The 72,089-nt window shown below is 39.9% G+C and overlaps 1 protein-coding gene, 1 long non-coding RNA gene and 1 pseudogene across 9 annotated transcripts; 2 read left to right on the top strand and 1 right to left on the bottom strand.

Moving 5' to 3' along the window:
• Positions 1–378: 378 nt before the first annotated feature.
• LOC129765808 (succinate--CoA ligase [GDP-forming] subunit beta, mitochondrial-like) lies at positions 379–5,847 on the top strand (annotated as a pseudogene).
• A 2,830-nt stretch (positions 5,848–8,677) lies between these two features.
• LOC129764377 (vanin-like protein 1) lies at positions 8,678–57,571 on the bottom strand. 8 transcript variants are annotated; one of them, XM_055763382.1, is made up of 6 exons: positions 57,379–57,516; positions 26,023–26,597; positions 25,749–25,922; positions 9,944–10,596; positions 9,345–9,884; positions 8,678–9,281 (listed from the first exon to the last, which is right to left on the bottom strand). In XM_055763382.1, exons 2-6 carry the CDS (start codon positions 26,089–26,091, stop codon positions 9,017–9,019), a joined length of 1,701 nt encoding a protein of 566 aa, XP_055619357.1. In that variant the 5' UTR covers positions 26,092–26,597; positions 57,379–57,516; the 3' UTR covers positions 8,678–9,016. The 8 variants fall into 8 exon arrangements, with proteins under 8 accessions (XP_055619357.1, XP_055619359.1, XP_055619356.1 ...); XM_055763384.1 differs by having other exon boundaries at positions 57,383–57,513; XM_055763381.1 differs by lacking the exon at positions 57,379–57,516 and adding an exon at positions 45,204–45,358.
• On the top strand, positions 43,160–43,673 carry LOC129764381 (uncharacterized). Its single transcript, XR_008741129.1, has 2 exons — positions 43,160–43,282; positions 43,428–43,673. It is a non-coding gene; the product is annotated as an uncharacterized LOC129764381 (long non-coding RNA).
• Positions 57,572–72,089: the final 14,518 nt, after the last annotated feature.

A 72,089-nucleotide genomic window follows, 5' to 3' on the forward strand; every position in this document is an offset into this window, starting at 1 on the left:
GATAATTAAATGGAACATACTTTCCTTATCTTACGTTTATTAAGCCTACCAAAAAAAAGTATTCAAGGCTGTTGATTCGCAGTAGCAGCACTTTCTAGCAAGTTGATGATTTTTTCAAACTGCCAGCTGCACCCCACAGCGAAGGAGCTGTCCTGAGGCACTTTGTGTCCACCAGATATATCCAATCTGGTTTTTACAACATCCTCTGCCTGCCGCTCCTTAAGTCGGGAGATCGAAGCAACCGGCCAAATGGCCGTATCTCAGCAGCAGGCAATCACCCAGAAGGAGTAGCTTGAGGGACTGGTGAAAAACTTCTTTCCGGTGAAAGAAGTGAAAAACTTCTTTTTCACTGGTAGAAAACTTCTTTTCGTGCTCCTAATGAAAGACAAGACGTACCTGATGCTAGAGTTCATCAAATGGCAGGGGACCGGATACTTTACGTTCCCAAGGTAAGCGATGGTCACGAATACATCACCTACATCAAGTTCTCGAAGAAGGTCATTCTCTGACAAACAATTAGGGAATGTCCAAGCCGCTCTTCTTTCGAGTCATATGGTGAACTGGGAGATACACAGTACGAAGTGCTTGCCGGAAGTAACAAAGGTGATCTTTTGGGCGAATGGCCAAAATGGAGAGACAGTCGACCACCAAAGCCACGAAAAGGTAAAAGAACACGCCGACATGCATCTTTTCATCGGCCATGGTTGAGGTTCCAGTCAACTTCCGTAAGGCCGTCAAGCGCTTCATTTACGATACTTCATCATATAACCCTGCCTCTTCCTGTACCGTATACACTAGTTCTTCCGGCTTATTTCACACGTTAAGCCTTGACCGAGCTAGATGACCAATGATGAACGTTTCGTCTGACTTTTATAAAAATAATTTTCTAATTTTGTTGCTGTCGTTTACATTTGACACTCTCTAAACAAAAAGTTCCCTGTCGGTGCGATGAAACCAACTCAACGCATTAATCGTTGGAAGTATGGAAGCTCTCTTGAACAGTCTGCCAAATAAAAGTTTTTTTTGAGGTTCTTCCATTTAATAAAATTAACATGATCAAATTGTAATATTGAAATATATTGATATCGCGAGACATTTTCGTTTCTTTTGCCAATTGCGGGACATTTCGCGGGACATTTTGTTGAAATGCGGGACTCTGGTCATTTTAGCTTACAGTATAACACAAACACAGGAAGAGCAAAGCGATGACGGTAATAATATAATATCGACAACTTTCACACACCAAGCAGTTAATGGACAGTTACTAGATAGGAAATATATGAGTAATAACGCTTAATACGAACACCTTGTTGTGAGAAAAACACAAAGCGATCCTTCATCATGATATCATGAACACCATTCTTGATGTTTTTATATTTGTTGCAATGAGTTTTTCAAAAACACGATATTACGCAATGGGCTTTTCATTTACCATGTTTATAGAAAAGAACGAATTCAATATCGCTGACCGTGGGTTATCATAAAGCTTTCAGGAAAATACATGCACATAAAAATGAAAATTTTCCGTTGATTGAGTGAATAAAAAATTAATATGAGATACTGGAGAAAAAGTAACCAAATGTTACTGAGAAAATGTATCATCTGCTATACTTTCAATTAAGATGTTTGGCTGAAGTTTTTTGAGAAAAATTTCGCATGCTTATAAATGCATTGGTGAATAAAATATGGTTTTAAATTTTGCAATGTGAGTTTTATTGGGTTATTATATACAAGCCTAGTAGTATATCCTAAGGTGAGGCCGTTTTGTAACTAAGTTGGTTAGGGGAGCGGTATATGAAAACAGTACGGAAGAAAGCAGAAGGGGAATTACTTCCTTGAAGCGTGAAAGAGACAGACTGATCACGAGCGAGCTTGAGCACAAGCGTATTGTGTTTTGTTTACAAACAAAACACAGTAGACTTCCAAGATGTCTGAAGAATGGTTTTAGCAAGTTGGCCCACCTTAGGATACACTTCTACACCCAGAAGACAGATTACTAAAATAAGCTACCAAATCTTTGGTAAGCCAAACATTAGTAGAATGTACATATTTTCTGTAAATATTACCGACCGTTAGTAAAATAAATGTCAGATGCAATACACATCCCTACCAACGATTGGTATATTTTACTGTGCGTTATCGGTAACTCAGTCAATTGTCATCCCTGGCAACCGCGAAAAACTATCAGTCATTGGGCCTGGTCACGAGCGTCACTTCACGTTGAAAACGAAATTATTTGTATGCAAGGTTATATGCACTTCATTTCGTTTTCACCGTGAAGTGACGTTCGTGATCAGGCCCATTATTTCAAATTTCGCCGTGCTGATACTAGATAGGAAATATATGAGTAAAAACGCTTAATACGAACACCTTGTTGTCAAAAAAACACAAAGCGATCCTTCATCATGATATCATGAACACCATTCTTGATGTTTTTATATTTGTTGCAATGAGTTTTTAAAAAACACGATATTACGCTATGGGCTTTTCATTTACCATGTTTATAGAAAAGAACGAATTCAATATCGCTGACCGTGGGTTATCATAAAGCTTTCAGGATAATACATGCACATGAAAATGAAAATTTTCCGTTGATTGAGTGAATAAAAAATTAATATGAGATACTGGAGAAAAAGTAACCAAATGTCACTGAGAAAATGTATCATTTGCTATACTTTCAATTTAGATGTTCGGCTGAAGTTTTTTGAGAAAAATTTCGCATACTTATAAATGCATTGGTGAATGAAATATTTCACAACAATTCGATTGCTTTGCAAAATGAAGGCATTCTGGGCCTGATTCTCGAATACACTTCATGGTGGAAACGAAATAAACGGCACGCCATTGAACTACGTTTTACGAGTTAGTGAAGTGTCGAAGATAATGATAAGTTTTCAGGCAGAATGAGCATTTTTCAAATCAAAAATCATTAATGAAAATTAACCTTTTCGTATCAAACTGGTATTCAATGTGAGTGGAAAACTTTGTTTTCTTCGTGTGATAAAATAATTTCATACAAAAAATTTAATCTGAAGACAATTTGATTTTATAATGATAAATTTAGTGGGAAACTAATCTCGCATCCAGATGTCGACACCGTACAGTTGTCATCGCGAATGCGTTTCATACCGTTTCCACCGTGAAGTGTATTCGTTGTGTATTCGAGAATCAGGCCCTCTATCATATCTGGAAGCCTTATGCTGAGCGGTTTACATGTAAAATGGACTGGACTGTAAGTATCATCTCTATTCCGGTTCACGATCGGCGATTGGATTTCACAATCCGATCGGGATCGACTTTTACATTATGCAGCCCGAACGAGGTCGACTTCCAGATTCCACAATCCGTCCGAGATTCAAACCTAATCGACATACGCAAATGTGGCAACATTGCCTTGACTTGAAACAAACGTCAAAATAATTTATCCATATTCGTGAAGCTGTTTACTTTTGTTATTTTTGAGGGCATTTTGAAGGATTTCAGTAAGTTTATATCCCTTTTATGCGTTTGCGAGCGCAACACATGTAACGGCGGCCGAGGCAAAGATCATTAATGGTTTCAAGAGAGGCGTCCATATCTCCGAGCAGTGAGTATTGATCAGCCTGAGGGCATCCGTATACTAGCACATAGGATTTGACAGCGTCAAACATGTCCGGGTCGCAAATGCAATTTGCGATCACTGTCACTCGCGAGAACTGCCAAACTCTCAAGCTGGTGTAAAACAAGGCACTTAACATACTACCAGGTGGGTCAAAACGTGAAGTGGTTTTCTGCAGCCATTTAAAAAATACACAAAAGTAAATTAAGACGATTGAGCACAATTTGTGGAATATACTGATACTTTATTAAATACTCATTGCTATATTCATTATATTCATTACGTTTTACGCTGCAAGCGTTTCATTTATTGTCTTTGCGTTGAAGGCACCATAATGATTTGCGCCATTTGGAAAACGAAATTAAGGACGAAATTAACACACTTCTAGAACAAAAAATAATGAATGAAAATTTACTTTTCTGTATTCAATATGTATTCTATGTAATAGAGTAATACGTTTCCTCGAAAATTGTGCCGATGCCGCGAATAGGAACGATGATCCGTCATACACCGAAAACTATTTGGGCACGACGGCACTAGACACTTCATGATTAAATCGCAAAATTCAACTCAAAATTCAAAAATTTAACACGTCCGTTGTTTTTTTTAGCTTGTTTTCACTTTTCATCCAAGGCGTATACTTCTAAGCATCTCAATATGGTGGTGGGTCAACATTTCACAACCATACTGTAGCCATTTTTAAAATATACGAATTACCTGTAAACAAAACATAATACACTTGTGCACGGTTTGTGAACTCTATTCAATAGAACGTTTTATTCGGCAAACGCTTCATTTTTTCCGCACGCAAAACGCAAATTTTCGAATAAAGCATGAGCAGCAGCTAAATACAACTGAAATTATTGAAATAATGCAGAATTCATTCAAACCCTTTTATTTCACTTAAATTCTTTCAATTTCTTAAGTTGGTTTACATTATAATATAATACTACATTTCAAGTGATCAACCTAGGGTTCTACGTTTTATATTATCATTCAGACCCTTGTGATCATCATGATCATTACATTTCACATAAATTTTTTTTTTTAGTTAGCGAATGGGCGCACCTTGTTCCATAGATTTGCCTTGAGTTCGCCGAGTAATTTGATAGGTTTGGCAATGACAGCTAAATTTGTAGCACATCTTGACTCGCGGATCATATCCCCTTGCCCGGGGCTTGGTATTGATCGTATCGGGCGAAAAGATGAATGTTGTTTATTGTTGTTTTTCTATATATTCTTCCAGGTGGGGGAATGTGACCCGTTTCCTGGAGTTTGAAGGAACAGGAGATTAACTTACTGTTGAAAATCGATGACGGACGAATAATTTCCGTTGATGTCAAGTTAAATTTTGATGACAACGTTGATCTGCATCGTTGATCATGGGGTTGATTTGCATCGTTTCGACTGAGAGACATTTTCACGATGGACGTTCACGAAGATGAAGACCCGAAGGAGGTGGACGCAAGCTATAGAATCTCAACAATATCGCCATGGAGGGTAACATTGGTTTTTTGGTGAATGGAGCCGGCTTGGTAATGGCAATAATGGACTTTATCAAATTGAACGGAGGCAACCCGGTAAACTTCCTAGATATTGGCGGTAATGTGAAGGAAGTGCAAGTATTACAGCCGTTCCAAATTTTAACCTCAGATCAAAACGTAAAACCGCCTTTGGTGAATGTTTTCGATGGGATTGTAAACTGTGCCACCATTGCTAACGGAATCGGTAATGCTTCCTTAACGATCAGACTCAAAGCACCACTGTATGTACGACTGGAAGGTACTGACATGGAGGCAGCTCAGAAAATATTGAAGGAATCAGGGCTGAATTGACGAGGCAGAAGGCTGTCAAAGCGCTAAATTAGTACTTTTAAAGAAATCGCTTTAGTTAAGTCCATTTATTGATAAGATTCTACAAGTTTAAAATGTAAAAAACGAATTTTCAAATTCATTTCAAATTCACTTTCAGAAAACTTCAGTTTCTCGTAGCAAATTTTGAGCCTCTACATTTTGTATATTACATACCTATAGAAGAAGGACAATACGCAGTTCCGATCACATTCAGTTTTAATGATATTCATCTTGATAGTAAAAAATGAACATTTATATTTCTTGACAACTTTTTGTTGGTGTTTAGTGTGTGTATTTTTACTTAACGATTATTTATTTACTTTACTTTTGTGGTTTCACTATGCGCTGCTGTGGAATGTGCAGACATTGTGCAGTCGTACCGACTGTGGGAAATAAAGCTGACATAAAAACAATTATAGGAGGTTGTGTCCAAGATACGACCACATTGTTGACGTAGAACTACGCTGTTATTTTATATAAGTCGCTTGTTTATACCTTCGGATATTATTGTATAATGCTGTGAAATTTTAGAAACAACTGCTTAGTAGAATAATCTCTGAAATGATTTTTTGATTGTAGAATCAGTTGAAGATAATTGATTGATGATTCATTCTTGCCCTCGAAAAAACAATCGTATGTCGCAATTTATTTCATGTCAATGCATTGAAAATTTACCTCGAAGGTTATTCCGGTGGCCTTTTTCGAAATTGACATAGACTCGGCTACAGTCGATTATATACATGTTGCACCAGCACCATTATTCCATATCTCATAACTACATAAATATATCTTTGGCACCGCATGTAAACAACAACAATGACAACACTTGCAAGTATCAAATATCATGCTACATGTTATTTAGTATTGCCTCAAAGGAATCGCACCTCTAGATATCGTTCGTGCAAACTAAGCGTAAACCAAGCGCCAAACAAGCGTTCACCATAGCATGCATACAGAACCATACATTGGTGGCTTGAAACTACTAGCAATATAAACATTTCTCATCATTTTGCGCTATTCTCAAAAGAAACGCTTCTGTTAATATTACTGGCCTCAAAAAGAGTTGCATTACTTTCTCATGCTCGAGAGAAGCACAGCTGTCACCCTTAGTGGAGGAAGTTTTGCTACTGGCAAGCAAAACCTAATCACATACCAAATTCCAGAACATTTACTTTCTTGATGACTAAACAAAAGAAATAAACTCTTTTTGTTAATAACAACCTCGAAAACAGTAGCAATGCTTCATTATGATCAATATTAGCGCAAATGCAATCCTAGTTGAAGGCAGTTTTGCGACTGGCACGCGAACCCAAATAACTTATAACATTCCAGTAAGATATTCAAGATGCTTGGTATTCCCCAAATATTTTTTTAGAGCATAACCTTAACGCTTGCTTCGCCATAGCGTCAGTTTAATGCCTTGATGCATTCTCAAAGGAACCAAGGAAGCCCTTATGATGACAAAAAAGAAACAATGTTAACTGCTTGGAAAAAGACTGAATTATGCTACACAGCTTGTACTCTGCTGTAACACCCATTGATGCGAATTCGCTGATGAGTTTGTCAAGAGCGACTGCCTTCACCACCAGCGGGGGAGCTTGATTTTGGTTGCTGCCTGGGCGTTTACATTTTCGACCGACGCGCCGAAATCGCCTACTTCGCTGATGTTCGGTGCGGTGTCACATTTGCGAAGGCTCGGTTCAGTGCGAGCGCTTTTCACTGCACCAACACCGCGTGCATCATTAGATGACGCTAACCTCCAAATTTTATTGCCCCTGGCAATGCGTTCGTTTTTTGCAGGGCTCGAGCCTGCCTTCCTCTTCTTCTTGCTCATCGCACACTACGTGAAGCGTCCAATTTATGACGCGGAAAGAAGAACACACGATACGAATAACGCGAAAAACGAACAGAAAAATCAAACGACGATTTCCAAGTTGGATTACCACTGGTGGGGTCCAATCTTAGATCGAAGCGCAGCGAAAGCAAAGTGAACTGGATTACTCAACAGTCCGATGCCGAATGAAAGTTTGCCTTCTTCTTCTTTCTTTGTTTTTAAGAGGCTTTAAACTTTGCAGTTCATTCGCCTCTAAAAAAGTTTGCCTCAGCGAGATCCACTGTTTATACTCTAGGCAAGCATTCCCCTTCATTCTTCTTCTTTTCCTTTGTTCACGGAGACTTTAAATCCTACGATTTCCCCTCCGTTGGTCGTCGATAAGTTGCTCGTTATTGATATCTCTGTTCGGGAAAGCACTCAAATGGACAGAACAAATGTATAGGAAAATAGAAACACTTAAAGTTTTCATGAATTTTAACCATTTTCTAACCAGGGGATTCTATTGTATGGCATATTAAACAAATCTTACGGAATTTCCGATTCGTTTAGTATGTAAATCGCCAAAATCCGTTCGCGGCAAAAATAGTTATTAACGTTTACTTTATTTCATAAAAACGTGACCTGTTTTCTGATTTGACACCCTTAATGAAAGACGTAGTTCTACGTCAAAAAGTATGTAACCCACTTCTTGTACACTTAACATAACAGTGTAGGAAAACGCAAAGTTTCCTAAACGTAAGATCTACCGGAAGAAGAGACGCTTGAGAAAAACGATGATTGCCGAAGGCCGAGCCGAAGACAAGAGAATAATTCTCATTGTTCCGATGTGAGAACAGGGAGTTCAGATTTCTTGTGGACTTTCCCCATAGATGTAAAAAAATCTGAAAACGATGAAGGACAAGGACTTCAGAGGACTTAATCTAATTTGGGTTCACTTTAGAAAAATGAGAGCCCTGAGAGGAAATTAAGCGGGAGAGAATTTGATTCTCTTGGTTGGATGATGCATTGCATCCAGTTGAGAGATCATTCTGTGTACGATTTTTGGAGTGGAAGGTGCTTCTCGGATCGAAGCTAATAAATTCAAAGATAGCTTCTCAGTTTCGCGACCCTGGTCACGACACCGACCTCGGACGCTCCTCTTTGGGTATATCTTCTACATCAGTAGCTTCTTCGTACCGTTTTAGTGTACGGATCACGAATCGTCCATTGATAGAAAGCGGTTTGGGCGACAATTGTCACACGCTTCTCGTACAGACCGATCTTCATCGTTCTGCGAAACTGCGAAACATGACGAGCGTGGAGAAGGGACATTACCAGTAGTAGCTGGTAGTAGTGGCGATTTAACTGACAGAACCTATGGCTATACTGGGTAGTTCGATGAATAATATAGCATTTGCAAATATAATAATCATAATACAAAATAACTTTATTGCTTCGGAAATCGTTTTCGAATTCACCTAGTGGAGGTTGGCCATATAATAAAATTGCGATATATAATTAAATTTAGAACGCACCAGCTCTTTGAGAAAATAAAATTCTAGTTTTACGATAACGGTAACTTATACTCCCTATAATTTAAAGTATCTAACAAAAACAGCCAACCTCTGTTTCTCTCTTACTTAACTTAATATTTTGGCATGTGGAGCGAATTACTCTACGAACTTTACAAATATGTACACAGCAAGTATCGTGCGTCAGCCAGATACTAACGTTTTGCTTAGGTTGCACCTACTAAAGCTGAAATACCGCGCTGACCAGCAGCAGGATCAATAGGGTACCGGAAATCCTGACCCTCGAACTTCCACCGTCTTCTTCCTCGTCTCCGATTGTACTCAATCGATCTTGTGGATCGTCTGTGGTAGCTTCCTCCGGTGGTGGATCAATGGGGTTGAAGAACTCGAAGTTCTTATGATTGAACGCATAGATGGCAAAGGTTTGGAGGTTCGCTACTGTGCTGGAAAGCATCAGTTGAACGTTCTGCTGATTGGTTGAATAGCTGAAAGGTTACAGAGCAGGTTTCAATATGGGTATCGTTGTAAAAATCGTTCCGAACACTTACTCAACAGTCGAGTAGAACTGATAGTGATCCGTATCTAGTGAGTGCAGCATATCGTCGAGCGAGTTTGGCATCACAAGTGTCCCGTTGGCGACGAATTTGCCCGAAATGGTGATTTCGTTAAATTCAATGTAGTTTGAGTTTTCATTCATCGGAAGCCCACAGCTCGCGAGCGATTCATTGCGACAGGAAATGATCCCACAGGTTGAAATGTGTGCATCGGCGTACCCCTGGAATGTTCGGATACCATCGAACACCGCAAACCGGTAGTGGTGCGTGATATCTCGGTCGGGAATCACCGCTAGGGTAACGCTGAAATCACAGCAAAAGTCCCCATTGCAGATGATTTGACCAATTTGATCATTGTACTGCATGGGGTTGATCTGCATCGTTGTGTACTGTTCCAAAGTGTCACTGAACATGCTTATATCCTCGAGGAACTTCCCGTGCAGTCGTCCCGAGACGGTGTCAGCAGTGTAGAACTGCTGATGGTTCGTCTTGGGTATATCATGGATTTTTGGAACACGGACAGGAAACAGCGACCTGGAAGAAATAAGGTTTGCTTATGATTCGTCCGACGTAGGAAGATCAATGTACCTAACCTAGTATTTTCGCCTGTCATGAAGGAAAACACAGCCCCATTGCGTCCATTGAATACACCGGTGCCGGTGCTTCCAGCGGTATTGAAGTTCGCCCCGGACGCAATCAAATTGACGTTGTTTGCGTACGCCCAGCTTTCGTAAGCTTGCGTCGCCGTCAGGAATGGGGGTTCCGAAATCCACATGGATGGCAGCACGAAATCCTTTACATCGCGCTTCACCAGCTCCAACGCCGGCTGGGCAAATAGCAAATCAAAACAGGTGAGCACTCCAAACGTCACCCCGAAATCAGTCTCGAAGGTTACAATCTCCGGCAGATGGGTGGTGTTGGTGCCAGCCTCTCCGAACAGGTTGAACTTACGGTATCGCGCTATCACAGCTCCGTTGCGGTCGAATACGACGTTCGTGTTGTACCGGTGGAACCCATGGGGCCCACACGGTCGGGGATCTTCCGAGGGCGACAACTCGCAGTCGAATATTTCGGAAAGGTTTATCACAATATATTTGCCCGCGTCGGCCGCCAGACAGGATAGACGCGAAAGCATCTCCGGAGAATCTGTCCGGCATGGCACGATGGAGTCCTGTGGGTCCGGGACGTACACCGGATCCGAGAGGGTGTTGAGGGTGAGCTCGGGGAAGACCAGTATATCGACGGGCTGTTGGGTGTGGATGGAAACGTAGAGAAACATTAGTGGTTTGAAGTATGATGACCAAACAATTGAGACTGTTCTATTTCAGTCTCAATTATTTGAATCACTTCGATCTGTATTTTTGGGTTCGAAAATGCATTTATTTGGAGGCAAAACGAGGTAACAGATTATTTAATCCTATCTTGTAGGACCTGCCTTATATTTCCACGTTCATTTTATCCATTCGTCAGAGATTTTCGAAAATCATCCATATCTGCCACAGACTTAAACCTGTGAACTGTTGAATCGACTTTCAGTTTTCATTAGTGAGCCAAGAAAGACAAACTAATCGACAACTTCGTCTCCGTTACATTACAACGTCAAGACTAACAGGGATTCTGTTACGTTCAGCTAACGTTTTTTTTTTAGTTTTGGACGCATTAATCCCAAAAATTCCAAAATCCGTTAATACTGTTACGTTCCTGAAACTGAGCTTCGAGAAACTCATAGTTCGGCTTTCCGTGCTACTGCTGGATTCGCCTCGAGCAAATGGAGTCTGCCGACATTCGAGACATTGTTATCTGGATTTATATGTGATTAACTGTTCTGTTTTAGTTATGGACAATTCAATGTTGTAATACTTTTTTAGATTCTGAAATATTTACTATGTAAAATGAAAATCTAGAGATTGAACATGTAACGGAAAAGTGAAATATTTCGAATGCTTAACCTTCTGTCATTTTTTGAAAGATCGCAGAGATGTCTGCATCAATCGAATGGAAACATTTCTACGCAATTATTGCATTAAACAACGTTACACATTTTTTGAAACAAACTATTGATGATTGAAAAATCAATCGTCAAATATTTGCTTTGATGCCATGCGGATCGACCGCGTTCAAGTCGTTCGATCCGGAATGCATGCTCAGAACATGCACAATGCATGTCCTATGCAGTGCAAGGAAGAAAGGAAATACTTGCAACTTGCCAATAAATTGGAAATCAATTGCGCAGTCAATCGCTTTTCGTATGGTGAGGAGTAAATTTTAGAACTGAGTTTTTATGAAGCTGCGAGAGAATTGATTTTGATTTTGATCTTGCCCTTTTTCAAGTCTAGAGGCGAATGAATTTAGAAGCTTAAAGATGAAGAAGGCACATTTTTCGCCTATTATTACTCTGCAAAAGCTTGTTTTTCAACCCTTCACATTAAAAACATAGGGCTGGCCGGGTATGGAAGTAAAAAGTGCCCCAAACCAAGATGTGTGGACTAAAGGTGTGACCGTGTCGTCAATAAGTGCGCGAGGGGAAACGGTATAAACATACAGAGGACTGTGGAAAAGGATTTGACTGCAAATAGAGATGTCTAAATTTTTCGTTTATTCGATTGTCGATTAATTGGGGGGTCATTTTTAAATATTCGGTTCATTCGAATAATCGTCTTTCAATATTCGATTAATCGAGCGAATATTTATTTTTTGTAATATAAAAGAACAGACATTTATAATAAAAAAATATGATGTCATAATTTTAAAAGTCACATTAAATATATTTTTTTTAACATGGTGCAGAATAATGGTTTTTGAATGAAATTGTATTTCAGTATATTGATAAATTTACCGTTTCATGATTTTTTGAGGCCGATTGAAAAAAGAGCACACCATGAAAATGATGCACAATATTTTTATTGTTTATTATTAAATTACCTGTTCCTCGGATGTTGTTGAAATAACTGATTCGTTTGAATATTTTTGCTTGGTCCCTATAGCTACTAGTTCAAAAGAGGTACACTCTGCCCAACTTCTATAAGACCACCCTAATTCTATTTCGTTGCAACACAAACAGTTAGCATTTCAACAAGATACATTCATACATCGTTGAATGCTTAGAATAAAGTACATTTAACGTCAATTTCGTTCAAAAGAGTTGTTTGTTCATTTATTGTGCTTAAATATGATAATTTCAGCTGTCCAGTTTCTATAAGACAACTTCAAAATTCATAAGTATTATCAATGAAAAATTCAAAACGATCGGCTGATTTATATGTCAATAATTGGAAACCTTGCCATTTCGACTAATAACCTTGAAAATTCGTATTGGAATATTATTTAGCAAATTCTGGTATGCTGGTATCAACAGTAGCATTGTTTTGCTGGAATGTGAATTTTTCGTGATGATATCCACGCATAAACGATAGGAGAGAGGATTCCAGAACATGTGTGCGATCCTTGAATGATGTGAAAGCTATTTTGAGCTTTCCGGTTGCACAGAATCCCGCCCAAACCATGCACGAGCCTCCACCAAAATTACTGGTTGAAAAATACTGCTCCTTCTTCCGTAAATCACGCCAGTACCCGTTGAAACCATGAGAACCATCCAACTTGAACGTTTTTTTTTGTCAGTGAAGATAGCCTATACATTGAAGAAATTGTCTTTATGGTATAGAGCAAAATGTATTCTTTTGGAAACATTCTTTGTCACAACATACCATGTCCCACTGTCGGTTCATGTAAGCTTTGGCAAAACTCAGACGTCTCCCGGTGTGAGATGGTGTAAAATGAGGAGCTTTAACCTTTTAAACCCTCTTCATGTGAGGATTTTTTACCAAAGTTTGACGAATTTTCACCCGAGTAGTTGAGAAGTTGAAATATTGCTTTATTTACATAAGCGATTTTGAGGTAATTGAAGCTGTACTAACTATTTTCCGCTTATCCCGGTCAGAGAGCTTCGGTTTACGTGGAGCTCTCTCCTCCTTACCGTATCTTTGAGGATTCACCAAATAATTGAGCACTACTGGATGGAATCGCCCAATTCGACGAGCAATTTCTCTGATATCAACATTTTCTTGGTGAAATGCATCGATTTGTCTATCTTCTCTCTCCGTGAGCACGTTTTCCTTCGGCATTTTCCAGTTTTTGACGTAGGACTACGTCTAACCGGAAGATATAGGGGGTGAAATGGAAATCTAGGCACTGAACAAGTAGGAAAAAATGCAAGATTTGGAACGCTTATAACTCGAGCATTTCTCAATAGATCGCAAAGGTTTTTGCATCAATTGATAGGAAATATATCTACGCATCTATCATAACGAATAACATTTCATTTTTCTTGAGATAAATAATTGAATAATTGTGAAATATCAAGCATTGTCAAAATGCTCTATGTGCCCATTTTTGATTGGTCCATTTTGTGCTCCTCAAATCGTACCGATCAAAACGGGCAACCAGATCAGCAGCGAAATAGAATGAAGCACGATTGGAAAGGAAAAAGAAAAAAATGAACGAAACATTGGTCGCAGTCTCACACATGCGTAATTCTCGAGCCAGCCAGTCAGCTTAAAAATCCCCGCTCCGCTGCCGTAACGATCATTCTCATTCAAACCGTACACCACATCGGTTCGCATCACAACACATCAACAAACCAACCCAAGCAGCCATGTCTGGACATGGTAAAGGAGGAAAAGTGAAGGGAAAGGCAAAATCCCGCTCGAACCGTGTTGATCTGGAGTTCCCCGCTAGGCCGAGCGCGTTAGTACCAGTGCACCAGTCCACCTAGCCGGCGTTATATAGTTTCGGCCGCCGAAGTGATCGAGTTGGCTGGTAAAGCTGCTCGCGACGATAAGAAAACCCGCATTCAGAACAGAACACATTCGGTTCGGTGGACATCAAGACAACAGGCAGTTGCAGCGAGTGGCGAGTGGCAAACGCAATCGCAAAACGGCATCAGGTAGCAGTAGAAAAAAGTTTGTTCTTTATACAAACTGCTTTGGTGGCAAATCCAGAACAAGGCGGCATCGAGGGCGTTCGAAATGGTTTTTTTCAAAACCACGAGTACTAAGTTTTCTAAATTGGAACCATTCCATAACACAAGGCGCTTTTCAGGGCCATTAGACCTTCCAAAAAAGAGTTTAGGAAATACAGTTCAATGCTTTCTAAAACATTATCCAAAATAATAATAAAACATAAATTGATTTTTTCATAATTTGTTTGCCAGGGTCTGATGAGTATGTGAATTTGGCAGTTGTTCTGAGCTTATTGATAGTTGGGGACTTTCCTGATTATTCAATTTTCACCAATTCTTAAATTGTTTCCAGATTGAAAGTTTAAAGTCGACACTGTACCACTGTCATCGCAAATGTTCAATTACAGGTTAAAATCGCCTCCAATGCGACACTGAGTGGTGCTTCGGCACGTCGCATTGAATGTAATTTACTGTACAACATGTCACAAAGCTGGATGGGACATCTTGTTGGAATTTTCCAACTGTGAAAGCTGTGGCGAGTGGCAACAAATCTCTAAACAGGAAGGTTTAGCCGAACAAGATGGGGATATCGAGTGATAACAAAAGAAACTCTTTTGATTGAAGATAATTTTGTGATCCTGAAAAGGACCCTTTTTAGCCTGCATGTGAATCCAACGAGCGAACAAATCGTAATGAATGTATTTTTTTTGCCATCGCTCCCTTTTAACGCTCATTCGTTCGTCTCGTTGGACTCGCCCCTCTGGCTGAGTCTGCCGATTTGTCTCTATCCTGTGAGTGTGTACCGCTAGAGTATAAAACACGCGGACCCCAAAAAAATATCTTATTTTCTTTCAAACCGTAAACTCGTGTGGTTGTACGGCATCGGCATCGTGGACGTAACACAGGAGGACAAGTTAAGGGAAAGGCAAAGTCTCACTCGAACCGTGCAGGTCTCCAGTTCACTGTTGGTCGCATTCACTGATTGCTCCGCAAGGGTAACTTGGCCGAACGGATTGGTGCCGGAGCACCAGTATACCTAACAGCGGTTATAGAGTTTCGGCCGTCGGAGTGCTCGAGTTGGCTTGCAAAGCTGCTCACGACAATCAGAAAACCCGCATCAAGAACAGAGCAGCTTCGGTTCGGCGCTCATCAAGGCAACAATAAGTTTCAGTGAGTGGCAAAGTGTTTCTCCGGCACGTCGCATTAAATGTAATTTACTGAACAACATGTCACAAGCTGGATGGGAAGAAATTTTCCAACTGTGAAAGCTGTGGCGAGTGGCAAACGCAATAGCTAAACAGTAAGGTTTAACCGAACAAGATGGGAATATCGAGTGATAACAAAAACACAACACCAAAGGTTCTTTTCAGAACCACAACATGTTCATAAAGAGTAAACAGTAAACTAATCCATTTTTCAGGTAGATAGGTAGGAGAAGAAAATAAAACAATATATTTAAAATATATATTTAACAAAAGCTGTCCCCTTTGTATAGTCCTACGTCACTCCGGTTATGTCCCCGACATTACCCACCCGTCTTTTTTTTATCAAAACAACTAAAACAACGGAAAACGTAACTGATCTTATAGAAACTTGACAGTTGAAAAATACGAAAACATTCGTTTACGCCCAGCGCTTGCACACACACATATGAAAATCATGCAGTGTATGGTAGTCATCAATACCTACACACTAGAATTTAAATTGAAGCATTGTTTGTTTACAACGACACAGAGCAGCAAGACCATCACCTGGTCTTATAGAAGTTGGCCTTAGTGTATATTTATAGAATCATTGACCACTAGTATGGTATATTTTTGTGGAGGCGATCTGGCGTAGTGGTAACATCCATACCCCTCACGCAGAGATCACGAGTTCAATTCTCACTCCCGACATTCGTCCAAAAATGGAAGTAAAAGTGACGAACAAGCAGAAATGTGTTGAAAGTCACTATAATAAAGAAAAAAAAGGGATATTTTCCTTTCCGGAAGCTGAGACCACCTTCTAGAAGTCCTCATTTACTCCTGCAGACCCTGAATTCTTCTTCCCATTCTCCTCCACCACCAGGGAATCATTTTTATGCTTTAACCGTAAATGGTTTAGCATATTCGATGAATTTCAACGAAACACCATGAAGGTTAAACAAATTTTGCACTGTATTTTTTGAAAAAAATGTTCCCTTTTTCATTAATCGCGATTACTTTGATAATTATTCGATGATATTTTGATTAGATCATTATTCGATGCAAAATTACTCGAATAAAATTGCAGATATTCGATTATTTGTATTAATCGAACGATTAACCGACGTCTCTACCAGCAGTTCCATTTCCATCCGCAAATCTTTGTTGAATAGCAACAAAATCAACTGTTTCCGAAGCGAATGGTGATTGGTGATGAGTAGGAATTCATTCACGACAAGGCCAAGGTCTAGACGCGGTGAACCGGTGCAACGGTAACGGAGTTTTTTGACGGATTGACGGTTGGAAAGATTTTGTGTGTTTTTGTTGGGATTTACAGGGAAATTTGGACATTTAGTATCACTAATTTGGAGGAAACAATCGCCCAAAAATTGTCTAAAAACAAGTTGTAGGAAAGTATGGAAGCTTTGTAAAGAATATACACTGAGGCGAAAAAATGGGTTTGAAAATTAGCACTATATTTTGAATGACTAAAACCCGTTTTTTAAAAATTTCTTTCATATTTGGTGTGTAGTAAGTCATAGAAGAATTTTTTATCACATTAGCAAGATGGAGACATTTTGGAAAAAAAAAATCACATATTGCCAATCTCTACTATTTCACGAATAAACGTATTTCGATGTTGACGAGTTTCATGCCAACTCGACTAGCCGTTAGCAGCACCATCTCAGAAAGCAGTGAAACGTTGTGGGTGTAAAGACATGGGTCATTTAAGCAACTTTGCATACTTGAAATATTCGAAAAATAATTAGACAACTTTTTGAAAAAAGGCAATTTTTTTTTCTTAAATTTTTACAAAAATTTATAACTTAAAAACTATGATACCTACAAAATTCATGTCAAAGGATGAAATGTAGGAAATTGTTTAAATTTTTACGAAAAAGTACCAAAATTTGTTTATAAATATATATGTGAACAGTCCTTAAAATTTTCAACAAGGCGTCCATACATCGGAAGATTGGGCACTTTTACAGGGAAAAAGTTTTTCTAACAACAACTTTTTTATATTTTCTTTGAAAAAAATTAAACTAATCCTAATTTTGTTTCAAGTCAAGATAGCGATATAGTGTATTCGACAAAGTTTTAGATCTTATTAAAATGTGAACTTTTGTCGAAGACATCAACTTTCTATCTGTTATAGTTTTTGGAATATAAGTCATTTTTGTATGAAGACTCCTGAAAAAAAATCCCCTTTATTCCGCGCGGCGAGTGAGGTGAGATGGCTCAAGTCACTGAATTTCCGTAGGCAAATGGCGTGATTACAGTTTGTTTGTTTGATTACAGGCTGCCATACAAATGAAACACAAATTTCTGTATTACTCGAGAATTAATCGAGGAAACGAAACCAAAATAGGCATATGAAGGTTTTAGGATGCAATAAATGTTTCTATAGTGGTTCGACACTCCTCCCTCCTCTCTAAGGGTGGGCTGTCATACAAACGAAAAACAAATTTCTGCATAACTCGGAAACTAATCAAGCAACCGAAACCTAAATTTGGCATGTGAAGATTTTAGGGGACACGCATTGTTTCTGTGGTGAATAGACACTCCTCCCCCCTTTCTAAGGGGAGAAGAAGGAAGGGGTCTGTCTTTATTCTATTATATTTTCTGTATCAAACATTTATTCCATGTAACGGAGAAACATGTTATTTGCAAGTGGTTGAAAAATCTTGAACGAGAATTGTGTCTGAAAATAATCTGATATTATAATGATGAGTTTTAGTAGAAGTACTAGGAATTTTATAGTAAAAGATAAATTCAACGGGGTCGATTAAAAGATCAATCAATGAACAGTTCTGCTATTGGACTCATCAACTTGCGCTTAGTAAGAAAACGTGAATGTTTGAATGCATTGATAACAAAAAACAAATTTTTGGCGGGACGAAGTTTGCCGGGTCAGCTAGTTTATACATAAAAATGTTACAAATTAAACATTATTAGTATTTTTTCAAAGAAGAAAATGAAATGTTTGTTGTTCGAAAAACTTTTTCCATGTAAATGTGCCCATCGTCCGATGTATGGAAAACTTAAAAGCATATGTTTTCGAGAAAAATGAATTTTAATTTTCAAAATATTTTTTTCTCGATTATTTGTTTTCACAAAAAAATTCTTTGATAATTTTTAATGAAACCCTAAGTAATTTCCAACATTTCATTCTTTGACCATATTTTTGTTATAGTTTTTAAATTGAGATTTTCCGAAAAAAGTTGGAAAAACTCGAAATTAAAAAAAAAACTTAATAAAAAAATATCAGACATACAACATTTTAGTCAAAGAATGGAATGTAGGAAATTATTTTGGTTTTCATTAAAAATTAAAAAAAAAAATTTTTGGAAAAAAAATTCATCGAAAAGAAAAATATTTTGAACATTAAAACTCATTTTTCTCGAAAATATATGCTTTCTAAATTCTGGTATATAAAATACTTAGGAGTTATCATTGATGACAATTTAACTTTTGAGTCTCACATTAACAATGTCATCAAGAAGATTGCCAAGAAGTACGGCGTTTTGTGTCGTTTGAAGAACGAGCTGACAGTAAGCAGTAAAATTAATTTGTACAAATCTTTGATTTCACCGCATATAGATTTTTGCTCGTCGATCCTATTCCTTGCGAACAATACACAATTAACGAGATTGCAGCGTTTGCAAAATAAGGTAATGCGTTTGATTTTAAGATGTAGTAGATACACTTCCTCTAGTTTGATGTTGGACGCGCTACAGTGGCTATCTGTGAAGCAAAGAATTTATTATATGACAATGGTGTTCATCTTTAAAATTTTTAACGGTATGCTGCCTCGATATTTGTGTGATCAGATTGAAAGAGGAAGTGATGTACAAGAAACGCGAATGAAGCAAGAACACCAAACTTTATGTTTAGTAAGCCACAGAATTCGTTGTTGTATAAAGGTATAAATTTTTTCAATTCGATGCCCAATGGCAGGATTTAAGAAATGTGTATTTCACACGAAATCTGTTTTGTATACAGGATTCCATAAAATGTTTGCTAGATAATTTATTTATGTTTATAATTGATTGACATTTACAAAATTAGTTTACAGGTAAAACTACCATGTTCGTACTGATGATGATGATGTTTTTTTTTCTTCTTTGTTGTTAATGTATATTGTAAAAAAAATAATAACGAGCGTTGTCTACGAAAGTTTGAGCCTCGCGCGCGTTTGGTTGGTCTGGACTATGTTAACACTCCTATACTCGCGCATTGGTCTGTCAAACCGAGGAATCAATAATTCGTTCATTTCTCAGAAAATATCAACACTACGACTCTGCGATTCTCTCTAGCTTCGTTATTCGTCGTTCGTCATCGTTTAGCGTATCGCATGTGATGGTACAAAAGGGGACGTGTGCCACTCTTTTCACACTTTCGGTCTGACACACCGACGCGAGTATAGGAGTAACTTTTTTGGACAAGTGCCTTTTTTCATATTCTAGAATATTGTTGAATGAAATGTATAAATTAATGTTAGTGGCGTGGACTATTTATTGAATATAATGCATAAGATTGAGGTGCACCCGTGGCCGAGTGGTTAGCGTCTCACATTATCATGCCGGGTGTTCGGGTTCGATTCCCGTTCTGGTCGGGGGATTTTTCGTCAAAGAAATTTCATTCGACTTGCACTGTGGTCACGCGTATTCTAGAGCTTGCCCCTCGGAATACATTCTAGGCGTGTTATTTGGCTTAAGAAATCTCAACTATGTGTTAATAAATGACGCTAATTAATGCATAAGTTGAGACGGCAAAAGTTCCACAGGGAACGTTAACGCCATTCAGGAATGCATAAGATCATTACCGGACTATTCTTATTTGATTTCAGTCCTTTTTGTAACTGGATTGAGCTGATCCATATTTTAACTATTCGTCGTTAAATTCATACGCTCAAAAGCAAAACATAGATGTTTGACTTTCGTATAGTTATTCGCTAAATAAAGGGTGTGTCACATCAAATTGCATCACGGGAAAAACGCTGTAGAAATTTAATTTTTAGGAATTATATCTTCAGCTTTCGCTTATAATCAGATAAGAGTGTATAGATCACGTTGGCCATGCTTCACTATCAATTTTTCGTAAATTTGTAAAAATGTCGTTAAACGAAAAAGAGCGTCGTGAATTAATCCTGTGCACTCATTTCGAGAATCCGGAGTTGTCACATCGGGACATCGGTAAAATGCTGGGAATCGTCCAATCCACGGTCAGCAGAGTACTAAAACGATACTTCGAGAACCTAACCATCGACCGGAAGGTGAAGAACGGCAAAAATGGATGGTCCGTCAGTGAAAAAGATCACAAGCGCGTAGTTAAGCAGCTTAGACGTGATCCGAGAAGTTCGGTCCGGGATGTCGCCAATAAGCTGAATTTGTCAAGTTCATTTGTCCAGCGGACCAAGCAGCGGGAGGGCCTGCGTACATACAAGGTTCAGAAGGCTCCTAACCGCGACGAAAGGCAAAACATGGTAGGGAAGACGCGAGCCCGGAAGCTGTACACCGAAATGCTGACGAAGCCGCATTGCCTGGTAATGGACGACGAAACCTACGTCAAAGCGGACTTTCGTCAGCTGCCGGGCCTGTTGTTCTTCTCCGCAGAGGACAAATTCAGCGTTCCGGAGGAGATTCGCAAGCAGAAACTATCCAAGTTTGCCAAAAAGTACATGGTGTGGCAAGCGATCTGCTCTTGCGGAAAGCGGAGCGCCCCCTTCGTGATGACCGGCACGGTAAACGGGCAGGTTTACCTTAAGGAGTGCCTACAGAAGCGCTTACTACCACTATTGAAGCAGCACGAGGGCCCGACCATCTTCTGGCCGGATCTCGCTTCGTGCCACTATTCAAAGGACGTGTTGGAGTGGTACGAAGCCAACGGGGTCACCTTCGTGCCAAAGGAAATGAACCCGCCCAACGCGCCGGAGCCTCGCCCAATAGAGAAATATTGGGCGATTATGAAGCAGGCCCTCCGGAAGAACCCAAAAGTTGTCAAATCGGAGGCGGACTTCAAGAGAAAATGGATTTCTGTTCAAAAAAAACTACAACCTGACGTTGTACAGAACCTTATGGACGGTGTAAAGAGGAAGGTGCGAGCATACGGGCTTGGGCTCGAAGTATGAATAAAAAGAAAATGCAAAAAGTTGTTTAATAGTTTTTATTTTACTTTCTAAAATTTTCAAAAGGATCGGTCTACTGGGCGAATTTCTACAGCGTTTTTTCCGTGATGCAATTTGATGTGACACACCCTTTATAATGGTCACTTGTGGATGAATTTCACTTGTGGAAGAATTGTAAACAGTAAACTATACACTAAACGGTGGCTTGAGGTAATTTTTAACAGTTACAGTTTCGGGGATATTTTTTTATAATGGACAATATCAACACGAAAACAAGAAAAAGAAAAGGAAGTTCCTAGAAATCATTTTATATCATCATTATATCATCTTATAAAAAGGCATTAATACACGATAACACGATAACGTATGGAAGAGATATGCACCGATATAACACAAGGCAAGCAAGTGACCTCAGAACCATGAACTTTCGAATGTCATGTACCCAAAACTCACTTTTTTATAAAGGATATCGCCTGTATAACACATTACCAAATGAAGCAAAGACAGCAACAAGCCTTCGAATATTCCGTAGTATTTGTAAAGAGTTTTTGAAGCATGATTTAGATTTTTGACCCTGCATATAATTAATGTTAGTGTGTAAGATGACGAAGTTTAACGGATATTTGTATTTTCTTATCTTTAGACTATAATGATGATGGTTAACTTAAACAATATTTGTGAAATCTTCAATAGTTTGAGCCCGCGCGCGTTAGCACACATAGACAACTTGAGATAGAACATATGCAAAAACAATTCTTTTTAATGAAAGCATTCAAATGGGTTTAATGTGGAAACCAGAGGTAAGCTAGGGATAGCTCAATCGGAATACTTGTAAATTCATCTTCTCAATAGATAATTATAACAAGATTTTTCTGTGTTGTGGCAGATCTTATTGCAGATTCAGGTTGACACGTTTATACCCCAGATTGAATGTAGGGCCTGAAGTATCGGCTGGAATTAGGCTTAGGTTTGCTCAGCTATCTGGTTTCGAAAACGATTAACAGACCGTTGTCGGGTATCCAGTGAAGCGGGAATTCCTTTGTAAATTTTAGGCTAATGCTGACATAGGTATTGGGTTCAATTCCTGATCGGTCAAGGATTTTTTCGGGTTGGAAATTTTCTTGACATGCCTTGGGATATGTAAAGTAATGGGCCTGAAGTATTGGCTAGAATTAGGCTTGGGTTTGCTCAGCTACCAGAACTCGGAAACGATCGCAAATGCAGGCCGTGACCGGGGATCTGATAAAGTGGGATTTCCCTTGTAAGTTCATGGCTAATATTGACATAGGCATGGGGTTCAATTCCCGATCGGTCCAGGGTCTTCCCGGGTTGGAAATTCTCTCGACATGCCATGTGTTAAATACGTTAAGTTGATAACATAAATTGTTCTTCAATTAGGAATCTATGTTTGTAATATAACCGGTCCGTTTGTTTTGTTTTTTACTTCAATGTGCTTACTGGTTATTTTAATAATTGTTACATAAAGATCAACAAGAGAACTCGTACAGTACAAACTTTTTGAGGAGATCATCATCATTATTTCATTATTTCATAAAACGAGGAAATTATTGTCTTTTGAGTGTATGTGTGTCCGTGTATTTTTCTTGTCAAGACTATGGTGATGATGGTATTTTATTTTTTTTTTGCTTTTATATATATCTTAGTTATTCAATTAAATTTAAAAAATAATTGTGAAGTCTGCAATAGTTTGAGCCCGCGCGCGTTGGCAAACATAGAGAAACGTGAGATTGAACAAAAGCAAAAGAATTTTTGATCGAATAAAACAAAGTCATTCCAATGGGTTTAATGTGGAAACCTGAGGTAAGCTAGGGATAGCTCAATCGGAATACTTGTAAATTCATCTTCTCAACAGATAATTATATCAAGATTTTTCTGTGTTGTGGCGGATCTCATTGCAGATTCAGGTTGACACGTTTATACCCCAGGTTGAATGTAGGGCCTGAAGTATCGGCTGGAATTAGGCTTAGGTTTGCTCAGCTGTCTGGTCTCGAAAACGATTAACAGACCGTTGTCGGGTATCCAGTGAAGCGGGAATTCCTTTGTAAATTCTAGGCTAATGCTGACATAGGTATTGGGTTCAATTCCTGATCGGTCAAGAATTTTTTCGGGTTGGAAATTTTCTTGACATGCCTTGGGATATGTGAAGTGATGGGCCTGAAGTGTCGGCTAGAATAAGGCTTGGGTTTGCTCAGCTACTAGAACTCGGAAACGATCGCAATTGCAGGCCGTGGCCGGGGATCTGATAAAGCGGGATTTCCCTTGAAAATTCATGGCTAATACTGACATAGGCATTGGGTTCAATTCCCGATCGGTCTAGGGTCTTCCCGGGTTGGAAATTCTCTCGACATGCCATGGAATGAATACTTTAGACAAAGGCTTAAATTGTTCTATCGATTAGTAATCTATGTCTGCGGGATAACCAGTCCGTTTTCTTTCCAATTTAATGTGCTTACTGGTTAGTATGATGTAATAAACTCAGTAACTCAATTATTATCAATAAGATAACTCGTCCCGCTCAAGCCTTTGTAGGGGAAAGAGGTGGGACCATCATCATCATTTTTTTTATATTAATTCTTAGTTTACCAAGAATACAGAGACAAAGAATATGCAAACTTTATACTCCAGGACCTTTATCATCTGGTAATTATCTAGAAGGTTGTTATACATTCTTCTCTTCGATAAAAGATCCGGAAAATACGCAACAACTGCATGAAATGTAAAAAATATGTTTGTTTCGAGCATGTAGTTATGCTATGTTCTGATTCTTACTCCAATGAAACCACAATCGATTAATACGTTTTTATGTTATTTTATAACTCTTTATACTTCCATTAATAATATTCAGTTGCTTACTTTCAATTAATAACAGCGAAAAATTTGAATTTCGTTATTTGTGTTGGAGTATCGAAAATTACTCGGTTTTGAGGAGGCTGAATTAGATGACTATTAAAACATAATAAAGACGAAGAAAACATATTTTTTTGGGTTTTTTCATTCAATCATACCCTCTTCTTAAAATAAATGCCAATAAAGCCTGAAAAATACACAATGGCCACATTATAGAGAAGTTCAATTTTCGGTCTGTGACATCGTGCGCGAGTATACGTGTTATGATTTTGCACGTGAGTAAAGGAGGGTTAATAATGAACACTGGCAGAACACTGATACACAATGAAATTTTATATGGGGTCTGAAGTGGAAACTGGAATGGGTATAGCTCAGTCAGAATTGTCATAAACTTTTTTTTTCTTTTCATAAGATGGTTATATCGAGTATTTCTGAATAGTGGCAGATCTCTAATATGTTCTTAGTTGATACTTTTAGATATTGGGTTAAATTCCCAATCAGTCAAGGATCTTCCCGGGTTGGAAATTTTCTTGACAGGCCTTGGAAAAGCTTTGGATCTGAAGTTGAGACTATGATTATGTCAATGTCGATACGGATAGAAACACTGTTTTGTTTTACAGTTTTCGCCAATTTATAATGTTCGATTAATAGAAAATCATGCCTGCAACAGAGTCAGTTCGTTTTTGTCTTTGCTTTATAATGCTGGTCTCTTAACTTTAATGCAAACATAAATACTATCTATAAGATAAATCGACCTGTTCAAACCTTTGTAGGGGTATGAGGTGGGTCATCATCATCATCATCATCATCATCATCATCATCATCATCATCATCATCATCAAGAGCAATTCAGTTGACTTTCTTTACGCACTATGTGAATGATTTTAAAGTTAGATGTTTCCATTATTCATTGCTCTGTATAAACTCGTCAAATTCTTACTAACTGAGCAGACACAGCTCAATCACGACACACAAAAATATTTCAAAATGTCTAAATATACAGTACCCGAAGGTCCGTATCATTTCAGCCTTTCTTATGAAACCCAGAGTATATGAAGATACAAAATCACCGTAATGACTCTCTCGACTCGGTCAGCCTACATCAGGAGGAGATAATTAACGTATTAAGGCCCATTTAACTCACCGTATTGTATAACGCACTCAACGCACACACAGCCACAGACAGAAAACATTATTTCCAACATAGTGAAAGTTGAACTGATAGTGGCAATAATAACGGCCACTGGCATTACACTCACCTTCGCATCGTCGGATCGAATCAGCTGCTCGTACGCCTCGAAATGTAGTTCGGTTCTCCGCCGTATGTCCATATCGAGCAGCTCGGGTCGGAATTCGACCACTCCTACGACATAGCTGTCATCCTGTGGGCTGGAAGGTAAACCACCGCCCCCGCTATGATCGATCTGATAAAACTAAAACAAACGAAAACAATGAACTCAGCTCCGATCGGACCGGTTGATTCGAATGCGCAATGCCAATAGCCATGATGGCATCGTCGGCGCCGTGTCTCACCTGTCGCGACAGCTCCGTCTGACTCAGAACAAACAGTAATGCTCCATACAGATAGACGATCCCATTCATTATCCCTTGTAGCGTAACGGATTGCAAGCACTACCGCTACTATCTATATGACCATGTGTGTTCAGTACAACTCAAATATCGCAAAAAACCAGTTTTCTTCGTCCTTCGTCCTAAAGGATGAACACAAACCACGCGATCACTTGACATTCGCGCTCAAAACCGCACATATTACACCGACTGCTGGCAAACACTTACTGGCGCGGGCAGCCGTCCGAATTTATGATTCCTCGCATGAATTATATATTTTTTTCGCTCTATTCATTCACGTTATCATTTTATTCAGCGTTTTTTTTCCTTCATTCATTCTTATCTTTACACACTTCTGAGGCGATATGTTGTTTTCTTACTGCAACTTGTTATTTTTCTTTTTCTTGTTCCTCTGCCCCTCGTGTCATTCCTCACTTTTCATCGACGGTATTAATATTATTGGTTGCTCTTTACACGGCTCACTGGTCGAATATGCACAACAAGCGAGACAGGCTCGTTTCGGCGAGATTCCAGGCGGCCTGGGAAAGAAACACTGTGTGATGAGCGTAGATCCATGCTGTGAGTATATGTGCTGACATGACTCAACCGATTTGTAAAAAAGATTGAGTTAATCAGTGGCAATGATTAATAAAGCGGAAGCGCTGCAGTGGAGCTGCATTATTCTGTTTGGGTAGCGGCGTGCGGCGTCGTATCACTGGTACTTCCCGTAAGACTAATTACGATTTGAAATCCGGTGACGACAACGAAACAAGAAATCAGCGAAGTGATGTTCGGTGTGATCACTCAGAATGACCACAATGTTATTTGAGTGTACATTTGCGCATATGCGCTCGGAGTAAATTTAGCTGTGATTCTTTTTGCGAAAGTGCATTTGCTGATAAAAATGGAAACCTTGGACGTTGTACGTTGTATAACAATGCATGAGAATCGGAACTGAATGATCGTCTGGCCGCCAAGAAAAGATAAAACGAGCGGTTGGTTAAAATAGATCTTTGTTCGACACCCAACGGTCAACGAGAAAGTAAAGTGCATGTCAACAAATTCGTGACCATTTTCCTCTGTTCGCTATCGATTGGTTTGACTTTCCAATGAAGATAAATTGAATTGTTGCTTCTATTGCGATATCAATCATTTGAAAGTATGTATCTATGAAACATCAAAACAAAACATCAAAACTGACATCGATCATGATCAATTGATAATATTACATAATCATCAAATTTCGAATATCCCATTGATAATAAGTGCGATGTACACTCGTTATGTCTCCATAATTGAACATTACCCTTCATTATGATTGATAAGATATATCGTATTACCAGCTCATCATTACCCAGCGAACATTAAATCGAATAACATGGCATATTCTAAGTCATGGAATCGAATCACAAACGTATACAATGTCGATCAAAGCATACATTGCGCATAACTTAAATCGTATAAAATGCGAAAAATCTGATTTTATTTATAACGACAGATTAAGTCGTAATTGGGGATAACAATCATCATGATATGTATTATCGTAAAACTTTAAAAATATCGCAAAATTCAACAGTAAATCATATTGAATCGTAATTGAGGACATATTAGGCTGTCAAAAAAGTCCTGCGGTATTTCCGCGAGGTGTCGTTGTAAGCGCGTAGTTCTAGTTGTATTCATTGTATCGAGTCATACTATAGCTTGTTGGAAAGGTTTATTTGCGCGCTATAATATAGTCCTTGACAGTGTTTTGTTTGGTTAAGTCGTTCGTGAGTTATAGTTTCGCAAATATGGAGCAAAATAAAGAGAAAATCCGACATATTTTACAGTACTACTATGACAAAGGCAAAAATGCATCTCAAGCTGCCAATAAAATTTGTGCAGTTTATGGACTCGATACAGTTTCCATTTCCACCGCACAACGATGGTTTCAACGTTTTCGTTCTGGTGTAGAGCTCGTCGAAGATGCGCCACGCTCCGAAAGGCCTGTCGTCGAAAATTGCGACAAAATCGCTGAATTAGCCGAGAAAGACCGGCATAGTAGCAGCCATAGCATCGGCCAAGAGCTGGGGATAAGTCATCAAACCGTTATTAACCATTTGAAAAAGCTTGGATTCACAAAGAAGCTCGATGTATGGGTGCCACACACGTTGACGCAAAAAAACATCTTTGACCGTATCGACGCATGTGAATCGCTGCTGAATCGTAACAAAATCGACGGTGGCCAACCCCTCAGACGGTGGCCAACCCCTCATTAGCGGCCAGGAAGGTTCTGCTGTGTGTTTGGTGGGATTGTCAAGGAATAATCTATTATGAGCTGCTTCCCTATGGCCAAACGCTCAATTCGGTCCTGTGCTGCCAACAACTGGACCGCTTGAAGGTAGCACTCATGAAGAAGAGGCCATCTTTGATAAACAGAGGCCGCATTGTCTTCCATCAGGACAACGCCAGGCCACACACTTCTTTGGTGACGCGCCAGAAGCTCCGGGAGCTCGGATGGGAGGTTCTTTTGCATCCGCCGTATAGTCCGGACCTTGCACCAAGTGCCTACCACCTGTTTTTGGCCATGGTGAACGAGCTAGGTAGTCAGAAGTTAGCATTGATTAGTTAGCGTCCCATCCTATGCTGATTCGATGATTCCTTTGATTGTGATACATTCGTTGCGATTATTTACGCTTTCCACTTGGCAACACTTATAGGTTCTCTCACGCTCTGTCTAGAGTTTCTCGTAAATTGTTTTTATCTGTGTGGGTGCAAACATGGCATACCCACACAGCAACACCGAACAGTCGCATGTACACACGGATTCTTCGAAACAACGAGCTAGGTAGTCAGAAGTTAGCCACAAAAGAGGCCTGTGAAAATTGGCTATCCGAGTTTTTTGCCAATAAGGAAGCGAGCTTCTATAACAGGGGTATTATGAAGTTGGCATCTCGTTGGGAACAAGTCATCGAACAAAACGGCGCATATTTGACTTAAAACAGATGATTGTAACTAATTTTATGAACAAATGAAAATTAAAAAAAAAATACCGCAGGAGTTTTTTGACAGTCTAATATTATCGTAAAACTTTAAAAATATCGCAAAATTCAACAGTAAATCATATTGAATCGTAATTGAGGACATATTACATCATATTATGAATTTGATACATCGAAGATCTACGGATCTATGGCACAAGGTGCGGTGAAAGAGAAATTATAAACGCAAGTGTTCTGAATTCTGCATTTTTTTAATAAGTTCAATGGTATTCAGTTACTACTAAAGGGTGCCCCACATCAAATTGCATCACGGATGAAACGCCGTAGAAAATTACAACCAAATATAACCGATAAGTAAGTCATCGTTAGTAAGATTCATCGTTCGTCACGATTTGGAGCCTTGCACTTTGTACGTATGCAGTCCCTTCCGGTCCTTGGCTCTCTGAACGAATGACTTGAACAGATTCAACTTTTTGGTCGAATCCCTGACCGGAGCATTAGGATTCCGCTTAAGGGGGGTCCCCTGTCTGGAAGCTTGAAAAATAATGAATTTTCGGGTTTTTTTCGGATGTTAGTAATAAAGTGAAGTATTTGGGTATTATGGTTATTATTTAAGGTATATTTGAAGATGTTTTTTTCATTTTTCGAGTGCACGAATAATGATTATTACGCTGTTGAAAGTTGGATGCTGTCTGAAAATCGGTACCTTGCTGGTGGTATTGGTTCTAAAGCAACGGGGTGTCACAGAACGAATTCCAATGAATATTCTGAAACTTAAGGACAATACCTAAGGTAATTGAGATATCAAAAAAAAAGACGGGTGGGTAATGTCGGGGACATAACCGGAGTGACGTAGGACTATACAAAGGGGACAGCTTTTGTTAAATATATATTTTAAATATATTGTTTTATTTTCTTCTCCTACGTGAATACCTACCTATCTACCTGAAAAATGGATTAGTTTACTGTTTAATCACTCGATATCCCCATCTTGTTCGGTTAAACCTTCCTGTTTAGCTATTGCGTTTGCCACTCGCCACAGCTTTCACAGTTGGAAAATTTCTTCCCATCCAGCTTGTGACATGTTGTTCAGTAAATTACATTTAATGCGACGTGCCGGAGAAACACTCAGTGTCGCATTTGAGGCGATTTAAACCTGTAATTGAACATTTCCGATGACAGTGGTACAGTGTCGACTTTCAATGTGGAGTCATAATTTGGACCCCGAACTCTATGTTTACAAAAATGACGCATTACAGATCCATCCAATTAGCTCAATGTCGAGCTAAATATAAATTACTGTACTTTCAATCTAGAAGCAATTTAAGAATTGGTGGTGAAAATTGAATAATCGGGAAAGTCCCCAACCATCAATAAGCTCAGAACAACTGCCAAATTCACATACTCATCATATCCTGGCAAACAAATTATAAAAAAATCAATTTGTGTTTTATTATTATTTTGGATATTATTTTAGAATGTATTGAACTGTATTTCGTAAACTCTTTTTTGAAAGGTTTAATGGCCCTGATAAGCGCCGTGTTTTATGGAATGGTTCCAATTTAAAAAAACTTAGTACTCGTGGTTTTAAAAAAAACCATTTCGAACGCCCTCGATGCCGCCTTGTTCTGGTTTTGCCACCAAAGCAGATTGTATAAAGAACAAACTTTTTTCTTCTGCTACCTGCTGTCGTTTTGCGATTGCGTTTGCCACTCGCCACTTGCTGCAACTGCCTGTTGTGTTGTCTTGATGTCCACCGAACCGAATGTGGTCTGTTCTGAATGCAGGTTTTCTTATCGTCGCGAGCAGCTTTGCCAGCTAACTCGATCACTTCGGCGGCCGAAACTATATAACGCCGGCTAGGTGGACTGGTGCACTGGTTCTAACGCGCTCGGTCTAGCTACCCTTGCGGGGAACTCCAGATCAACACGGTTCGGGCGGGATTTTGCCTTTCCCTTCACTTTTCCTCCTTTGCCATATCCAACCATGGCTGCTTGTGTTGGTTTGTTGATGTAATGGCCTGCGAAACGATGTGGTGTACGGTTCGGACGAGAATGATCGTTACGGTGGTGGTGGTGGTGGTTTTGTATTATAGAGACTTTAAACTTTTTAGTTCATTCGTCTCTAGCCTTGAGAAAGGCCCTTAAAACTCTACTCTAACTCCTTCATTACACCTCCGCCCCCATTGCCTTGAGAAAGGCACTCGATCCCTCGCCATCCAGCTCATCCAGCAACGATGTTGTCCAGTCGGTGTCCACCCAAAGAATGATCGTTACGGCAGCGGAGCGGGGATTTTTAAGCTGACTGGCTGGCTCGAGAATTACGCATGTGTGAGACTGCGACCAATGTTTCGTTAATTTTTTTCTTTTTCCTTTCCAATCGTGCTTCATTCTATTTCGCTGCTGCTCTGGTTGACCGTTTTGGTCGGTACGATTTGAGGAGCACAAAATGGACCAATCAAAAATGGGCACATAGTGCATTTGGACAATGCTTGATATTTCACAATTATTCAATTATTTATCTCAAGAAAAATGAAATGTTATTCGTTATGATAGATGCGTAGATATATTTCCTATCAATTGATGCAAAAACCTTTGCGATCTATTGAGAAATGCTCGAGTTATAAGCGTTCCAAATCTTGCATTTTTTCCAACTTATTCAGTGCCTAGATATTCATTTCACCCCCTATATCTTCCGGTTAGACGTAGTCCTACGTCAAAATTTCTATGTAACGCCTTAGCGATCAATTTTTACATGTTGATAAAATTTTTCAAACAAATCGGTGAAAAAACATGATTTCGACAAAAACACGTTTAAAAATTCGTACAGCAATACTATATACCGTGAGGTGATATCATACTTTAGGCTTTCCAAAAACAGTAAATACAGAAAAATCCTTTCAAGATAACATTTCTGAGAACATAATCTTTATAAAACTGCAAAAAAAAAACAAAATTTGATTGTTTTGACTTTCCTGACCGGGGTCGCCCCTTAACACGTTAAACCCCGCGTCGGTCTTTGGGGACTGACACTGAATTTTCCGTCTTTTTTGCGCCGACCAGACCGGACCGACAGTGGAATTTTTGTTCGGAGAGTGTCGGCATCAGAAACGGCAACCACAAAGTTAACAAATGATGCTTAGAAAAGTCCCCTATCGATTCGCTGGGACCGACACGGACCAGACGAAAAGTTCATTGTCGGTCCCATATTTCTTTCGGGGCTTAACGTGTCAAACACCTCCACGATACGCTTGTGATCCTGATCGCCTATAGAACATCTATTCTGACCGCATTTCTCCTTCCGTTCGAAGCTTATAGTTTCGTAGTAACGTTGAAACACGACTCACTGTTGACTGCAAGATTCCGAGTTGTTTTCCGATGTCCCGATGAGAGAGTTGAGGATTTTCCAGGTACTTTTTTTATCCCATTTATTTATTCATTAGGCTCATTAGCATTTCAGCTGCAACAGAGCCGGGTTTTAATCGTGTACATGTACAGGGTTTTCCATTTCGGGGTTCCGAAAGTATACAGCCCTGCGCTGACAACCGTTTGACATAGCTGTCAACCAAAGCGTCATATCGTTAGTTGAATGTCTGCCATTTTACAATATGGATCGTTTTAACATCGCACAACGTGTTAATTTTGTTAAATTATACTATAAAAATGATGAAAAACCGGCAAATGTTTTTCGAGCATTACGGACGGATTTTGGTCGTCATGGACGGCCTACAGAGCACACAATCGCTAATGTAGTGCGTAAATTCGAACAAACTGGATCCGTAGCGGATATTGTGAAACCTGTGCATCATCGTAATGTGCGTTCGGCCGAAAATATTGCTGCTGTTGTTGCCAGTGTGGAGGATGACCCGAATGTTTCGATTCCACGGCGTGCTCAGCAATTGGGCTTGTCAACATCATCATTGTGGCGAATTTTGCATATGGACTTGCACCTACATCCATATAAAGTCCAACTGGTACAAAAATTAGAGCGTGGTGACCATGGAATGCGTCAGCAAAATGCTGAATTTTCGCATCAAAATTTCTTCAGTGATGAGGCACATTTCGAGCTAGCCACCGAGCTCCCAAACACCCAAAATTTCCGTATATGGGGCTCAGAAAATCCACACGTGATTATTGAGAGGCCATTGCATCCGCCAAAAGTCACCGTTTGGTGCGCATTATGGTCTGGTGGAGTAATCGCGCCGTATTTCTTTGAAAATGAGGACGGCGAGACGGTAACTGTGAATGGTGAGCGCTATGGCCGCATGTTAACCGATTTTTTTGCCACAAATTGAAGATATAGATACGGATGACATGTGGTTTCAGCAGGAAGGCGCCACGTGCCACACAACACGACCGAACATGGCCATATTGCGAACGAAATTTGAGGGACGCATAATTTCGCGTTTTGGTGATGCCAATTGGCCGTCCATATCATGCGATTTGAACCCGCTAGCCTTTTTTTTGTGGGGTTATGCGAAAGACCGTGTCTATGCCAACTCTCCGCAAACTCTTGAACATTTTAAAGACAACATTCGAGAAGTTATGACCGAGATACCGCCCCATATGTGCCGAATAGTCATCGAAAATTACCTGTTCCGGATCTAGTTGTGCGAGGAGGCCCTAGGTGGACATTTGAATGATATTGTATTTCACACATAATGGCATAAACCAAACTTTAATTTGAAATAAAAGTTTCATCGAAATTCGAATTCTAAGTGTGTTTTATTTCAATTTACTTTCGGAATTTAAAGTTGGAAAACCCTGTACATATGTTTATGTTTCTATAAATTGTGAATTACACAGTAGTAGTAGCCATTCAGGCGTTAGGTTTTCTGCTCCATTAGATTATGGTAAATTACACAGTAGTAGCCACTTAGGCACGTAAGGGTATTCTTTCTGTTTTTCCATTGTTCAGAAAACTGGACAGCGGAGACAGTTGATATTGATCATTGTTGGGTTATTTATAGAACAGCAGTCCGATGTTTCTTGTAGAGCAGAGCAGTTGTATGAATGAATCGATCTTTGTTCCACCGTGGATCGATCTCCATCGTTGAAGATGATTGCGTGAACGTAATTATTCTATAACAACATAAAGATGGTCAATTGAGGGCCCTGAGTTTGAACTTCCAGGTGCTTGCGCAAAATCAATTTGCGGCGTTGCTTTTCGGTTGACGCCATTTTTCCAATTTTGTAAACAATACACTCTAAGCTACTTCTACCCAAATTTTCAAAAGAACATACCCAATACGTAATTTTCTACAGAGTTTTTTCCGTGATGCAATTTGATGTGGGACATCCTTTAGTACTAGTACTTTTGTTTAAAAACAAAACACCATAGAACTTCAAGATGGTCGCATAGTTATTTCGTCGTATTGGCCAACCTCGTAGTATACCCAGCAAACATTTAATCGTATGAATAGCCTCAATTGGGGGCAATATGTATACATCTAAGACACATTTGAATGATATATGATGCATATAACTGGCATATACACGCAAAAGTGGAGGCGATATACGTATATGGTGTATTTTATATGTATATCAAGCCGTATATAACGATAGACGATACTTTTTACACTGATATGCGATTTGAACCAACAATGCCACAAGAAATTCGTAGAATGTGCGTATATGATACTGCATATCAAAGTACTAGGATGATCATTATCCCGATATACGACTTAATCCATCATCAATTATATCAATTATATAGAAAATCGTGTTATAGCATTTTATACGATTTCGGATACTCATGATGCATCCTTTGATTGAGTTTTTATATGATAGTAATTTGATACGAATTTATATGCGACCTAGCTTGTGCAAAAGTTATACGATTTAATGTTTCTTCTTGAATGGCACTAGCATTCCTCGAGGAACTTCGCCGTCCCAACGTAGCATTACTTGCGTCAGTTTTATTAGTATTTATTTGAGATTTCTATGCCAAATAACACGCCTTGAATGCATTGTGAGTGGCAAGTTTCAGAATACGCGTGACCACAGTGCAAGTCGGAGATAATTAATTTGACGAAAAATTCCCCAGGCCAGAACGGGAATCGAATCCGAACCCCCGGCATTTTAGGTGCGACGCTAACCACTCGGCCACGGGAGCACACGATTTAATGTATGCTGGGTACTGTAAAGCATCTTGGTTCATTCGGCTTTTCAAGGTTACCAAGTTGGTTTACAAATAGTATCCAATTATGTAAAACTGTGCACTGAATTAATTGAGAGAACAAATTGTCCTCAGATAAATGAACAACAATTCTTCAGCATTGAGATCGTTCCTATGAATTTCCTGGGTTATCATTTCAAATAAACGAAACTAAGTATTTGGTTTGTTTGATTGGGATGATTTCCTTTTCCTCAAGACACAGTCAAATAAGCGAAATCGGCAACCAGGAATGACGTATATGTACGAGTTCCAACTGCTCCAGCATTATATTTCAGATAGCCATGCGAGATAGCTGCTGCTTATTAATTCAACAACCGGAGTTTGGATCCCATCGGAGAATTTTTCCTTGATCTTCATCACCACTCATTTTTGAAATTTATGTTCCATTCACATTAAAAACCAATTGAATAGTTTCTATTGTTACAAACATAAATGGAAATTTCTATTCGTGCGGTTTTAAATGTAATATTAACTCACATTTTCCGACATTTGTTCTTTTCAATAGTCGTATAAAATGCAAATACAAATAGTATGTGTATCCAAACCAATTCGGAAGCTCTTGCTATGTTTGAATATTACCTTCACTTTTGCATGTATATACTAGTTAGGTGCAGCATATACCAGCATGAATATGGGGTATATGTTGATGTATATGAGCTAGTTAACGATTTATTGTTTGCTGGGTCTATATCACTTAACCCTTCTAAAGGGCGATTTATTCAAAGGTACCTTTTTCCATGATAGAAGATAACTGCAAAAATATGTATTTTTATTATCATAATGAAGAACCGTCATCCGTAATTGCGGTTCACACGACCCACTCTGAAACTGCTATCCTTGATAATGTGTTTGAGCACTGACTAATCAATGATGGGTATAGCAAACGATATATCGTAAAGTATAAATCAAACCATTCCAGATTTCGCACTAATAGTATGAAGTATTAGGTGTACCGATAAGTTTCTTGGGTTTTACAACAGATGGCATAACTTGATTATTATTCCAGTGAATCAAATTTCCAGACATTCGTTGGAAAGCTACTGTCATTGCGCGTCTTTTTCAGTATATGTAAAGGGTGTGTCACGGAAAAAACACTGTAGAAATTCGCCCAGTAGACTGATCCTCTTGAAAATTTTAGACAGTAAAATAAAAACTATTAAACAACTTTTGGCATTTTCTTTTTATTCATACTTCGAGCCCAAGCCCGTATGCTCGCACCTTCCTCTTTACCCCGTCCATAAGGTTCTGTACAACGTCAGGTTGTAGTTTTTTTTGAACAGAAATCCATTTTCTCTTGAAGTCCGCCTCCGATTTGACAACTTTTGGGTTCTTCCGGAGGGCCTGCTTCATAATCGCCCAATATTTCTCTATTGGGCGAAGCTCCGGCGCGTTGGGCGGGTTCATTTTCTTTGGCACGAAGGTGACCCCGTTGGCTTCGTACCACTCCAACACGTCCTTTGAATAGTGGCACGAAGCGAGATCCGGCCAGAAGATGGTCGGGCCCTCGTGCTGCTTCAATAGTGGTAGTAAGCGCTTCTGTAGGCACTCCTTAAGGTAAACCTGCCCGTTTACCGTGCCGGTCATCACGAAGGGGGCGCTCCGCTTTCCGCAAGAGCAGATCGCTTGCCACACCATGTACTTTTTGGCAAACTTGGATAGTTTCTGCTTGCGAATCTCCTTCGGAACACTGAATTTGTCCTTTGCGGAGAAGAACAACAGGCCCGGCAGCTGACGAAAGTCCGCTTTGACGTAGGTTTCGTCGTCCATTACCAGGCAATGCGGCTTCGTCAGCATTTCGGTGTACAGCTTCCGGGCTCGCGTCTTCCCCACCATGTTTTGCCTTTCGTCGCGATTAGGAGCCTTCTGAACCTTGTATGTACGCAGGCCCTCCCGCTGCTTGGTCCGCTGGACGAATGAACTTGACAAATTCAGCTTATTGGCGACATCCCGGACCGAACTTCTCGGATCACGTTTAAACTGCTTAACTACGCGCTTGTGATCTTTTTCACTGACGGAGCATCCATTTTTGCCGTTCTTCACCTTCCGGTCGATGGTTAGGTTCTCGAAGTATCGTTTTAGTACTCTGCTGACCGTGGATTGGACGATTCCCAGCATCTTACCGATGTCCCGATGTGACAACTCCGGATTCTCGAAATGAGTGCACAGGATTAATTCACGACGCTCTTTTTCGTTCGACGACATTTTTCCAAATTTACGAAAAATTGACAGTGAAGCATGGCCAACGTGATCTATACACTCTTATCTGATTATAAGCGAAAGCTGAACATATAATTCCTAAAAATTAAATTTCTACAGCGTTTTTTCCGTGATGCAATTTGATGTGACACACCCTTTATTTCAGTAAAAAGAAGCGAAGCGTGAACAACACAGTTTTTTGCCACTTCGAATATGTCGAATTTCGTACCAACCGGAGTGTTTTTTGCGAGGAGTGTTACTTCATTACTTCAGTATGAAGAATGGTGACCATGGTCCAACTGAGCGAACGTGTCAGACGTGGTTTGCACGGTTTATAAGTGGTCATTTTGACTTAGAAGACGAAGAACGTTCCGGACCGCCAAATAAGTTTGAAGATGAAGATTTGGAGGCTTTACTCGATCAAGATCCGCCACAAATGCAACAAGAACTTGCAGATACACTTGGAGTAGCTCAGCAAACCATATCCGATCGTTTAAAAGCATTGGGAATGATCTGAAAGATAGGACATTGGGTGCCGTATGAATTGAAGCCAAGAGATGTTGAGCGCCGTTTTTTTCACGTGCGAAACATATCGAAACATATACTTGGAAACGCTGAAATGAGAGGTCCTATCCCACCCGCCGTATTCTCCAGAATTTGGTCCGTCCGATTACTACCTTTATCGATTGATGCAATATGGCCTGGTTGAGCAACAATTCTCCAATTTTGATGAAGTCAAAAATTGGATCGATTCGTGATTAGCCGACAAACCGGCCGATTATTTCCCCAAAGGGATTCGTGAATTGCCAGAAAGATGGGAAAAAGTTGTAACTAACGATGGGCAATACTTTGAATATCAAATGTGTAACCATTTCTGCAGAATAAAGCATTAATGTTTGAAAAAAAAAACGTAGAAACTTACCGGTACTCCTATAAATATTATAATTTGTGCCAAAACACTTTTTAATGTTTAATGTTTTAATTTTAATGTCTTGTAAACTTATTCACGAATCAAAAAGGTGCTACTATGAATAATAGATAACGGTACTCAGTATAAACAAAAGTTGAAATTCATGCTTGAGGAAAGGATTACATAATTGGAAACTTCATGTGTTGCGGCACTATGCAGATGTGATTGTTCTGTATGTTCGAGCGGAGAGATGAAAGGCGAAAGACGCCAAACTAATCGTTTTTGGGATACATGCGAATAATATCACACGAAAAAGAATTATAGCGCATATTTTTTAAACATAAACATAAAAACATTATTCTGTAAATACATATCAGAAGTCTGCAAAAAAAAATCTTAGCTAATGTATCATTTATTGGCATAGTTATCATGAATTTGACGATGTTGATGGTATCCACGTAAAAATTCGCACAAGTTCCATAGTAATTCTATAAAGCTTCCCGAAATTTGTCAGTGAGAGGTAGACATCTGCTCTCTTATTTTGGTCATGGCTTACACATTATCTGACCACTGGTTTACAAGACCTTATAAATGGATTGTTTAATGATTTCTATATCGATAAAACATAGTTTTTGCGTAGAAATATCTTTGTTTCGTGTTTGCACTTCATGTTTAGTCCTTTATCGCGTTATCCGCGATTTTCGTTATGCACGGTGGCCTAGTCAGACTATTCCGCGGATAATCGGGGTTCTACTGTATTTTCGCCTTATGGGATTGTTCAATGAGAAAGCAGTAGGGGAGAGGGGGGCACATTCGGACACTTTTTTCCTTGATTTTTAATATTTTTTGTAAACTTAAAAAAAAACCAGAATTCATCCTGGTTGTCATTTGGACATCAATGTATCATATGAGCGTGTTAGAGGTGTGCGTTGATGCAATTACGACTGGTTTATTCGAATTTTTGAAAATTGCGTGTTTGTCCGAATGTGCCCCATGTGTGGGGCAGTTTCGAAACGGGTATGAAAAAGGGCACTATGTAGTTTTCGTAAGTAATAAACGACCAGGAGATGTCAAACCATATGACAGTTGTTGGTGGAAGGGCTGTTCACTTTCTTATATTTTTAATTTGGTTGAAAATTCTACCACTTAACTTTTTTTTTTATAAAAAATGATGGTGGTCCCACCTCATTCCCCTGCAAAGGTTTGAGCGAGACGAGTTATCTTATTGATAATAATTATATTACGGTATTTATATGTTTTCATCAACTAACCAGTGAGCAAATTGAATTGAACAAGAAAACGGACTGGTTATCTCACAGACATAGATTACTAAACGTAAGAACAATTTAAGCCATTAGCTAAACGTATTTATTCCATGGCATGTCGAGGGAATTTCCAACCCGGGAAGACCCTAGACCGATCGGGAATTGAACCCAATACCTATGTCAGTATTAGCCAAGAATTTACAAGGGAATTCCCGCTTTATCAGATCCCCGGCCACGGTACTATCGTTTCCGAGTTCGAGCAGCTGAGTATACCCAAGCCTAATTCTAGCCGATACTTCAGGCCCATTACTTATCCCAAAGCATGTCAAGAAAGTTTCCAACCCGAAAAAATCCTTGACCGATCAGGAATTGAACCCAATACCTATGTCAGCATTAGCCTTGAATTTACAAAGGAATTCCCGCTTTACTAGATACCCGACAACGACCTACTAATGCGATCATTTTCGAGACCAGACAGCTGAGCAAACCTAAGCCTAATTCCAGCCGATACTTCAGGCCCTACATCTAACCTAGGGTATAACGCGTCAACCTGAATCTGCAATTAGATCTGCTACAACACAGAAAAATCTTGTTATAATTATCTGTTGAGAAGATGAATTTACAAGAATTCCGGTTGAGCTATCCCTAGCTTCACTCCGGTTTCCACATCAAACACCTCGGAAAGCTTTTATTTTATTCGCGGAAAATTGTGTTTGCTTATGTTCAATTTCATGCTTTTCTATGTTTTTAAACGCGCGCGGACTCAAACTATTGTTTAAATTAAATTCAAGTCTACGACTAATGGAGAAAAAAATTGTCAAATTAAACAAACTTATAACGTACCATCATCATCATAGTCATGAGATATGAACACAAATATCCGTTATAACTTCGTCATCTAACATACTAACAATGATTAACATCGATTTTACGCCGGGTTAAAAATCTAAATCATACTTCAAAAACTCTTTACAAATACTACGAAACGTTCGAAGGCTAGTTGCTGTCTTTGCTTCATTGGGTAATGTGTTGTACAGTCGATATCCTTTGTAAAAAAGTGAGTTTTGGGTACACGACATTCGAAAGTTCATGGTTCTGAGGTCACTTGCTTGTCTTGTGTTATATCGATGCATATCTCTTCCATACGTTATCTCGTTTTGTAGATAATTCGGTGTCATACCGTTAGTCATCTTATATTAGGCTGTCAAAAAAGTCCTGCGGTTTTTTTTTTGAATTTTCATTTGTTCATAAAATTAGTTACAATCATCTGTTTTAAGTCAAATATGCGCCGTTTTGTTCGATGATTTGTTCCCAACGAGATGCCAACTTCATAATATCCCTGTTATAGCAGCCAATAAGGAAGCTTATTGGCAAAAAACTCGGATAGCCAATTTTCACAGGCCTCTTTTGTGGCTAACTTCTGACTACCTAGCTCGTTCGCCATGGACAAAAATAGGTGGTAGTCACTTGGTGCAAGGTCCGGACTATACGGCGGATGCAAAAGAACCTCCCATCCGAGCTCCCGGCGCTTCTGGCGTGTCACCAAAGAAGTGTGTGGCCTGGCGTTGTCCTGATGGAAGACAATGCGGCCTCTGTTTATCAAAGATGGCCTCTTATTCATGAGTGCTACCTTCAAGCGGTCCAGTTGTTGGCAGTACAGGACCGAATTGAGCGTTTGACCATAGGGAAGCAGCTCATAATAGATTATTCCTTGACAATCCCACCAAACACACAGCAGAACCTTCCTGGCCGTTAATGAGGGTTTGGCCACCGTCTGAGCCGCTCCAACGGGCTTCGACCACGACCGTTTGCGCTTCACGTTGTCGTAAGTGACCCACTTTTCATCGCCAGTCACCATCCGCTTCCGAAACGGGTCGATTTTGTTACGATTCAGCAGCGATTCACATGCGTCGATACGGTCAAAGATGTTTTTGCGTCAACGTGTGTGGCACCCATACATCGAGCTTCTTTGTGAATCCAAGCTTTTTTAAATGGTTAATAACGGTTTGATGACTTATCCCCAGCTCTTGGCCGATGCTACGGCTGCTACTATGCCGGTCTTTCACGGCTAATTCAGCGATTTTGTCGCAATTTTCGACGACAGGCCTTCCGGAGCGTGGCGCATCTTCGACGACCTCTACACCAGAACGAAAACGTTGAAACCATCGTTGTGCGGTGGAAATGGAAACTATATCGGGTCCATAAACTGCACAAATTTTATTGGCAGCTTGAGATGCATTTTTGCCTTTGTCATAGTAGTACTGTAAAATATGTCGGATTTTCTCTTTATTTTGCTCCATATTTGCGACACTATAACTCACGAACGACTTAACCAAACAAAACACTGTCAAGGACTATATTATAGCGCGCAAATATACCTTTCCAACAAGCTATAGTATGACTCGATACAATTAATACAACTAGAGCTACGCGCTTACAATGACACCTCGCGGAAATACCGCAGGACTTTTTTGACAGCCTAATATATAAACATGAGCGTACAATGTTTAATACGCTGTCCCACTGACATCCATTTTAGGCAAGCTTTTACAAGCTTTTGTAGCTTTTGTAGCATTGTAGCTTTTACAAGCGTTGTCCGAAACTGCCCCCTTTCCCCTACTACACGCTACATATGAATACCGATCTCATTCGGACTGATTCGAATGCTATATGAATAAAATTGGTGAGTTGGGAAAAAATATTATTGAAAGCAAGCCATAACTAAAAATGGAACGTTATTTTGAAAAATCTGTAAATCTGTATGAAAATCAAAAAAATCTGTAATCTATATCTACAGATTCTTGGGTTCAAAAAGTCTGAAAAATCTGTATAAATACAGATTATTCCGTAGATGTCACATTATTTATCTCATATATTTGCTGCTAACTTCGTATATCAAACACAGGGCATCTTTTGAATTTTACTAGCTTTTTACGGAACGCTCATGGATGTCTCGACACTTTCTCAAAAATACACATAATACAGGTCGGACTCGATTATATATAATCGCAATTTAACTTTCAACGTTAATTGTCGAATCCAATACATAATCGTATCACAAAAAAGCTTTTTTTCTATTAATGTTCGACGTTCATACATTAATGAAAAAATTGTTTCCTTGAGATTCGATTATGTATAGGATTTGAAAATAATTGTTGAAAAATAATTGTCGACTATATATAATCGAGTCCGACCTGTATTCTTGATCATTCAGTGGATTCTTTCAATCAAAATCTTCACTACTAAGTTGGACATATTTCCGGTTCCATATTCACCAACAGACCTCCATTCTCTTAGCGCCACTTCATTTTAGTTTTAGTCATATTTCTTAGCCATAGAATTCTCTTTCTAGTGCTATGTTTTCAGATGTAGGGGAAGGGAGGGTAAGCCCGCCACTGAGGATAAGACCGGCACCCCCTGAGTTTTACTAGAAAACTCTGATTAACTACGTTTTTGAATACTCTACATGTTAGTATTTATTATTTTAGACGTTTTCAATCACATCGAACCCACAGTGATCCGTCAATTGTCAAAATATAAATCAAAACAAACGCGAGTGCCGATGATATGTAGCCGGATGTAATTTTCCGTCACTGAAGTTTAAGCTTTTATTGTTGAACGCGGTTTCAAATTCTTTTCCGTTGCTCTACAGTTTGTCCCCAGGATTGTTAGCAATTACTGGCATTCGAGTTGAGGTAAGTTAAAGCAATAAGTTAATAGAAATAGTCTTCTTGAAAAATGTGTGCTGTCGGGGTAAGTCCGTCACCCTTTCAGTGGGGGATAACGGCATGGTTTGCGTTTAGTTGAAAGTTTCTAAGACATATTTTCCATCAATTTCAGATGCCTCGCAGCTACCAAAGGAAAACGAATCGAGGAAGTTGGTTCCAGGAGAACCTCACCCTTGCAAAAGAGGCTATTGTTAGTGGAGTTTCTATCAAACGTGCTTCCACGACTTTTGAACTACTGATGTAAATTTAATGTTGGATTTAAGCTGTTCGATAAAATTAAATGAACTTCATCATTGAACGAAAAATAATGGCTGTATGGTCTTAACGAAAATAATAAACTAATTACAACTAAACATAATTTAATTAGTTTTATTGCCATCATAATCACAGAAACCTGAAAAAAATTACCTACAGTCATGAACTCATTCTTCTCTGTGATTTCAAGTCGAATCCTAGTGTGATTAAAAGCGTATGACGGATATTGATTCAAGTAAGAAGAAAAACTGACCACCGGTAAGTGTTCAATGTGGTCCTAGATTCCATTAAACTTGTAATTGAATTGTGGTGTGGTGATTTGTTCTCCATATTCCATGTTCATCGGAACTTGTTCCGCCATATCTTCGGAATCGGTTGAGCGATTCGAACCATACTCGACAGGGACATTTAGAATTAGAATACCTTCTATTTGCCGACTGTCACATTCAAACTGGTTCATCTGTTGCCAAGTATATATATTGAGAAATTGAGATGACGGTCTTACCCCATAGGGTACCGGTGTTACCCCCATGGGGTGCCGGTTTCACCCGCACTGGTTGATGAGCTTCATTTTTATGGCAGTTTTTAAATTGACTATTACTTGAGAAAATTACCGTTTAAATGTACTGATATTCCTTATATCTCATGGCACATAAACTAGACAATGATTCTGTGGAGGAAACATATCAATATGTGCCCGTAGATCTCACAAAACAATACTTTTCTTTAGGGGGTCGGGCATACCCCCCATTCCCCTATGTATCGATGTCTGTTAACACGTTGAGCCCAGCGTCAGTCCCTAGCAAGGAAAAGTTGGGGCTTAACGTGTTAAGGCTGTGGCCATGATCAAGGTCGACGGCCTTCATTGGTTTTTTTCTAGTACACATTGAGTCACATCAGCTAAATATTTCCATATTGTGAAATTGTTGCAGGTTTCAGTAAATATAACTGATTTCACTTATTCTAACAGAAACACTAGCGATCTGCTCCACGAATATCATACTGACATTCCTTCTCTTCCCCTGGTGACGTGGTCGGCATAGTTATTGACTAGTCACAGTTCGAAGCACCGATAATGGATTGTTACTCCCGAGCGCCATTCACTATGTTCTTTATGCAATTTCGCTGGTTCAGGTCAAACACGGGGAACAACATGAACATGTAGTCTACCCAAGGCTAAACTCAAGCCGAAACACTAGTGATCTACACTCATATTTTCCCAACCAAATATTTTGATCTAAAACTTCTTGAAATATGCATCCAATGTCGAACAGCTACACAACCCGTGTGACAAACAACTGCACTACAACTTTTCACTAATGCTGCTCATTAGTATGCACTCTGCCTCGATAGACACGTAACAGTTCGCGATAGTCCAATATCGGTACCAGAAGCATTCCACGGCTTAGTCCGAGTGTCCTTGAAATAATTACCGGCAAATAAACCCACTGACTCGCGCGTCATATATGTACAGACGCGATTTCTTTGATACCCATATATCAAATGGACATCGCACTCCGCTTCTTCCACTGCGCGCGCGGACAACCGTTCTGTTTACTGTTGCGAATTATTTTCACGCCACACCGCAAAACAACGATTTGAAATTCCTTGTAATCCAGTAAAGTTCACTTACGCCGTACGTAGGGGGAACACGGAGAAACGAAGAAACAAACTTGAGCTGATTTCCAGAATCGGACACATAGACGCGCACACCTCTCGCGGACTTGAACCTGCTCACTTGGCTAGCCTTTACCGCGTTCTAATCACGCATCGCTGGAGCTGGCGCTGCTCGCATACCGTTCTGTTCCGTTCCGTTCTGTCCGTTTAGTTCCGCTTTCTTCCAGGTTTCGCCCATATCTAGCCAATGACAGAACCGGCTCACTTTCAGCCAGCCCATACTTTGTGTATGTTCTCTACACGGCTTATTGATAAGTGATTAAACATATTGGAATGCTATTTCCGTCTTGCGTTGTGTATTCATTTTCGTACACACATGGGCGCATATTTGGCGGTGTGCCTTACGACGATAGGGTGGTTGCGATAGCGTTTGATTTTTTGTAGGTTCACATGCGATCACTATTACTAGTTTTGTTAAAAGTATAGGGGAAGTGCGGGTAATATGGACAGATGGTTGATTTGTGTAGTTACATTTTGGATTTCAAATTGTCACTAAAGAAGCCCTCGATCCCTGGTCTAAGCCACGGGGACCATTGAGGGTGGGCTTTCAACTGCCTCTTTCAACTCGGCTAGCTCGAGCTTGTCACTCGGAGGCTCAAGATCGGCTCACTCTCTTTTTGGGCACAAATCAAGGATTCAGTTCACAAGTGAAAACACGGATAGATTCCTTTTTTTTCGTTTATTCAACTTACATTTGTGTGTATGTCAGTGTGATGTGGCCGGCCGGATGTTGTCGAGCGAAACCTGTGCGCCGCGAGCTTCGCCGTAGCTCGAAGAGTTCCTTTAGGATTGGCGACTCAAGTTGCTCGTATCTGCAGAGCTTCGTGGACGGCAGCAATATTTCCCAAAATCGTTTCGCTACGGGGAATCCGAATTCAGGGCAATGGGAAAATCCTGATGGGAAAAAATTGAAAGTCCAGAGTTACTACTGGGTCTTGCTCTTTATCCAAATCCATACCTGATTCTTCCGTCCTTCCAGGTCGAACTGCAGTTTTCAAATGCTTTATTTGAATTTCTATAATCGGGATCACTTTAATAGCTTTTGTTGAGCTTTGGATAAAGAGCTTTTACTGTAGACCCAGTTAGTGCTTTCTTTTCCCATCGTTCCCTTTTTCGGATGTCGCTTATTAAATGTCTATTGCACAATCAACTGCTTTTATGGCGTTTTCGCCCCACAACAGGTTTGTGTGTTTGGTGTGTGTATATGTGTGTGTAATTATATTTATAGCTAACTTAAATCCTAGTTTATTTGAATTTCCTACTTTTTTGTTTTGTCAAGTCAACTTTAATCTTTTTTGTTTTGAATTTGTTTGACTTTAATCTTATAACTAACTTATTTAATTTATCAACCTACTTAATTCTAAACGGTAACACTACCTCATACTCTCCCTAAAAATTAATCGATAACCATGTTGGAGATCAATTTTGTCTAGTTGAATTACCTCAAATACGCACAGGGTCGAGTCGCAACTTTTCTTGCATTCGAAACAAACAAAAATGAACAGATCTCCGTTAAAACAGCAAATAGTTTGTTTTTCATATAAATAATGGAAACTATTTTTCGACGGCTTTACTTTCACGAATACTTATTGTGTCTTTTCCTTCTCCAGACTTTCAAAACATATTTTGTTTCGTTGAAGAGACATTTTTTTCCTCTATTAAATTTGCGAATTTTTTTCTGATATTGCCTTTAGCTGAAAACATTAATTCATTATGTTGGGTGTCATTGCTTATTGAAGTGCTCATAATAAGATGGAAAAGTTGAAAAGTTGTAGTGTAGACAAAACCGGTTTAATTATCTACAGTTCGCGATATGAATTTTAATTGATTGGGTTTTTTCCACTGATCAGTTTTTCTTCATTTCTCGCGGGCTACTACTTCAAATATGCTTCCCCTTATAAAGGGTGTGTCACATCAAATTGCATCACAGAAAAAACGCTGTAGAAATTCGCCCAGTAGACCGATCCTTTTGAAAATTTTAGACAGTAAAATAAAAACTATTAAACAACTTTTGGCATTTTCTTTTTATTAATACTTCGAGCCCAAGCCCGTATGCTCGCACCTTCCTCTTTACCCCGCCCATAAGGTTCTGTACAACGTCAGGTTGTAGTTTTTTTTGAACAGAAATCCATTTTCTCTTGAAGTCCGCCTCCGATTTGACAACTTTTGGGTTCTTCCGAAGGGCCTGCTTCATAATCGCCCAATATTTCTCTATTGGGCGAAGCTCCGGCGCGTTGGGCGGGTTCATTTCCTTTGGCACGAAGGTGACCCCGTTGGCTTCGTACCACTCCAACACGTCCTTTGAATAGTGGCACGAAGCGAGATCCGGCCAGAAGATGGTCGGGCCCTCGTGCTGCTTCAATAGTGGTAGTAAGCGCTTCTGTAGACACTCCTTAAGGTAAACCTGCCCGTTTACCGTGCCGGTCATCACGAAGAGGGCGCTCCGCTTTCCGCAAGAGCAGATCGCTTGCCACACCATGTACTTTTTGGCAAACTTGGATAGTTTCTGCTTGCGAATCTCCTCCGGAACGCTGAATTTGTCCTCTGCGGAGAAGAACAACAGGCCCGGCAGCTGACGAAAGTCCGCTTTGACGTAGGATTCATCGTTCATTACCAGGCAATGCGGCTTCGTCAGCATTTCGGTGTACAGCTTCCGGGCTCGCGTCTTCCCCACCATGTTTTGCCTTTCGTCGCGGTTAGGAGCCTTCTGAACCTTGTATGTACGCAGGCCCTCCCGCTGCTTGGTCCGCTGGACGAATGAACTTCACAAATTCAGCTTATTGGCGACATCCCGGACCGAACTTCTCGGATCACGTCTAAACTGCTTAACTACGCGCTTGTGATCTTTTTCACTGACGGAGCATCCATTTTTGCCGTTCTTCACCTTCCGGTCGATGGTTAGGTTCTCGAAGTATCGTTTTAGTACTCTGCTGCCCGTGGATTGGACGATTCCCAGCATCTTACCGATGTCCCGATGTGACAACTCCGGATTCTCGAAATGAGTGCACAGAATTAATTCACGACGCTCTTTTTCGTTTGACGACATTTTTCCAAATTTACGAAAAATTGACAGTGAAGCATGGCCAACGTGATCTATACACTCTTATCTGATTATAAGCGAAAGCTGAAGATATAATTCCTAAAAATTACATTTCTACAGCGTTTTTTCCGTGATGCAATTTGATGTGACACACCCTTTAATCGAGAGGAAGTGCGCCACTTTCCCTTTATTATATGGGTGAGGGCGGAAGCGTCCGTCACAACTAGAAAGTGGGTTCCCTCAATATAGGGGCGGAAATGTTTTATGGCCGACAATACAGCTAGACCTTCCTTCTCGGAAGCAGCATAGGCTTGTTGCGTTGGGGAAAGTTTTTGCGAGTAATAGGCTACAATTTTTTCACCGTCATCATGCTGCTGTGTGAGAACAGCGGCAATAGCACTATCACTAGCATCCGTCTGTATTTGGAAGGGTTTCTCGAAAATCGGATTTGCCAGAATCGGAGCAGCAATTAGGCAGTCCTTCAGGCAGATGAAAGCTCGTTCTGCTGTTGAATTCCAGGCTATGATTTTGGGTTTCTTGCGGAGGAGATTTGTTAGGGGAGCCGACACCTCACAAAAATTAGGGATGAAACGCCGATAGTAATTGGCCATCCCTAAAAATCTACGAAGTGAACGGAGAGAACCCGGACGCTCGTAGTTTATTATCGTCTCTATCCTGTCTGGACTGGGGCGCAACCCTTCGGTAGACAGTATATAGCCCAAGTACGGTAACTGTTTTACGCAAAATTTCGATTTGGCGATGTTAATCGATAAATTGGCGGATTTCAATCTCTGAGCCACTTCTTCCAAACTGTGGATATGAGCTTCAAATGTATCGCTAACGACCACTATGTCGTCGATATAAACGAATACGTTAGGCTCAAGTTCCCCGTATGCCAGGACCTTGTCCATAAGTCTTGCTAATGTGGCTGGGCAGTTAACCAGTCCGAAAGGTAACCTGGTAAATTGGAACAGGCCTCTCCCCAATATGGAAACGGTAACAAAATTTCTGTTGATGAGAACATGTTCTACACGTTATTCTATAATATTTAAACCACCCTAAAACATGGAATACTGATCAAAAGTTGAAAAAGTAAGCAAAAACTGAAAATCATACATGATTCCGCGTGAGGATGTAATTTTAGTGGCTTCGATATTAAGCATTTTGAGTGATTTAGTATCAAAATTCAATTCACTGATGGTTATACTTCAGTTTGTGAGTTAACAGAGAAGTGATATTAGGTATGTACGGAAAAGTAAATCCATTTGCAAGTGGAAAATTTAAATTATTTCAATAATTATACTGGTGAGGTTGACATGGACAGTGAAATGTTGAAATCACATCCAATGCATGATGGAAAGTGATGGGAAGAATTTCCAGCTCTTTCAATTGCTTTCTCTGCTTGTTATATTTCAGTAACTAGCAGGGTTACCAATAATATTTTTCAAAAAACTGGAAGATTGATCTAAAAAAAAATGGAAGAAAACTGGATCCTGTGAAATTGTTTTATTTTGAGAATTTAGGCTTTGATTTATCTAAAATCATTTTTTTTACTTATTCCAATTCTTAAGAAATAGTCCTTTGAAGCGTATGTAGCTCATAAAATAGCGAAATGAACTATTAATTACCCATTCGAGCAGATCAAAATAACGTTTCCCACCACCCGAACATTACTGTAAAACAATATTTGAGGATCGTTTCTTGTAGAACCTCTAGAAATATGGTTTTATTTTGAAAAAAAATCTCGTATTTATTTTCAGAGCAGAGTATCCAAAGCCCTTAAGGAGAACGGCTGCAAGTTGTTGTTCGTGGCTATTATCTAAAGGAAGATAACTCTCCTCTGTCGCGATTGAAGTTCGATATAGAGTACGCGCGATTGATAACGGAACATATCGCCGGGAATATGGGTTTTAGATGATTCTCTCGGTTACCTTCTCAGGTTAACAAAAGATAACTCTCCTCCGTCACGATGAAATTTCTAGAAAGCGTACGCGGAACTTCGGGTTTCTAGAGAAGTTCTCTCGGTTTCTCAGGTTTCCAAAAGATAACACTCCCCTTCGAGATTGGAGTTCGACATTTCGCTGGTCCGATTAGTTCTAGAGTTTTTTTTCCAGTTATCTTTCCCAATAATAACTCTCCGCCGTCACGAATGGAGTTCTATAAAGTGTATAAGCTACGAATAACATAATATATCGGCGGGATGATTGATTTCAGAGGAGTATTTTGAGCAGATTTCCCACAGTTAACTTTCCATCGTTGCGATTGGATTTCGATTGGAAAAGATGCATGCGATAAATAGTAGAATATATGGCCGATCTAATTAATTGTACTGGTTTTTTCAGGTTATCTAAAAATAATCTTTCCTGCCATGCTGTGACACATGAAATTTTTGGATTTTCATTTCGTCGAATGGTCGATTGATGTAAACGAATGTAAACGGAAGGAATTTTACTTGTTTTTTTTTACATTCATATCAATTAAAGTCAATAGAGCACATTGACCCTATGAACTTCTGAGCTTTAGAATGATTTGGTGGACCTATAACGTCTGAGGTTTATACAAATTTTAAGCCAGCATAGCAAATACACCTTGGATCGATCGGAAAAATAATATCAACAAACAAAATTGGTCAAGGAATAAGAAGAGTGAGAGAAGGATGATTTTTATACATCGTGAATTTATTTTACAAAAACTTTGTAAAATGATGCAACCATATAAAAAAAACTGGATAAAACTGGACAATATTTTAAAAAACTGGAAGTTTGTAAGGTTTAACTGTTTGACTGGATCGAGGAAAAAAAGAATCCAGTTTAAACTGGTACATTGGCAACGCTGGTAACTAGACACACGAGCGCTGAGAGAGAGAGTGAAAGAATTCCTTTCGTGAGCGATAAACTTCAACGCTACATGTCGCATCGAAAAAGGAGTTCTACTTTTCGGTCTGTTTTGGTTTAAACAATTAAAACATTGGAAAACACTTTTTTGAAAAACATTTGGCCGACTAATCCGAAAAACAGTATATTTAATTTCAAGAAACTGCATTTAAGTTTGATAAAGCATGAGTTTCCAACGATTTAGTTGAAATTCTTCTTAACATGTCCATTTTACCACCACTTTCCCTGTGCGAGTTCTTAGGATTCTGAATAGTTTACTGTAAAATGATGAATTTCCCAGAGACCCATTCAATTTCTATCGTTGCAGTATTGAAATTTAATTTCAAAAACATTACTTTCAAGTCCCCTCAACTTTTTTAATTCAGCTTCGAACTCATGAAAAACTAATGATACGATTTAAATATCTTTGTTTTGTTTGTTCTGAATAGTCCACTGCGTCTGCAAGAAAAAGCTTGTCAGAAACAAATTCGGCCAGTTTGCGATGGATTTCACAAGATTTGGTTTCAAAACGATCATAAAGTCATTAACAGTGCGGATGCAACTTTGTTTATGTCCATTAAAGGAATTCATTCTGAAGACTTTTCCTTCAGCATATCAGACATACCTAAGCAGTTGTCCCAATTAAAAAAGCAGACAAAACTGGACACTCATCAGAAGACTACCGGCCGATATCACTAACCTGTTGCGCCTCCAAGGTCATGGAGAGAATGGTGAATCGACGGCTGATGCAACATCTTTCCGAGAACCATCTACTGGACTTCCGTCAACACGCGTTCCGGCCAGGCTATGGGACGACCACTTATCTGGCCACCCTGAGTCATGCTCTGAATGAGGCAAAGACGGAAAATCTTCACACTGAGTTAGCTGCAACCGAGCTTGGACACCGGCGGTCCTGCAGCAACCCAACAGTTGGAGTATCGCGTGTCACATGCTCCACTTTGTGAAGGGCTTCTTGAGCCTTCGTTCGTTTTGATTGTAATTGATACGTAATGATTGGGAACGAAAAATCGAGGGAATTCGCCGAGGAAACTGGAGTCCCTCAAGGCTCCGTACTAGCCGTGACATTGTTCCTCATAAAAATGAACAGCATCTTCGAGAACCTACTAAGCCGTTTCTTGGGTAGCTAAATGGGCATCCTCAGTGGGTTTCCAGTTATCACCTTCCAAAAGCGAGTTTACCCACATTTGTGGTCACAACCATAGAGTCAGTAGCACCCCGATCTACATCGATGATAAACGTATTCCAAAACGAAAAACTATACGGATCCTCGGAGTCACCATCGACCGGAAGCTGTCTTTCAACCAACACTGCGACGGTGTCAAGAGGGACTGCCTCAGTCGCATTAACCTCCTCAAATGCATTGCTGGCCGGCACGCTAACGCCAACCGGGACGTAAGAATGAATGTATGTAACGCCATTGTGAACTCTGGCCTCACATACGGTCTGGAATTCACCATACTAAGCATCCGGACCCTACTAGATAAATTCGCCCCCACATACCATCGTGCTATTCGAACCACATCCGGTCTCCTTCCGTCCACTCCCGCGGATGCAGCCTGCGCCGAGAGTGGAAAGCTCCCGTTCCGTTTTTACATCAAAAACAAAATTTGCCATCGAGCGATCGGTTTCGCCAACAGGACAGCAGGGTCGGACAGGGAAGGCTTTCTCCTCGTCGAAGCCAATCGCCTTCTCCGTGAAACGATTGACCTGGAGTTCCCACCTATCTCCAAAATCCACTGGTGCGGAACCAGGGACTGGAACGGAACACCAATGAAAATAGATTCGACAGTGAAAAGCAAACACAAAGCAGGTTCGAACCCCACAGCCATCCGGAAAACCGTCGTGGAGCTACTGAGGACTAAGTACGCAAATCACACCGTTCGATACTCGGATGGATCACTCGCGTTAGGGAGAGTAGGGATAGGTATATCGGGCCCCGACCTCAACACCTGTTACCGCCTCCCAGACGCGTGTAATATTTTCTCAGCAGAGGCGGCTGCCGCATATATCGCCGCGACACACCAATCAAACCATCCCATAGCCGTGCTAACTGACTCAGCCAGCGTTGTCGCCGCACTGAAGTCGGAGAGACCGATGCATCCTTGGATACAACAAATATTCGAGGATGCTCGACCGGATATTGCTTTCATTTGGATCCCGGGCCACTCCGGTATACCCGGGAACGAAAAGGCAGACCAACTCGCTGAGTCTGGTCGACTGATGGAGTTCTACACCAAAAGGGTCCCAGCAGATGACATCAAAGCATGGACTACTAAAATGCTCAAAGACAGGTGGGCTAAAGAATGGTACACAACCGGACAAGACAACTCACGTGAGTATGTTCTGCGTAAAATAAAGGCCGATATTAAAAAATGGGAAGACCCTAGAGGTCACCGAGATCAACAGGTGGTCTCTAGATTGCGAACGGGTCATACAGCTTTCGCTTACAACATGGGTAGAGGGGAATTTAAGCAGCAGTGTGACATATGTCGTGTCCACCAAACAGTGGAACACGTACTTATCCACTATCCCCAGTACGAAAATCCGAGAACAACTTATGACATCCCTGGAAGCATCAGGGGCGCCCTTGAAGACGATGACACGACAATCACCAAAGTGATCATATTCATGAAGGACATCGGACTGTATAACAAAATATAACCAAGGAACAGTAACGATAAGGAGAAACCACCACTGACCAGCAAATCGGAAACGGAAACCAGACAAATGAACTTAACAACGAAACCATTGAAGACTAGGCAACCCACATGGACACGGACATGGGATCAACAACAACTGACTCACCAAGCATAGACCAAGCACGGACAAGGACAATGAAAGCTGAAACTGAATAAACAAAACAAGGAAATCTAGGACTCGAAGTCCCCTAAACTTGGGCGGCTCCCTGAGACCCCATGCGTAGGGTGTAATAATACAAGGGTACCATATTCCCCGCCACTTGGGTTAGCTCCTTAAGGACTCTTCCTTGTACTTCACAGAGAACCAGCCTACGGCTGAAAATCTCTTAAATAAAGACAAAAAAAAACCTAAGCAGTTTAAAGTGTAGTACGAGTTTTCCATACATAACGTAGAATAAATTGTTGTGATTATGTATACAAATCTGCAAAAAGATCTGCTTCCAAAAACTGATTTTTTATATTAGTAGGACTTTTACGTTGTAGTTTATTAGTCTATGATTGCTTAACCCTCCTGTACTCGCGCGCAAAATCATGAAATACTTTTAAAATTAATAACTACCTATCGAATTGTTAATTCTCTGAGAATTGTGAATGAGGCGTGCGTAAATCGCTCGCTAGTAAATGCAGCGTTCGTCCGACGGACACTTTGGAGGCGATATTGCAAATCAATCCAAGCTGTTTATAACTTACGGGTATACATATGTTACAAAGATTTACATTCGTAATTTCTAACACTCAGTCTCGCTCCAAGTAGCAAGCAGTCAGCAGTCTCACCAACTGCTGATGTCACACATACGATGTCAGTCCCAGTCAGTCAGCGCTTTCCTTCTTCCCTTTTATTGACAGCAACTTTAAAAACAGATACATATCACATCTCTTCCAACATGGTGAATAAATGTTCGAAAGGTCACTAACTAATCTTTGGTGAGAAACAATTTAAGGGGTGGGTTTCCAAACAAATCGTAATACAACATGGCATTTTTACAAGTATTTTATCTTTATACTCAAAATACGGCACAAATTGATAAAAAGACGGAACATTTCAAAATGGTACGACCGCATTGTTGACGTAGAACTACGCTGTTATTCTATATAAGTCGCTTATTTATACCTTCGGATATTATTCTATAATGCTGTGAAATTTTCGAAACAACTGCTTAGTAGAATAATCTCTGAAATGGTTTTTTTATTGTAGAATTTGTTGACGATAATTGATTGATGATTCATTCTTGCCCTCGCAAAACAATACACTAGCTGATCGTAAGTCGCAATTTATTTCATGTCAATGCAATGAAAATTTACCTCGAACGCTTTTCTTTTTTTTGCCATTTTCGCAATTGACATAGACTCGGCTAGAGTCGATTATATACATGTTGCACCAGCACCATTATTCCACATCTCATAACTACATCAATATATCTTTGGCACCGCATGGAAACAACAACGACAACACTTGCAAGTATCAAATATCATGCTACATGTTGTTTAGTATTTCCTTAAAGGAATCGCACCTCTAGGCATCGTTCGTACAACGTAAACCAAGCGCCAAACAAGCGTTCGCCATAGCATGCATACAGAGCCATACATTGGTGGCTTGAAACTACTAGGAATATAAAACACTTCTCATCATTTTGCGCTATTCTCAAAAGAAATGCTTCTGTTAATATTACTGGCCTCGAAAAAAAGTTGTATTTCTTTCTCATGCTCGAGAGAAGCGCAGCTATCACCCTTAGTGGAGGAAGTTTTGCTACTGGCAAGCGAAACCACATACAAAATTCCAGAACGACATTTACTTTCTCGGTGACTAAACAAGCGAAATAAACGGTTTTTGTTAATAAAAACCTCGAAAACAGTAGCAATGCTTCATAGCGCTAATGCAATCCTAGCTGAAGGCAGTTTTGCAACTGGCACGCGAACCCAAATAACTTATAACATTCCAGTAAGACATTCAAGATGCTTGGTATTTCCCAAATATTTTTTTGACGCACAACCTTAACGCCTGCTTCACCATAACGTCAGTTTAAGCCAGAAGCCCTTATGATGACGGAAAACAAACAATTTTAACTGCTTGGAAAAAGTCTGAATTATGCCACACAGCTTGTACTCTGCTGTAACACCCATCGATGCGAATTCGCTGATGAGTTTGTCAAGAGCGACCGCCTTCACCACCAGCGGGGGGAGCCTGATTTTGGTTGCTGCCTGGGTAACGGCGTTTACATTTTCGACCGACGCGCCGAAATCGTCTACTTCGCTGTTGTGCGATGCGGTGTCACACTCGCGAAGGCTCGGTTCAGTGCGAGCGCTTTTCACTGCACCAACATCGCGTGCATCATTGGATGACGCTTGCCTCGAAATATTATTGCCCCTGGCAATGTGTTCGTTTTTTGCAGGGCTCGAGCCTGCCTTCCTCTTCTTCTTGCTCTTCTTACACTACGCGAAGCGTCCAATTTATGACGCGGAAAGAAAAACACACGATACGAATAACGCGAAAAACGAACAGAAAAACCAAACGACGATATCCAAGTTGGATTACCACTGGTGGGGTCCAATCTAAGATCGAAGCGCAGCGAAAGCAAGGTGAACTGGATTGCTCAACAGTGCGATGCCGAATGAAAGTTTGCCTCAGCGAGATCCACTGTTTATACTCTAGGCAAGTATTCCCCTTCATTCTTCTACTTTTCCTTCGTTCATGGGGACTTTGAATCCTACGATTTCCCCTCCGTTGGTCGTCGATAAGTTGCTCGTTATTGACAGGTCTGTTCGGGAAAGCACACAAATGGACAGAACAAATGTATGAGAAAATGGAAACGCCTCAAGTTTTCATGAATTTTAACCATTTACAAACCAGGGGATTCTAATGTATAGCATATTAAACAAATCTTACGGAATTTCCGATTCGTTTAGTATGTGAATCGCCAAAATCCGTTCTCGGCAAAAATAGTTATTAACGTTAACTTTATTTCATAAAAACGTGACCTGTTTTCTGATTTGGCACCCTTAATGAAAGACGTAGTTCTACGTCAAAAACGTCCCATTCAAAACGGGACATTTGGTCAGCCTAATCCTTACGAACGTTCCAGAGAACACATGAATAATGGAAGAAACGCTGGAAGTGGTGTGTGCAATCCACAGTCACATTTCGCAGATTTTCAGTCTACGGTAAAAAAAAACTTAAATGCTTTGGGAAAAGTATGTTATCTAGGATAATCTTTTGAAGCTCCTCCATAACTTTTGTATATGGCAATGGACAGAATCAAACGAAAAATGAGTGAAAAAAATCAAGCATCATGTTAAGTTGAAGCTCTCTGAGTTTTAGCTTAAACGCTATTTGTTTCAGGTCTCAGATCTTGTTTTACGTAATCATCTCATGTATCATTTGATATTCAAATGTGCTAAACATCGTCTTTATTTCGCTTCATATTCCACGCTAGATTTTAAGAACCACCCCATTGCCCACCGTTCGCTAGATTTATTTTGTGTGGTCTGTATTGGTCATACCTACATGGATGCGTGCTCCATCCGAAGAAGCCAGTGAACGATAGAGATAGCGCGCAGTCATAAGAAGCTCCCACCGGGTATTTCTTGTGTGTTGGCGTTTAGCAGTTTCCCCTACCAACCCTGTCTACACAGAACTCGAACTCGGACCCGAATGCAAACAGCCCAAACCGAAACGAAGGAATTGTCTAATCGGCGAATTTTTACCTCATACCCCGATTGCAAAACTCAACTCACTCAACTCAGCGGGGGCTGGTTACAGACTCAGCGCGAAGTGGGCACCAAACGAAACTGCGAATTCAATATTCCGAAGAAAAAAAACGTTCAACTATGCCAGCTCACATGGTCAGCAATTACACTCGCCTCAAATGCATTTTAAATCAATGGCCCAGATCACACACAGATAGCACGGTTCGTCACGTTCTTCAGCAACAGCCCGAAACAACTCGATGACAAACGACACGTGCAAATCAAACAAATCTTCTCTGGGCACTGATATGGCTTCCGTTGAATCGTACAAACGGCTCACTGTTATCAGTCGTACTCAGTGTATCTGTGTGTATGGATTGCGGTTACAACTCAGGCAGGCCAAAAAGTCCGATCCAAAACAATCCCGCATGTACTTGAGCCGACAACAGACAGGGGGACAGTTCGGTTCGGAGCTGATCAACAATGACCGACGGCGACGACGGCGAAAACGATTTGTTCATCGTATCATTAGTTAGTCAGTACCTACTGGTTCTTGTTGGTTTCGTTGTTATTGTTGGTGGGATCGCACTGATTGGCGGTCACTGCAACTGTCGTAGCGAGACGCTGGCTACAATGATGACGAACGGGGATAGAATATCACGCTTTCTGTTGCTTTTGCACGGTACTCGCTGGTAGAGTTTCATTTTGGTCTAAACCATTATGTATGCGTTTCTGATATACTGAAATTTAAGATTTTGCGTAATGACAGTATCCTACTATGCATGTTTCACAATTGTAACGTGTCTTCTAAAACTATAAAAATATTTGATTTCGTTGGAAAGTTACAGTCAAAAGTATGAAGTCACCTCAAGGGATATATTATTGCTATACGAATTTTTGAACGCATTTTTTTCGAAACTATGTTTATTATTAGGATCTACTCGATCGATTTGGCTGAAATTTTTCATCAGCATGCAAAAATGAATTATCTAGAGCGTCACAGAGTTTTTTTATATCTCATTTTTTCGATTTTGACGTAGGACTACGTCTAACCGGAAGATATAGGGGGTGAAATGGAAATCTAGGCACTGAACAAGTAGGAAAAAATGCAAGATTTGGAACGGTTATAACTCGAGCATTTCTCAATAGATCGCAAAGGAATCTATCATAACGAATAACATTTCATTTTTCTTGAGATAAATAATTGAATAATTGTGAAATATCAAGCATTGTCAAAATGCACTATGTGCCCATTTTTGATTGGTCCATTTTGTGCTCCTCAAATCGTACCGACCAAAACGGGCAACCAGAGCAGCAGCGAAATAGAATGAAGCACGATTGGAAAGGAAAAAGAAAAAAATGAACGAAAAATTGGTCGCAGTCTCACACATGCGTAATTCTCGAGCCAGCCAGTCAGCTTAAAAATCCCCACTCCGCTGCCGTAACGATCATTCTCATTCAAACCGTACACCACATCGGTTCGCATCACAACACATCAACAAACCAACCCAAGCAGCCATGTCTGGACATGGTAAAGGAGGAAAAGTGAAGGGAAAGGCAAAATCCCGCTCGAACCGTGTTGATCTGGAGTTCCCCGCAAGGGTAGCTAGGCCGAGCGCGTTAGTACCAGTGCACCAGTCCACCTAGCCGGCGTTATATAGTTTCAGCCGCCGAAATGATCGAGTTAGCTGGCAAAGCTGCTCGCGACGATAAGAAAACCCGCATTCGGAACAGAACACATTCGGTTCGGTGGACATCAAGACAACAGGCAGTTGCAGCGAGTGGCGAGTGGCAAACGCAATCGCAAACGGCATCAGGTAGCAGAAGAAAAAAGTTTGTTCTTTATACAAACTGCTTTGGTAGCAAATCCAGAACAAGGCGGCATCGAGGGCGTTCGAAATGGTTTTTTTCAAAACCACGAGTACTAAGTTTTCTAAATTGGAACCATTCCATAAAACAAGGCGCTTTTCAGGGCCATTAAACCTTCCAAAAAAGAGTTTAGGAAAAACAGTTCAATGCTTTCTAAAACAATATCTAAAATAATAATAAAACACAAATTGATTTTTTCATAATTTGTTTGCCAGGATATGATGAGTATGTGAATTTGGCAGTTGTTCTGAGCTTATTGATTTTCACCAATTCTTAAATTGCTTCTAGATTTAAAGTACAGTAATTTACACTTATCTCGTCATTTAGCTAATTGGACGGACCTGTAATGCGACATATTTAGTTGGACATTTTTGTAAACATAGAGTTCGGGGTCCAAATTATGACCCCACATTGAAAGTCGACACTGTACCACTGTCATCGCAAATGTTCAATTACAGGTTAAAATCGCCTCCAATGCGACACTGACTGGTGCTTCGGCACGTCGCATTAAATATAATTAACTGTACAACATATGTCACAAGCTGGATGGGAAGAAATTTTCCAACTGTGAAAACTGTGGCGAGTGGCAAACGCAATCATTAAACAGGAAGGTTTAGCCGAACAAAATGGGGATATCGAGTGATAACAAAACAATAAACTCTTTAGATTAAAGATAATTTTGTGATCCTGAAAAGTACCCTTTTTAGCCTGCATGTGAATCCAACGAGCGAACAAATCGTAATGAATGTATTTTTTTTGCCATCGCTCCCTTTTAGCGCTCATTCGTTCGTCTCGTTGGACTCGCCCCTCTGGCTGAGTCTGCCGATTTGTCTCTATCCTGTGAGTGTGTACCGCTAGAGTATAAAACACGCGGACCCCAAAAAAATATCTTATTTTCTTTCAAACCGTAAACCCGTGTGGTGGTACGGCATCGGTATCGTGGACGTAACAAAGGAGGACAAGTTAAGGGAAAGGTAAAGTCTCACTCGAACCGTGCAGGTCTCCAGTTCCCTGTTGGTCGCATTCACTGATTGCTCCGCAAGGGTAACTAGGCCGAACGGATTGGTGCCGGAGCACCAGTATACCTAACAGCGATTATAGAGTTTCGGCCGTCGAAGTGCTCGAGTTGGCTTGCAAAGCTGCTCATGACAATCAGAAAACCCGCATCAAGAACAGAGCAGCTTCGGTTCGGCGCTCATCAAGGCAACAATAAGTTTCAGTGAGTGGCAAAGTGTTTCTCCGGCACGTCGCATTAAATGTAATTTACTGAACATCATGTCACAAGCTGGATGGGAAGAAATTTTCCAACTGTGAAAGCTGTGGCGAGTGGCAAACGCAATAGCTAAACAGGAAGGTTTAACCGAACAAGATGGGAATATCGAGTGATAACAAAAACACAACACCAAAGGTTCTTTTCAGAACCATCAACATATTCATAAAGAGTAAACAGTAAACTAATCCATTTTTCAGGTAGATAGGTAGGTATTCACGTAGGAGAAGAAAACTAAAACAATATATTTAAAATATATATTTAACAAAAGCTGTCCCCTTTGTATAGTCCTACGTCACTCCGGTTATGTCCCCGACATTACCCACCCGTCTTTTTTTCATGAGGTTCTAAACAGCGATTTTTTTATGGAAAATAACTCATTTTCAACAAAAGTGACCGCCAATTTAGCAATTATTCGAATTTTCAAAAATCCCTCTGTAAGGCTTTAGGTATTGTCCTAAAGTTTCAAAATATTGATTGGAATTTGTTCTGCGACACCCCGTTGCTTCAGAACCGATACCACCAGCAAGGTACCGATTTTGAGACAGCAATCTACACACCCAGCTTTCAATAGCGTAATAATCATTATTCGTGCACTCAAAAAAAAAAAAAAATGGAAAATACATCTTCAAATATACCTTAAACAATAATCAAAATATTCGAACACTTCCGTTTATTTCTAACATCCGAAGAAAAAAACACGAAAATTCATCATTTTTCAACCTTTCAGACAGGGTTCTCCCCTTAGGGGGTAGTACACTATGGAAACATGAAAAAATAAAAAAACTGACTTAAAATGTTCTCTGGGATGTCTACATTACTCTAGTTTTTGTCCCAGGTTTGTCCGATGCTCCGTTCCGAAGGTACAAGCCAATTAGTGGACCTAAGTCTTTGCTCTAGAAGCGCAACGCATACATCAGTTGCTTACTGAAATGGATATTCTCCTGGCTACAAACGCTATCAAACAATATAATGGATGGATTTATCTAGATTAATTTTTGAATTGGTTTTATGTGCATTTGTCGATCACAGACTCGAACAACTTGATTCGCATACTATCGCGACCAGAGATTTGCAATATTGATGCATGCAACCAAAAGTAAAAAGTTTTGGAAATTGCAGCAAATATAGCATCCTGTAACCAGGGCTATGCATAGTCATAGTCAATTGAGGATAGTCAGCTGACTATCTGACTGACTGTATCCATAGTCAGTTAGTAATGACTTATGGCTTCTTCACGCAGTTTCTCTGCCAAAACGACTGAACGGTCAGTCGGGTGTTTAGTCGCTATCTCCCTCTACCGACTCGACTATATCATTTCATTCTTCCCAGTCAAATTGTCCTCATTGCATTTTGAAGTGATTTCCCCCAAAACGATTTCGTTCCTCTCTTTCTCTCTTCCATGTACATGTGCATGCATCGATGTTTGAGTTCAACGTGGTTTGACATACGCTACAGGTGAGCTAGATTCTTTTGTATCGTGCATGAAAATTACTTACACGTATAAAATAACGTGCAGTGTGTGTGCGCGCTATTTTGCACTCCTAATACTAACGCGAGGACCTTTATAGCATAAAGGGTGTGTCACATCAAATTGCATCACGGAAAAAACGCTGTAGAAATTTAATTTTTAGGAATTATATCTTCAGCTTTCGCTTATAATCAGATAAGAGTGTATAGATCACGTTGGCCATGCTTCACTGTCAATTTTTCGTAAATTTGGAAAAATGTCGTTGAACGAAAAAGAGCGTCGTGAATTTATCCTGTACACTCATTTCGAGAATCCGGAGTTGTCACATCGGGACATCGGTAAGATGCTGGGAATCGTCCAATCCACGGTCAGCAGAGTACTAAAACGATACTTCGAGAACCTAACCATCGACCGGAAGGTGAAGAACGGCAAAAATGGATGCTCCGTCAGTGAAAAAGATCACAAGCGCGTAGTTAAGCAGTTTAGACGTGATCCGAGAAGTTCGGTCCGGGATGTCGCCAATAAGTTGAATTTGTCAAGTTCATTCGTCCAGCGGACTAAGCAGCGGGAGGGCCTGCGTACATACAAGCTTCAGAAGGCTCCTAACCGCGACGAAAGGTAAAACATGGTGGGGAAGACGCGAGCCCGGAAGCTGTACACTGAAATGCTGACGAAGCCGCATTGCCTGATAATGGACGAAGAAACCTACGTCAAAGCGGACTTTTGTCAGCTGCCGGGCCTGTTGTTCTTCTCCGCAGAGGACAAATTCAGCGTTCCGGAGGAGATTCGCAAGCAGAAACTATCCAAGTTTGCCAAAAAGTACATGGTGTGGCAAGCGATCTGCTCTTGCGGAAAGCGGAGCGCCCCCTTCGTGATGACCGGCACGGTAAACGGGCAGGTTTACCTTAAGGAGTGCCTACAGAAGCGCTTACTACCACTATTGAAGCAGCACGAGGGCCCGACCACCTTCTGGCCGGATCTCGCTTCGTGCCACTATTCAAATGACGTGTTGGAGTGGTACGAAGCCAACGGGGTCACCTTCGTGCCAAAGGAAATGAACCCGCCCAACGCGCCGGAGCTTCGCCCAATAGAGAAATATTGGGCGATTATGAAGCAGGCCCTCCGGAAGAACCCAAAAGTTGTCAAATAGGAGTAATAGTAATTTAATAGTTTTTATTTTACTGTCTAAAAATTTCAAAAGGATCGGTCTACTGGGCGAATTTCTACAGCGTTTTTTCCGTGATGCAATTTGATGTGACACACCCTTTACTTGATAAATGTCTAAGTTCGTTGGTTTGAGTTCACGATGGGTAGACAATAAACCGACCATTGATGGGGTAACTTCTTTTTTGCATCAGAAATCATGTTTTCGTTCCTCTTTATATGGACGCAAAAATAATATTGCGTACGCGGGTATGAATTAGTGTCAGGAGGAAATGGAAGTGTGGATTGAAGTCAGTTGAATGAAGAGGCAGGTTTGTATTCATTAGTCGAGTCAGTTAAAATAACCACTGACTGGACTAGTTCACCAGTCATCCTCGCTAGTCAATTCATTTTCTAGTCAAGTCACTTTTTGTTGGCGGCGATTGCCGAAGCAGTTCTAGTCGAAGCGAAGCTGCTAAGAGTAGAGTCGGTCCTCATTTTCACCTTCGAAGATTTCGAGCCCTACCTGTAACTTAATGATGGTCTACAAGGCATTTTGGAGATAATGAATGCACTTAAGCTTGAAATTGGACCGGGGTGCAACAATTTCTGCGGAAAATCGGATAAGTAATGAATCGAACGAACAGAGGTGTGGATGTCAGAAGCAGCTAGAGAAACTCGCATGTCCAATTTGGCAACAAAAAAGTTACAAGAAGATCACTTTTTATGCGTTGAAGGACAGTTTTATGGTCCAGGGATTGCAGACTGAAGATACGATGTAAGAAAAACGAAATAGGTGTATCCAAAATACAAAACACGTATTTCTCGAAACCATGTTTTGCATACTGGTGGGAGTTCTATCTCCGGAACGGTCCATCCGATTTAGATGAAACAGTTTTCCTAGGTTCTCCTCTAAATTTCCTGTCATCGTACGTAGGATTCTTTCGTTATTTTCAAAAATGGAATTTTGGTGAATGTATTTGTCTAGATTTTTGAGGCAAAAAGGCACTTTTTTTACAAAAAATGTCGCAATTTCGTTCAAAATCAATATTGCAAAAAAAAATCTTACACCCAAACTAGCGTTGATCGAAAACATTTCATCTTTGGCAGAAAAAATGCCATTCCGTGTGCTGGAGGGTCAAATGCGCAAATAATGAGCTGTTTTAAAAGGTTATAACTGGTTTGTATGTATGCTAGCCGACATTTTTATTCTGTTTTCTTTTCTCATTTCATTTGGGATTGTGCCAAAAAAAAGGTCCATACGACGTCAATGGGGATCAAACCAAGGCCGGTTGGAATGTAAAGCTATTTCACACGTCCACGCTATCCATTGCTATTAGAGAAAAGCGTAATAATATTACACCTCATCATAAAATAAAGTTGGGAAGTGTTTCCTAAGAGGATAAAGCAGAACATGAACGAGAATGTATCTTTGGCAAACGATACGAAAAGCTTTCATATGCTTTCATTTAACTGTGTCTCCTGTTCCGCTCGCTCATATTGGCTCTAGCATATATATTATACAAATGATATAGAGTAGTGCGGGGCAAAGGTGCGCACGAGGCAAAAATGCGCATTGGCTTTTTGAAGCAAACGAGCATAAAAATTAGACAATAGTGTATTCGTTTGATACACCATTACACCAGCAGCTCACACATATAAACAAGATACGTTTCATGAAAGTGGCAAAAAGTTATGAGGTAAAAAGAGTTTTGCGATGTTTTGATCTAATTTTTTCAGTTTTGGAGATGACGGTTTAATTATCTAAAATAACTGAAAAGTTCGAAACTACACTGTCAAGGAAACCTTCATTCTATAGTAGATGATAGTGCGTATTCGTTTTGTGAAAAAGTTCAAGACTTTTTTTTAAATTCGATTAGTTCAAAAATTGCTTGTGGGGCAATGGTGCGCAGTGGCTGTGGGGTAAAAGTTCGCACTAGCGTTTTGCTCTGAAAAAAAAAAATTATAAAATTTTTTCAACAACATTTTTAACGGGACCCACAAGAAGAAAACTGATTTGAAGAAATGCACTCCAGAAATGTTCAAATGGCCCGACAGAGGCTTCGGGAGGGAGTCTCGCAGCGTCGGATCGCGGCAGACCTCGGTATTTCTGAATCAGCTCTGAGGAAGAGGCTCATATCAGAAAGTGATTTATGATTTGAATCTTCTTGTATTGACATTTTTACTTCTGCTGGGTCAGCGAGCACCTATGGCGGTTCAGATAGGTATTTACGAGTGAGCAGTCTGAGGATCTGGCGAACCACTGCAGGACACTGGACAAAGCTTTCTATTGTATGACTCTCCAAGATTTACGGCGTCTGGCGTTTGATTTTGCGGAAGCCTTCAACCTCTAGCATGAATTCAACCAAGTTGCAAAACTGGCAGGAAGAGATTGGGATTCTAGCTTCATGAGGAACCATCGTCTGTCTCTTCGAACCCCACAACAGTACAACGAAGCATCAGTGCTCCAAGGCAATGCGTCGGAATCCTCAGAACCGAAATCCAAGATGGGGAATAAAAATAAACAATTGCTTAGAAATAATTCAAAGTGAATATCAAATGAAAACTGGTGTTATTTTCACCATGCATTCGCGAGTATAGATTACGTACATAAAAATTATTTCTGTGGGAACTTGAGTGTTCGAAATGATTTATATAAATATATTAATTGTGGGTGGAACGAAGTTCGCCGGGTCAGCTAGTTTGTTAATAAAAACGAATTCTGTTTCAAATGTCGGAAATTTTCGGGTATCTTATATTATCAGTCTCCTCCCTCCCAAAAATTTCCACGTGGTATGTTCGACCATAACATCCACTCTTCTTCACCCATAAAAAAACCATAGAACACCCACCTCCTGCCTACTGGACGGTGCCTACACTCTCTAGTAACGATGCTTCTTCCGCTGGTAATGATAAAGCATTTATTTTTGTTACAAGCTACCTCAGAAGTACAATTTAATAAGTGCGCACTTTTGCCCCCACTATGGGGCAAAAGTACGCATTTGTCAGTTGGTATTAAAATAGGTTTTTGTCCAACTACAAACAAAACTCGAAGAATTACTGTACTACGTTTAGAAGGTAATTTATATTGTTGAAATTTGGTCAGCAAACTGAATTTTATTTGCTTTTATTTCAAGAGTTAACAGTTAACGGCAACAGTTAGGTGCGCACCTTTGCCCCGCACTACTCTATAACATTATGTATAGAAAAAAATTGAATAACTTTTTAGTGACAAGTTTTAGGGGGCATATGGTGAAGGTGGAAGATAGCCATTGTAGTAGTATAGGTAAACCCACGTGTAAACTCGATGTTGATAATTCCTTAATATTTTCCTTTGTTGATCATATTGTTTTCACATATTCACGTTGGAGAGTCTTAACCCTTCTCTTCGTTGGCCGAGACATTTTGATTGAATGTAATACTTTTCCGTTTACTGTTTTTGAAAGCATAGCCAGTCGTGGCAGTGTTCCGAGCTCTGCAATACAATTTGCTTAACCAATGTTAAAGTTGCTAAAACTCACATTATAGACCCATTAAACGTAAAAATAATAATTGTATTGATATCAACACAATTTTACTCTATTGATTTTCATGACATGAAACGCTATGACTCAGGAATGACATTTTATTGAGTGGTTTTTATAGCTGTTTCGATACTGTTGTCTGGCATCAGTGTCGAAAAAATAACGACGCTTTCACCAATACAAACAAAACCATTGCGAGGGTGGGATATGAAAGAAATGAGCGCGATTGTGGCAGCCAATTGTGGCTAGCTTCCACCTTCACCTTAACACGTTCACGCCGGCGCGTGTCTCGCACTAGGCTGCCTCATCGTTATTGTGTCATTGTGTCATTTTTTGTAGTATGTAACAATGTAACAAACGAATGCTACTGGGGGAAATGGCTTCTGCAAGATCATATTTGAACAAACGGAAGTGAATTATTCAGAAAAACGATCAATCGGCAAAAACTGCCTGGAATAGGTTCCTTTCGATAGAGCGAAAAGCATTAAGGGCAGCCGCCAGATGGCGAGAAGCATGAATTACAGCGCCGGCGAGAACGTGCTAAAGGACCGATGGATGATTTCTTAGAAACAGCTGAAGGTTGGTTGATTGAAGAATAATTTTTACCCTTGCGAGTGCAATACACATGCAATTTGTTTCCTTTGTAACAATGCAGAAATCATCGCGAAGCTATCGCGATAGTCTATTTTAGAGGTAACGCATTCGATCAGTGAAATATCATGCAACATGTATGCGGAACTGGGTGTGTGCCTCGTTGCATCCTGTAATTATCCAGAGCTTGGAGATATATTTTTCCCACCACTTCATCCCCGGCAAACATCAGGTCGATCATCATCTGTAATTGGTGTAGTTTCTTCGGACAAGCGAAGGGTGTGAACTTATCCAAAAATCTTTACCCACCGCCTTACAAAGTGAAAACTATCGGTAAGAAATGAAAGGAAACCAATAATATTATTTGCTTTCTTCTCTCTCTGTTATCCGTACCTCATAAATCGTATTTTTGATTTGATTTGTTACCCATTTTTCGAAGTTAATCATGAACCACGAAGTATAAAGTGGCACAACATGGTATAACTCCAAAAATACAAATCAATTCAATTATGAAACTCTGCGATCAATCTTTCCAATCATCTTTGTGTTGAACCTTTTCAGTGCCACTTGATCAATCATTCATAAAACAAGTCAATTCCAATTGCGTGAGTTTGAATCAGAAATAAAAGTAGACTCATCTTGGTGGTATCGTATTTCACTCGAAGATCGTCCGTAAACAACACAACACAGTTCGTCGCAGCCGCAGAAGTAGACCAATCGCGAACCTAGAGATTCGCTGCACGACGTCGCTGCCACAATTCGCCAAAATGACACGAGTAAACCCAAAACACAACAACGCACAGAAATAGAGAAATATTAAGCGCGTGGGTGACGCGCAGCCTGAATCGTCAATTAATACCGACGCTGCGCTGCAGACGCTCCCTCGACGGGATGCCAGGACGGAAGTGCCGGACTTGGCGCGATCCGGCAGACAAATTGCGATTTTATTCTTTATGAACACATTGTGGTTCGCGACTTGTGAATATAAATTTAAATTCGTTTGTGTTTTGATGTAATGAGCTCAGCTCATATCTGTAGGCCGTTTCCGAGTGGCCGTATGTCGTTCGTGCATGACGGGCCCCAGTGTTTTTTTTTCGCCGGCTCCGGGGTTTTGCCATAAACCACAATTCGGGAACCAATGATTCGAACGTTTGATAATACCACTTTAATTGGTTTCCTTTTTGGGAACAAAAAAAGAGTTATCATCGCTATTGTTCGGTGATGAATCAGGGGAAGACTTTGTTTGGATATACAAGTGGTGATAAAATTTCCGTTCGACAGAAGCCACACTTGCTAACTCAAAGCAATTTGTACCTACGTCGTTTTCAATAAAATCAAACAGCTTGTAAATATTGCTGTAAACAGAAGACGTTGTCTTCGTCACTTGTTGAGTGCTAAATTGAATCGTGCATTTTTATATTCTACTAGCGGACCCGGGAAACGATGTTCGGCCATGTAAATTATTTCTGGTGAATATTTCGAGTATTAAATAAAACGTAAGAAACCAATGAAACGATTTGAACGAAAGTTCAAATTTTCGTTTGTTCGATGTTTCTAGATTCAATGTATTTTATTAACATCGTTTAATCGTTCGATTTCTTAAAAGTTAAATGTAAAGAGAAAAAATTGATATACATTTGTCGTACAATAGAAAAATGAAATAAAGAAAAACAATTTTCGTTTAATTGCTGTCTTGCTGGTAGAAAATATGCGCTTCCCATTTTCAATATGGATGGCTAAATTTATAACTGCTGGGTCCCGTTCATGAATTGGGAAACCAACGAAACGCCAGACAAATTCAATGATGCTGATAAACCGGTTTTTCAATGTATTCAATCGAGGAGTATTCTCTTCGGTATTCTAAATTTGAAACACAGCCATATTGTTTCCTTCATTCACGTACTTGCAAATCAATCAATTGCTTTTCACCGATTTGCAGAGCTCAACATTATGGGGGTAATACACTATGAACATCATAAAAAGTATGTGGTTTTCGCGATTTTCTTCAACGTAAACGCTTTGTACATATTCCATCTGCCATGCAAGGCTATAAAAGTTTCAGATCACCGCATGAGACATGGACTATGCTTATGGTAACTGTATCGAACAGTCACTCTTATTCTGGAATCCGATTGGTATGCAACTCGATCGAATTTCACGATTCAATTAAAAAAGACTTTTGCATTCTTAAATCCCTACGACTCAAACTCATAGAATGCGAAATTGCGCTCCTTTCGTGTAATTCGACTAACCAAACTAAAAAAGTGGGGTAATCCTCGCGTTTTCCATTCAACCGAAAACATCCAGGAGCCGGTTCCTACCGAATTTCATGTCAATGCATTGCGTTTTGGACTGACAATAGCAAAGGCTGTGTCGGCATTGCTCGTGATAGTGTCTCGCAAGTAAATGTATTCTTTCTCACACCGCTTTTGTTGATTGTGTCATATGCAGTCGTTCGCTCTCTACCTTCACGCACATGTCGACCATAAATTGTGAGTACAGCTCACGACACTGTCCTGGCCTGACTTGAATCATCATATGATGCACGTCGAAATCCATCGAATGCACTCTATTGTCTGTTTTGTTTCGTTTCGGTTGAAATTTGGGGCTATGTGTATGATTTGAAGCCAAATCTAACAAAAAAGCTGATGGGTCTGAGCCTAAGGGCGCGGACGGGATCTCGACATAGGACTGTGATTGTGTGTAGTAATTGCATTTAAATTGAGTTTTTTATTGTTCAAAACCTGTTTTTTCTCTTTTGATACATCAATTGGATGCCCTAGAAAAACCGTTTCCTGTATGTACTTGTATCCTTTAAATGGGTTAGATGACATAACGTGGTAGAATTCGGTACCACATTCTGTTAAAAAATGTACACAAATATACCATTAAAGCCATTACTACTCTTTCCTTCTGTTTATTCAATCATGCAGAAGAAGACAAAGAGTCATCATGTATCATTTTTAAACACAAGCCTAAATAGTTAAGACCTACATAAGTATAAGACTGAGTCAAATCAACATAAAAATATATTATAGATAAAAATAGCATTATCTCCTTCGTTACCACGTGGTCCGGAACATTGTTTGTAATAATTTTATAGCCCTGTAAGATCGCGACTACTCAAGCTGTCATAATCTGATTTACGTGGGTATACCCTTCCGATCTCCTAAATCAGCAGCCATTTAAATTCATTTGTTGCATTTTCACATAACCAAACTACATACTCGATAGTATGACATCCTGGACCACAATTACATAAATTGTTAGTAGTGAGACCTACGCGATAAAAACATGAATTGAGGGCAAATTGATTGGACAACATACAATTTAATATAAAATTAATGCCTGTTATCGGTAAATGGAGAATAATTCATTTTACGCGTCAACTCACATTCTGAGCTAACGCCCGAATTTAGGCAAAAATATTGCTCGTTGCGTCGGGGAGGAAGCGAGTGGATAGTGCAATCGATAGAAAACATACCCAATTAAATCGTCAAATTGTTAACTTTTTGCTATATTCACTGTTCATGTTTCAAGCAAAAAAAAATCTGGATAAATTTCTTGTCTAATGATATATAACACAACATATGTCGCAATAACCATTCTGAGTAATATGCGTTTGAAAACTCTTAATAAATCGTTACATTTTTCGTAGAGTAACCCCCCCTATATAGAAATCAAAGACATAGTCCTATGTCAAAAAACTAGAAACAATATGTGATATAACCGCAAGGTAGACGTAGGACCACCACTGGCTTGGTAATTATTTGTTCGATCTTGTATCTGAATCAATTTTCAATGAATGAGTGGATGTTAGTGTGTGAGTGGATGAGTAATAGTATGAAATTATTTATATGTATCTGCTCCGATTTTCCCAAGCGCTAGTGTTCGGGAACACATTCTGGTCACCTCAAATGCAAGCGAGTACAAAAGCGCAGCTTGCATGTATTTGCTACAATGATTTTTCTAGATGCTTCGATTTTGCGTTCGTGTTCGAGAACACATTTCTATCAGCACAAATGCAAACATCGCCAATGAGTTAGATTGTCCAGTTTCTATTTGTCTGATTCTACTCATTTCAATAATATATTAATGCAAAAAGTCTCTCACCACACTGTGTTGATTCCACAAATATGAATATGTAATGTAAACCAGCGAAATAATGCGGTCTCTTTGATATGGTGAAGTATTCTCTAACCCATTCCGTGATCAAACATTCGGTATTGATCGTTATTTGACTCATCACTATTGTACAATTCGTTCGAAATCCATCTGAAATTCTTACCCAAACATCATTTTTCGCTAGTTTAGACTTCATTCAGATCGGTGGCTTAAGAGAAACGGGAATGGTCAGGGGAGAGAACGAATGAGAACGAAATCCATTATTTTTAACATATAATTTTATTGACGTTGTTCCAAAATATTTTGGCGCCCTGTCATACTTGTTGGAACGTTTTTCAGTTCTTTCTTGTCATCGGTTCCGTTATCGGTTATTCATCGGTTGGAGAGGGCGGAGGCCATGTCCAGCCAAAACACCACATTCTCGTCTGAATGATTTTTTTTCGGATTAAGGAGACAACTTCCGGCAGACACTTTGCTTTGCTGTAAATCATTCCGTTCACCACAAGTCCCGGGCAGAAGAAGAACGGATTTA

The sequence above is a fragment of the Toxorhynchites rutilus genome, chromosome 2 (genome assembly GCF_029784135.1).
Source record: "Toxorhynchites rutilus septentrionalis strain SRP chromosome 2, ASM2978413v1, whole genome shotgun sequence".
In the NCBI taxonomy this organism is placed as follows: Eukaryota; Metazoa; Arthropoda; class Insecta; order Diptera; family Culicidae; genus Toxorhynchites; species Toxorhynchites rutilus.

Bases quoted from the DNA above. Each gene is read 5' to 3' on its own strand.
- LOC129764377 (XM_055763382.1), bottom strand. From the start codon at position 26,091: ATGAATGGGATCGTCTATCTGTATGGAGCATTACTGTTTGTTCTGAGT. The intron at 10,597-25,748 runs GTGAGTGTAATG...CACACCCAACAG, and splicing joins TTCGATCCGACGATGCGAAG to CCCGTCGATATACTGGTCTT. The intron at 9,282-9,344 runs GTAAGTGTTCGG...GTAACCTTTCAG, and splicing joins CAGTTCTACTCGACTGTTGA to CTATTCAACCAATCAGCAGA.